The sequence below is a fragment of the Amblyomma maculatum genome, chromosome 7 (genome assembly GCF_055883805.1).
Source record: "Amblyomma maculatum isolate TAMU_Amacu chromosome 7, ASM5588380v1, whole genome shotgun sequence".
Classification (NCBI taxonomy): domain Eukaryota; kingdom Metazoa; phylum Arthropoda; class Arachnida; order Ixodida; family Ixodidae; genus Amblyomma; species Amblyomma maculatum.
This window is the reverse complement of record NC_139350.1, coordinates 41,779,936-41,852,024: the sequence shown is the minus strand read 5'-3', so window position 1 is coordinate 41,852,024 and position 72,089 is coordinate 41,779,936. Positions and strand designations below refer to the sequence as shown.

The following is a 72,089-nucleotide window of genomic DNA, read 5'->3' as shown; positions in this document are numbered from 1 at the left end:
TGTCCCTCGATTGTCATTTTGCGCTACACATATGTCATATGGATGCAGTTATATATTAGGTGCATGTTTCACCGTAAGCGCGACATTACCAATGAGCTTCATCGCGACCCACGAAACACAAAAAGAGCTAATTGACATCTAGAATATGTCTAGGCCAAGAAATGGGCACTTCTAAAAGAAGACTCATTTGAGACGTTCTGTAGACCCAAGAGCTACAAGCCTTCCTGTAGCTCCGATTTAGCTCTGCTAACGCTACGCCAGTAGAAGTCTTGAAAACTTCTCGCCTAGAAAATTTTTATACTTGTTCTAGACATTGCTTCCAGCTGTAGCTCTGCTATAGCTGTGCTAGTAGACATCTTTAAACCCCCTTGGCTAGAACGTTTCTATTCTTGTTTTAGATGTGTAACGATTTGCAGTTTGTGCTCATTGTCATCAGTTCTGCATGTGAGGTCACAGTGCTGCTTTGAGAGCATTTTTTTTCTAAATTTGATGAAATGGCACAGTTAACTGGGAAGAAGGCGAATTGATGAAGGCTTGCACTTTGTGCAACGCAATAAGACACAGCTAGAGATGGCGAAAAATCAGTTGGGCTGAAGAGAATTCAAAATTTTAGAATTTTCGATTTTACTCCTTTAACACCCCACCGATTATGTGCCATCTCTAGCTGTTTCTTATAGTGCTGTAGAAAATGCAAGCCTTCAACAATTCACCTTCTCCCCAGTTAACTGTAATTTAAAATTTAGAAAAAAAATGCTCTCAAAGCAGACTGTGTGATCTCACATGCTGAATTGAGAACAATGAGCACAAACTACAAATCGCTACACTCAATAGTGAATGCACATGCTGAATGTATGAAGAACACATCCTTCTCCAGTCCGAATTTTTATTGCACTCCATCTACAAAAGTAAAAGCACTCAGCAAATAAACTTGTTGACAATATGGATTTGAGAAACCTTTTTTGAAGGTTCTTCTGCAAAAGTAAATTCCAAACAACCTGCACTGGCAAAAAATAGTTAAGTTACAGGCATGCATGCAAATGCACTTGTGTAAACTCACGGGAACCATCCGCCCAGAAGGTTCTGCATAAAAATATTTTTTTTTTATAACTTGCATAGATATATAAAATCATAATGCACACTCAAGGCATTGGCCGATGAGCTAAATTCAATGGCTTATCGTAAGCTCCAGGTTCTGCCTTTTCCAGGGGTCTTTAAGACAGACAAGATTCCAGCAACCTGCAATGACAAAAAAAAACTCAAAATAATCAAACGAGCCAAAGGCAGTGGCAGTTGAGCTACGTGCCTGAGTTCTGTGGGGTTTTTAAAGGAAAATATGCACGGAGAAAGGAAACACCAAAATACGGCGATACCACTAGCATCTATGCAAAATGCCCGGATCTACCATGAACGCCACTGAAATCATTCACCTAGTAGACCCCCCCCATGCATGAAAAAAAAATCCCTCATAGCTCGCACCACAAAACGAGGTCGAGGCAGAGGCCTTATGCTTCGGGCATTGACCTACCGTGAACTGAACAGTTTTTTCTGGTGTGTTTTAAGAGAAGAAAGTTTTATTCACCCTGTACATACACAGAAAACCTTAAAGTGAGCTGAGGTTACTGATTTGAAAACGCTACGGTGCAAAGATGACAACAAAAACGAATAGGACACCATATGCGCACAACAACCAACTATTTATTGGAAGAAAACACGAATATTCTACATCTGATGTCAGTGAAGTGCGGAATTTTTTCAAAGACTCATATAATTCCACATCTTCAACACGACCATTAGCAACAAAATAACTCCTCAAGATATATTACTTCAGTTCTACATTTGCTACCGCACATACTTAGCACGCATCAGTGAAGTTAACAAAGCCAATACAATACAGCTAAGTTGCTTGTTGGGCGAGTTGGTTGGACAGTACGTTAAAACAGCGCTAGAAACATGGACAGATAGAAAGACAAACACGCATTGCTATCTACCCGTGTTTCTAGCGCGCTAGTCAGGCGCATCTGCGGTTCAATTTCGGCGCGCTGCATTCACCATACAAGAGAAGTGGAAAGTTACTTACTGTTGAGAAATATGAGCTCCATATCACAGCGCAGCAGTGGTTGTAAAATACAGCGCGGAAAATCTGCAAAATCAGCGTAAATGTCCAAGCGCGGGAAACAAAGACAGCACACCGAACACACACCATTGAGAGCACGTTGAGCAACCGTTGAGCATGTCGAAAGACGAGAAAAGATGAGTTGAACGATCGGTGCGCGCGGGTAGCAAGCAGTCGCTAGCGAATGCAACGCCAAAATGCTAATAAAGCATTAACTGCTTTAAAACCCAACTATTACAAAAACAATTATGAGTTTAATTTTATTTTGTTTTTCAATTTAACCTTATGCTTTGCAAAGAAACAAAAAACTTGAATTAATAAAGCATTCTTGAAGATTGCCAATTGCATCGGCATCGAGCAGAGCGCCACCACGCAGCAGGCTTCAGCGTGCGGAACGATGTTTGAGCGTACGATCGGCTCTCCTGCTGACTGTTCTCTTGCCCAAGCAACAAATTTCCGGCAGTGCGGTGGTTTTCGTTTTCTCGTGCTCCCAAGCAAGCCGGAGTAGGAGGGTAGAAGCATGTCATTCGCGTGCCTCCCGTCTTCTTTCAGGACCCCTTGCTACCCCAGTGCGGCCTTACGAGCGGCAATACGGTGGTTTTCTGGTGTTGGCCAGGCAAGCTAGAATGAAGAGGCATTCGTAGCATAAAAAAGTGTTGTCATTCGCGTGCCTCCCCCCGTCTTTCAGGACCGGTGTGCAACCCAATGCAGCCTTACGAGCGGTAGGTTAGCTGGACCGTAAATGACGGGCTTTGGTTCCCGCTAGAACGAACCGCAGTTTCAAAGTTCGAGGTTATTTTAAAGCGGCCTCTTACCTTCTGTTCCTGATTATCAAATAATCAAGTTGAGACATTAGAGTAATGCAAGGCTGTCTAACAATTTGGGCCGTAATTATTGCTTAATTCCGCGGCTGCAATAAACCATGCATAGAAAATGTTCGCTGTGATTCGTGAACATTCTTTGAATAGGGATTCAACATTCTGAACAGGGGTAACATGCAGTATTTTTTGTGGGCTTTTAGAAGTTAGTAAACCCTTTCTGCTATAGTATTTGTGAAACGTTTCTGAATAAACATCGCTGAGAGGTCTTTGGAAAAATATCTAATTGATGTCTCCAAAAAAACATATCTGAGACGTCTTTGAAAAGGCGTCTTTGTATAGACGTGCTAACAAAGTTTTCCAGGAAACTTCTTTCCGTCGACGTCTGTGAGAGGTTTTGTTCTAGAACAAGATGTTTATAGCCTTCCAGAGCTGTTTAAAGAAGTTTATTAGACGTTATGTGTTTCGTGGGGATTAACCGGCCACGTCTGGTGCATATTGTGTATCTGAGAAAAAAAAAAGAACCTTCGTCAGCTTCTTCATTCAAAAGATGGTGACTTCGGCAAAACTTTGTGCTTTCGCAGGCCGCGATGTACCTTAATTAGCCGCTGTAAGTAAAGGTTCCTCGTTTGTGTTCTGCTTTTTTTTTATTCAAATACCTCACGGGCTCCGATTGGAGTTATTATGTGAGGGGGGTTACATAACTGGGGTGCGAAACAGAAGCATGTAGAAGAAGGTTATTTTAAAACCGTTATTTTCAAAACGTTAACATTATACCCTCCACACCTGGTGCCCAAGACTGCCCCAAAAAGGAAGGAAAGAAGCATATGCGAGCAGCAACCAGCTCGTAAATGCCATAAGCGGAACGCAGGGACTGGACCCGGCGATTCTGGCTCGGAAATCAACGACGGCGCCTGTTTTCTCGAAGCTGGCTTTCAAGACTGCAACGACTCCTCCGGCTCCAGTGAAGCGGGCATTGTGGGTGAACAGAGTGGCAGCCAGGCTACACTGCAGACACCTAACCACCATGGAGGCCGTCATCCGTTTGAGGACATTCTCATTCCGGTTACATGGATGCGGATACCTTCCGTGGATGACAGTGTAGCTTATGCTTAAGACCCAATAACTTTGAAAAGATGAAGGTTGACTTTGCATTCCAACTTTTTGGAGATGAGGTTATTAAAGGACTTTTTTTTTGCACCGGCGGCATGTGGAGACTATATTCCTTCGGGTGCAACCAACAGAAGACTTCGTCAAGCTAATCAATCGCCTGATACGAGTAATGACCTCCAGGATAACCAAGCGTGCACTTAAGCCGGGTAGCCCAGACATGCGTTTCTTGGAAGACTTTTTAGGATATCTGGACAAGTGGGAAGAACATGCCGGCATTGCCTTCCACTCGCATTGTCACCTTTGATTAAACATGCTGCCTTCGTTCTATTAAACCGAATCTGTGTTTCGTGACTTGTATTCTTTGAGTTTGAATTCCTCCAAACGCGAAAGCTCTCATGTGCGTTTACCGGGTTAGCATGTAGCTCACGTACCGATTGAGCTTTCAAGTTCGAGCAATCTGCACAAAGAAATTCGATATTAACATTAGCATGTTAAATCGTTATATCAATCCTAAGCTCCTGAAAGAGCTCTAAAACAAAGATTAAACGTGAGCCAAAGCAACGCGCAACTCCCTTTCCAACTCTCAGCAGCGCGGCGCAATGTGCGCGAGAAGCCGGCTCGCGCCCTCTCGCACCACAGCGCCGCTATGCGGCCGCCGCCGGCTTTTATTGCTATTTCGAGCCATCCCAGCCGGCGCGCTCGACACACTAGTCAGTATATTCTAGGCACTATAATTCAAATCTAGAAAAGAAATATCAATGTCTGACAACATAATTAGAACAACAGTGAGACAATCAGGTGGAGTTTTTTTTTGTATCAAAATATTGTGCAGGCTCTGAAGTAAAAGAATGGTTAAATAAAAAATTATGAATATACAAAGTATGTAAATCTATCAACATTGTTATCTTAAGCTGCACGAACAGTTGGCAAACATGAAGTGGGAAATTTTAAACCACTGACCAGACACTAACTCATTCATGAGGCTTTAAACTGGAAACAGTTTTAGCATTAAAAAGGGATGTTTTAATGCAAAAATAAAAGAAACTGTCTAATATGATCATCTGGCAACTATGAAAGCAGAAATTCAAATCTAGAAAAGAAATATCAATGTCTGACAACATAACTAGAACAACAGTGACACAATCAGGTGGAGTTTTTTTTTTGTACCGAAATATGGTGCAGGCTCTGAAGTAAAAGAATCGTTAAACCAAAAATTATGAATATACAAAGTATGTAAAGCTATCAACATTGTTATCTTAGGCTGCACGAACAGTGGGCAACTATGAAGCGGCAAATTTTAAACCACCGACCAGACACTAACTCATTCATGAGACTTTAAACTGGAAACATTTTTAGCATTAAAAAGGGATGTTTTAATGCAAAAATAAAAGAAACTGTCTAATATGATCATCTGGCAACCAAGAAAGCAGAAATTCAAATCTAGAACAGAAATATCCATGTCTGACAACATAACTAGAACAGTGACACAAACAGGCTGCATTTTATTGTATCGCAATATAATGCAGGCTCTAATATAAAATATACATCAAACAAAAAAATTAAAATATAAAGAAATATCTGTCAACCTTGTTATATTAAGCTGCAAGAACAGTCGAGAACAACGGAACTGCAAACTTTCAACCATTAACCAGACAATGACTCATTCAGACCTTGAAACTGGAAACATTTTGTGCATCAAAAAGGGATGTTTTACTGGAAAAATAAAAGAAACTGTGCAATATCATCATCTGGCAACTATGAAAGGAAAAATTGAAATCTGAAAAGGAAATATTGATGTCTCACAACATAAATAGATCATGACTAATCAGCTGTGTTTTTGATTGTATCAGAATATAATGCAGGCTTCAATAAAAAATAAATATCAAACAAAAAATTTAGAATATACAAAATATGTAAATCTATCAACCTTGTTATGTTAATCTGCATGAACAGTTGGCAACAATGGAATTGCAAACTTTCAAACAAAAACCAGACAATAACTCACTCAGACCTTTAAATTGGAAAGCTTGTTTTATTAAAAATGTACGTTTCACTGCAAAAATAAAAGAAACACGCCAATATTATCATCTGTCAACTATAAAAGCTGAAATTCATATCTAGAATGGAAATATAGATGGCTGACAACATAACCAGAAAAAGAGTGACAAAATCCGGTTGGGCCTTTTTTTATCAAAATATTGTAACGGGTATTGCGCCAAGCGTCTGGGCAATGCATTGAGCCTAGAAGACTGCCGAAGTCCGAGAGCAGTCCGAGCGCGGTTTCAGGCAACCAACTTTGTCATCTATGCCAACCAGCAACCACTTCATCATCTACGTCAACTAGCCACTGATTGCCTCTCCTTTGTCGTTGACTATAGTTTGTATCATAATAGAGCAGGCTCTATTATAAAATAAACATCAAGCACAACCGTTTAGAATATACAACTTATATATATCTATCAACCTTGTTATTTTAAGCTGCATGAGCAGTCATCAACAACGGAACTGGAAACATTCAACCATTAACCAGAGAATAACTCATTGGGACCTTTACACTGGAACCATTTTTTGCTATAAAAAGGAACAATTTACTGCAAAAATAAAGAAACACCACTATCATGATCTGGCAACTATGAAAGCACAATTTCCAATCTGGAATGGAAATGTCGATGTCTGACAACATAACTAGAAAAACAGTGACAAAATCAGGTGGAGCTTTTTTTTGTATCACAATATAGTGCAGGCTATGAAGCAAAATAATCATCAAACCAAAAATTAAGACTATGGAAAATATGTAAATCTATCAACATTGTTATCTTAGGCCGCACGAACAGTTGGCAACCATGAAACTGCAAATTTTCAACCACCGATGAGACACTAACTCATCATGAGGCTTTAAACTGGAAACTATTTCACAATAAAAAGGGATGTTTTAATGCAAAAATAAAAGAAACTGTCTAATATGATCATCTGGCAACTATGAAAGCCGAAATTCAAATCTAGAACAGAAATATCCATGTCTGACAACATAACTAGAACAGTGACACAATGAGGTGGAGTTTTTTTTGTATCAAAATATAGTGCAGGCTCTGAATAAAAGAATCGTTAAACCAAAAGTTATGAATATACAAAGTATGTAAATCTATCAACCTTGTTACCTTAGGCTGCACGAACAGTTGGCAACTATGAAGCGGCAAATTTTAAACCACTGACCAGACACTAACTCATTCATGAGGCTTTAAACTGGAAACATTTTTAGCATTAAAAGGGATGTTTTAATGCAAAAATAAAAGAAACTGTCTAATATGATCATCTGGCAACTATGAAAGCAGAAATTCAAATCTAGAACAGAAATATCAATGTCTGACAACATAACTAGAACAGCAGTGACACAATCAGGTGGAGTTTTTTTTTTGTACCGAAATATAGTGCAGGCTCTGAAGTAAAAGATTCGTTAAACCAAAAATTATGAATATACAAAGTATGTAAATCTATCAACATTGTTATCTTAGGCTACACGAACTGTTGGCAACTATGAAGCGGCAAATTTTAAACCACCGACCAGACACTAACTTATTTAAACCTTAAAACTGGAAACATTTTGTGCATTAAAAAGGGATGTTTTACTGGAAAAATGAAAGAAGTCGTCCAATATCATCATCTGGCAACTATGAAAGGACAAATTCTAATCTAGAATGGAAATTATAGTGCCTAGAATATACTGGCTAGTGTGACGAGCGCCCGCGCTTCCCTATGGGCGAGGATGGCGCTATTTGCAATGAAAGCCAATCGTTAGCGTCACAGGGCACTGCTTGTCGGGAGGGTGCCACCTGAGCAGACGACGCAGTTTTCCTTCTTCAGAATACGGCAATCTGTTGGTGTTGTGCGTGCGTGTTAAACCTGCTTCTGCGCGTCTTTTGCCTTCACGAAGGTGCAGTAGTTTATTTACGGTGTAGGTGTTTGCTCATGTGAGTCGTTCCGCACTTCTACCTGCTCGGCGACGATTGCATCGGTTTTTTTTTGTTTTGTGCGCGCGTTCTGTGCTCGCCTGTATCTCTTCTTTTTTTACTGTGTCGCCAGTGGTGAAGCGCGGTTCCCGATTGTTGTTTCCCCAGTGCCTCTCACTAGACTGCAGAGAAAAATGCCAAAGATAAAGCGGTGGTGCACAGAGAAGACTTGCTTTTTTGGCAAACGGGGCTACCGTTAAAACAAGGAGCGTACGTATTACTGCGCTATCTGATGCTGCGTAAGTACGCATTCTGTACAATGGGAACGAAGCATCGATAGAAATGACGGAAGGTAAACGGCAACTGCTTTTGTTGGCGAGAAACATTCTTAGAGCATGCAGTTATATTCACAAAAATGCAAACCTGGGCGAGTCGGTAACGGTGCTCCATGGCAGTGTGTAGCACAAAGAGTGTACACAGGCGCTACAGACAGCACCTGTGTTGTGTACCTTTTCTGTGTCCCTCGATTGTCATTTTGCGCTACACATATGTCATATGGATGCAGTTATATATTAGGCGCATGTTTCACCGTAAGCGCGGCATTACCAACGAGCTTCATCGCGATTAACCGGCCGCGTCTTGTGCATATTGTGTATCTGAGAAAAAAAAATTTTCGTCAGCTTCTTCATTCAAAAGATGGTTACTTCGGCAAAACCTTGTGCAATCTCTGGCCGCGATGTACCTTAATTAGCCGCTGTAAGTAAAGGTTCCTCATTTGTGTTGTGCTGTTTTTTTATTTATTTTTTTATTAAAATACCTCACGGGCTCCAATTGGAGTATTATGTGAGGGGGGTTACATAACTGGGGTGCGAAAAAGAAGCATATAGAAGATGGTTATTTTAACATCGTTGTTTTCAAAACGTTAACATTATACCCTCCACACCTTGTGCCCAAGACGGCACCAAAAAGGAAGGAAAGAAACATATGCGAGGAGCAACCAGCTCATAAACGCCATCAGCGGGACGCAGGGACTGGATCCGGCGATTCGGGCTCGGAAATCAACGAGGGCTCCTGTTTTCTCGGAGCTGGCTTTCAAGACTGCCATGACTCCTCCGGCTCCAGTGAAGCGGGCATTGTGGGTGAACAGAGTGGCAGCCAGGCTACACTGCAGACACCTAACCACCATGGAGGCCGTCATCCGTTTGAGGACATTCTCATTCCGGTTACATGGATGCGGATACCTTCCGTGGATGACAGCCTAGCTTATGCTTAAGACCCAATAACTTTGAAAAGATAAAGGTTTACCTTGCAATCCAACTTTTTGGAGATGAGGTTATTAAAGGACTTTTTTTGTACCGGCGGCATGTGGAGACTATATTCCTTCGGGTGCAACCAACAGAAGACTTCGTCAAGCTAATCAATCGCCTGATACGAGTAATGACCTCCAGGATAACCAAGCGTGCACTTAAGCCGGGTAGCCCAGACATGCGTTTCTTGGAAGACTTTTTAGGATATCTGGACAAGTGGGAAGAACATGCCAGCATTGCCGTCCACTCGCATTGTCACCTTTGATTAAACATGCTGCCTTCGTTCTATTAAACCGAATCTGTGTTTCGTGACTTGTATACTTTGAGTTTGAATTCCTCCAAACGCGAAAGCTCTCATGTGCGTTTACCGGGTCAGCGTGTGGCTCACGTACCGATTGAGCTTTCAAGTTCGAGCAATCTGCACAAAGCAATTCGATATTAACATTAGCATGTTAAAACATTCTATCAATCCTAAGCTCCTGAAAGAGCTCTAAAACAAAGTATTAAACGTGAGCCAAAGCAACGCGCAGCTCCCTCTCCAACTCTCAGCAGCGCGGCGCAATGTGCGCGAGAAACCGGCTCGCACCCTCTCGCACCACAGCGCCGCTATGCGGCCGCCGGCGGCTTTCATTGCTATCCGAGCCATCCTAGCAGGCGCGCTCGACACACTAGGCAGTATATTCTGGCACTATAATGGAAATATCAATGTTTGACAACATAACTAGAACAACAGTGACTAAATCAGGCTGTGGTTTATTGTATCACAATATAATGCAGGCTCTAATATAAAATAAACATCAAACAAAAAATTTAAAAGATAAAGAAATATGTTGATCTATCAACGTTGTTATATTAAGCTGCAAGAACAGTCGAGAACAATGGAACTGCAAACTTTGAACCATTAACCAGACAATCCCTCATTCAGACCTTGAAACTGGAAACATTTTGTGGCGATGTTTTAGTGGAAAAAATAAGAGAAACTGTGAAATATCATCATCTGGCAACTATGAAAGAACAAATTGAAATCTAGAATGGAGATATTGATGTCTGACAACACAAATAGATCAGTGACTAATCAGCTGTGTTTTTTATTGTATCAGAATATAATGCAGGCTTTAATATAAAATAAATATCAAACAAAAAATTTAGAACATACAAAATATGTAAATCTATCAACCTTGTTATGTGAAGCTGCATGAACAGTTGGCAACAATGGAACTGCAAACTTTCTACCAAAAACCAGACAATAACTCACTGAGACCTTTATAATGAAATTATTTTTTCATTAAAAATGAACGTATTACTGCAAAAATAAAAGAAACTCTCCAATACTATGATCTGGCAACTATAAAAGCTGAAATTCAAATCTAGAATGGAAATATCGATGTCTGACAACATAACTAGAAAAAGAGTGGCAAAATCAGGTGGAGCCTTTTTTTATCAAAATATTGTAATGGGTATTGCGCCAAGCATCTGGGCAATGCATTGAGCATAGAAGACTGCCGAAGTCCGAGAGCTGTCCGAGAAGCGGTCTGAGCATGGTTCCAGGCAACCAACTTTTTCATCTATGCCAACCAGCAACCACTTCATGGTCTACATCAATTAGCCACTGAATGCCTCTGCTTTGTCGTCGACTATAGTTTGTATCATAATAGAGCAGGCTCTAATATAAAATAAACATCAAGCACAAATGTTTAGAATATACAAATTATATAAATCTATCAACCTTGTTATTTTAAGCTGCATGAGCAGTCAGCAACAATGGAACTGCAAACATTCAACCATTAAACAGAGAATAACTCATTGGGACCTTTAAACTCGAACCATTTTTCGCTATAAAAAAATGTTTTACTGCAAAAATAAACTGTCCAGTATCATCCTCTGGCAACATGAAAGCACAAATTTCAATCTAGAACGGAAATGTCGATGTCTGACAACATAACTAGAACAGTGACAAAATCAGGTGGAGCTTTTTCTTGCATCAAAATATAGTGCAGGCTCAAATAAAAGAATAGTCAAACCAAAATTTATGAATATACAAAGTATGTAAATCTATCAACCTTGTTATCTTAGGCTGCACGAACAGTTGGCAACTATGTAGCGGCAAATTTTCAACCACCGACCAGACACTAACTCATTCATTTGGCTTTAAACTGGAAACATTTTTCGCATTAAAAAGGGATGTTTTACTGCAAAAATAAAAGAAACTGTCTAATATGATCATCTGGGTACTATGAAAGCAGAAATTCAAATCTGGAACGGAAATATCGATGTCTGACAAGATAACTAGAACAAGTGACAAAATCAGGCAGAGTTTTTTTGTGTATCAAAATATGGTGCAGGCTCTGAAGTAAAGGAATTGTCAAACCAAAAATTATGAATATACAAAGTATGTAAATCTATCAACCTTGTTATTTTAGGCTGCACAAACAGTTGGCAACTATGAAGCGACAAATTTTCAACCACCGACCAGACACAAACTCATTCATGAGGCTTTAAACTGGAAACATTTTTAGCATTAAAAAGGGATGTTTTACTGGAAAAATGAAAGAAGTCTTCGAATGCCATCATCTGGCAACTCTGAAAGCAGAAATTCAAATCTAGAGTGGAGATATCAATGTTTGACAACATAACTAGAACAAGTGACCAAAACAGGCTGCGTTTTATTGTATCGCAATATAATGCAGGCTCTAATATAAAATATACATCAAACAAAAAATTTAAAATATAAAGAAATATCTGCAAACCTTGTTATATTAAGCTGCAAGAACAGTCGAGAACAACGGAACTGCAAACTTTCAACCATTAACCAGACAATGACTCATTCAGACCTTGAAACTGGAAACATTTTGTGCATCAAAAAGGGATGTTTTACTGGAAAAATAAGAGAAACTGTGCAATATCATCATCTGGCAAATATGAAAGGAAAAATTGAAATCTGAAATGCAAAAATATTGTTGTCTCACAACATAAATAGATCATGACTAATCAGCTGTGTTTTTTATTGTATCAGAATATAATGCAGGCTTCAATAAAAAATAAACATCAAACAAAAAATTTAGAATATACAAAATATGTAAATCTATCAACCTTGTTATCTTAATCTGCATGAACAGTTGGCAACAATGGAACTGCAAACTTTCAAACAAAAACCAGACAATAACTCACTCAGACCTTTAAATTGGAAAGCTTGTTTTATTAAAAATGGACGTTTCACTGCAAAATTAAGAGAAACACTCCAATATTATCATCTGTCAACTATAAAAGCTGAAATTCAAATCTAGAATGGAAATATAGATGGCTGACAACATAACCAGAAAAAGAGTGACAAAATCAGGTTGGGCCTTTCTTTATCAAAATATTGTAACGGGTTTTGCGCCAAGCGTCTGGGCAATGCATTGAGCCTTGAAGACTGCCGAAGTCCGAGAGCAGTCCGAGCGCGGTTTCAGGCAACCAACTTTGTCATCTATGCCAACCAGCAACCACTTCATCATCTATGTCAACTAGCCACTGATTGCCTCTCCTTTGTCGTTGACTATAGTTTGTATCATAATAGAGCAGGCTCTATTATAAAATAAACATCAAGCACAACCGTTTAGAATATACAAGTTATATATATCTATCAACCTTGTTATTTTAAGCTGCATGAGCAGTCATCAGCAACGGAACTGGAAACATTCAACCATTAACCAGAGAATAACTCATTGGGACCTTTATACTGGAACCATTTTTTGCTATAAAAAGGAACAATTTACTGCAAAAATAAAGAAACACCACTATCATCATCTGGCAAATATGAAAGCACAATTTCCAATCTGGAATGGAAATGTCGATGTCTGACACATAACTAGAAAAACAGTGACAAAATCAGGTGGAGCTTTTTTTTGTATCAAAATATAGTGCAGGCTCTGAAGCAAAATAATCATCAAACCAAAAATTGAGACTATGGAAAATATGTAAATCTATCAACATTGTTATCTTAGGCTGCACGAACAGTTGGCAACCATGAAACTGCAAATTTTCAACCACCGATGAGACACTAACTTATCATGAGGCTTTAAACTGGAAACATTTTTCACATTAAAAAGGGATGTTTTACTGCAAAAATAAAAGAAACTGTCTAATATGATCATCTGGGTACTATGAAAGCAGAAATTCAAATCTAGAACGGAAATATCGATGTCTGACAAGATAACTAGAAAAAGTGACAAAATCAGGCAGAGTTTTTTTTTGTATCAAAATATAGTGCAGGCTCTGAAATAAAAGAATCGTCAAACCAAAAATTATGGACATACAAAGTATGTAAATCTATCAACCTTGTTATCTTAGGCTGCATGAACAGTTGGCAACTATGAAGTGGCAAATTTTCAACCACCGACCAGACACTAACTCATTCATGAGGCTTTAAACTGGAAACATTTTTAGCATTAAAAAGGAAAGTTTTACTGCAAAAATAAAAGAAACTCTCTAATATGATCATCTGACAACTATGAAAGCAGAAATTCAAATCTAGAACAGAAATATCAATGTCTGACAACATAACCAGAACAACAGTGACACAATCAGGTGGAGTTTTTTTTCTATCAAAATATAGTGCAGGCTCTGAAGTAAAAGAATTGTTAAAACGAAAATTATGAAAATACAAAGTATGGAAATCTATCAAACTTGTTATCTTAGGCTGCACGAACAGTTGGCAACTATGAAGCGGCAAATTTTAAACCACCGACCAGACACTAACTCATTCATGAGGCTTTAAACTGGAAACATTTTTCGCATTAAAAAGGGATGTTTTAATGCAAAAATAAAAGAAATTGTCTAATATGATCATCTGGCAACTATGAAAACAGAAATTCAAATCTAGAACAGAAATATCAATGTCTGACAACATAACTAGAACAACAGTGACACAATCAGGTGGAGTTTTTTTTTGTATCAAAATATAGTGCAGGCTCTGAAGTAAAAGAATCGTTAAACCAAAAATTATGAATATACAAAGTATATAAATCCATCAAGCTTGTTCTCTTAGGCTGCACGAACAGTTGGCAACTATGAAGCGGCAAATTTTAAACCACCGACCAGACACTAACTCATTCATGAGGCTTTAAACTGGAAACATTTTTAGCATTAAAAAGGGATGTTTTAATGCAAAAATAAAAGAAACTGTCTAATATGATCATCTGGGTACTATGAAAGCAGAAATTCAAATCTGGAACGGAAATATTGATGTCTGACAAGATAACTAGAACAAGTGACAAAATCAGGCAGAGTTTTTTTGTGTATCAAAATATGGTGCAGGCTCTGAAGTAAAGGAATTGTCAAACCAAAAATTATGAATATACAAAGTATGTAAATCTATCAACCTTGTTATTTTAGGCTGCACGAACAGTTGGCAACTATGAAGCGACAAATTTTCAACCACCGACCAGACACTAACTCATTCATGAGGCTTTAAACTGGAAACATTTTTAGCATTAAAAAGGGATGTTTTACTGGAAAAATGAAAGAAGTCTTCGAATGCCATCATCTGGCACTCTGAAAGCAGAAATTCAAATCTAGAATGGAGATATGAATGTTTGACAACATAACTAGAACAAGTGACCAAAACAGGCTGCGTTTTATTGTATCGCATTATAATGCAGGCTCTAATATAAAATATACATCAAACAAAAAATTTAAAATATAAAGAAATATCTGTCAACCTTGTTATTATAAGCTGCAAGAACAGTCGAGAACAATGGAACTGCATACTTTCAACCATTAACCAGACAATGACTCATTCAGACCTTGAAACTGGAAACATTTTGTGCATCAAAAATGGATGTTTTACTGGAAAAATAAAAGAAACTGTGCAATATCATCATCTGGAAACTATGAAAGGAAAAATTGAAATCTGAAAAGGAAATATGGATGTCGCACAACATAAATAGATCATGACTAATCAGCTGCGTTTTTTATTGTATCAGAATATAATGCAGGCTTCAATAAAAAATAAACATCAAACAAAAAATTTAGAATATACAAAATATGTATATCTATCAACCTTGTTATGTTAATCTGCATGAACAGTTGGCAACAATGGAACTGCAAACTTTCAAACAAAAACCAGACAATAACTCACTCAGACCTTTAAATTGGAAAGTTTGTTTTATTAAAAATGGACGTTTCGCTGCAAAAATAAAAGAAACACTCCAATATTATCATCTGTCAACTATAAAAGCTGAAATTCATATCTAGAATGGAAATATAGATGGCTGACAACATAACCAGAAAAAGAGTGACAAAATCAGGTTGGGCCTTTTTTTATCAAAATATTGTAACGGGTATTGCGCCAAGCGTCTGGGCAATGCATTGAGCCTATAAGACTGCCGAAGTCCGAGAGCAGTCCGAGCGCGGTTTCAGGCAACCAACTTTGTCATCTATGCCAACCAGCAACCACTTCATCATCTACGTCAACTAGCCACTGATAGCCTCTCCTTTGTTGTTGACTATAGTATGTATCATAATAGAGCAGGCTCTATTATAAAATAAACATCAAGCAGAACCGTTTAGAATATACAAGTTATATATATCTATCAACCTTGTTATTTTAAGCTGCATGAGCAGTCATCAACAACGGAACTGGAAACATTCAACCATTAACCAGAGAATAACTCATTGGGACCTTTATACTGGAACCATTTTTTGCTATAAAAAGGAACAATTTACTTCAAAAATAAAGAAACACCACTATCATCATCTGGCAAGTATGAAAGCACAATTTCCAATCTGGAATGGAAATGTCGATGTCTGACAACATAACTAGAAAAACAGTGACAAAATCAGGTGGAGCTTTTTTTGTATCAAAATATAGTGCAGGCTCTGAAGCAAAATAATCATCAAACCAAAAATTAAAACTATGGAAAATATGTAAATCTATCAACATTGTTATCTTAGGCTGCACGAACAGTTGGCAACCATGAAACTGCAAATTTTCAACCACCGATGAGACACTAACTCATCATGAGGCTTTAAACTGGAAACATTTTTCACATTAAAAAGGGATGTTTTACTGCAAAAATAAAAGAAACTGTCTAATATGATCATCTGGGTACTATGAAAGCAGAAATTCAAATCTAGAACGGAAATATCGATGTCTGACAAGATAACTAGAAAAAGTGACAAAATCAGGCAGAGTTTTTTTTGTTTCAAAATATAGTGCAGGCTCTGAAGTAAAATAATTGTCAAACCAAAAATTATGGATATACAAGGTATTTAAATCTATCAACCTTGTTATCTTAGGCTGCATGAACAGTTGGCAACTATGAAGTGGCAAATTTTCAACCACCGACCAGACACTAACTCATTCATGAGGCTTTAAACTGGAAACATTTTTAGCATTAAAAAGGAAAGTTTTACTGCAAAAATAAAAGAAACTGTCTAATATGATCATCCGACAACTATGAAAGCAGAAATTCAAATCTAGAACAGAAATATCCATGTCTGACAACATAACTAGAACAACAGTGACACAATCAGGTGGAGTTTTTTTGGTATCAAAATATAGTGCAGGCTCTGAAGTAAAAGAATCGTTAAACCAAAAATTATGAATATACAAAGTATGTAAATCTATCAACCTTGTTATCTTAGGCTGCACGAACTGTTGGCAACTATGAAGCGGCAAATTTTAAACCACTGACCAGACACTAACTCATTTAAACCTTAAAACTGGAAACATTTTTTGCATTAAAAAGGGATGTTTTACTGGAAAAATGAAAGAAGTCGTCCAATATCATCATCTCGCAACTATGAAAGGACAAATTCTAATCTAGAATGGAAATTATAGTGCCTAGAATATACTGGCTAGTGTGACGAGCGCCCGCGCTTCCCTATGGGCGAGGATGGCGCTATTTGCAATGAAAGCCAATCGTTAGCGTCACAGGGCGCTGCTTGTCGGGAGGGTGCCACCTGAGCAGACGACGCAGTTTTCTCTCTTCAGAATACGGCAATCTGTTGGTGTTGTGCGTGCGTGTTAAACCTGCTTCTGCGCGTCTTTTGCCTTCACGAAGGTGCAGTAGTTTATTTACGGTGTAGGTGTTTGCTCATGCGAGTCGTTCCGCACTTCTACCTGCTCGGCGACGATTGCATCGTTTTTTTTTCGCGTTTTGTGCGCGCGTTCTGTGCTCACCTGTATCCCTTCTTTTTTTACTGTGTCGCCAGTGGTGAAGCGCGGTTCCCGATTGTTGTTTCCCCAGTGCCTCTCACTAGACTGCAGAGAAAAATGCCAAAGAGAAAGCGGTGGTGCACGGAGAAGACTTGCTTTTTTAAACTGAAACCATTTTTCGCTATAAAAAGGAACGTTTTACTGCAAAAATAAAGAAACTGTCCAGTATCACCATCTGGCAACTATGAAAGCACAAATTCCAATCTAGAATGGAAATGTCGATGTCTGACAACATAACTAGAAAAACAGTGAGAAAATCAGGTGGACCTTTTTTTTGTATCAAAATATGCGCAGGCTCTGAAGTAAAATAATCATCAAACCAAGAATTAGGAATATACAAAATGTGTAAATCTCTCAACCCTGTTATCTTAGGCTGCACAAAGAGTTGGCAACTATGAAACTGCAAATTTTCAACCAACGACCAGACAATAACTCATTCACAACTTACAACTGGAAACATTTTGTGCATTAAAAAGGGTTGTTTTACTGGAAAAATAGAAATCATCCAATATCATCATCTGGCAGCTCTGAAAGGATAAATTCTAATCTGGAATCGAAATATCGATGTTTGACAACATAACTAGAACAACAGTGACTATATCAGGCTGCGCTTTATTGTATCACAATATAATGCAGGCTCTAATATAAAATAAACATCAAACAAAAAATTTAAAAGGTAAAGAAATATGTATATCTATCAACATTGTTATATTAAGCTGCAAGAACAGTAGAGAACAATGGAACTGCAAACTTTCAACCATTAACCAGACAATGTCTCATTCAGACCTTGAAACTGGAAAAACTTTGTGCTTTAAAAAAGTATGTTTTACTGGAAAAGTAAAAGAAACTGTCCAATATCATCATGTGGCAACTATGAAAGGACAAATTGAAATCTAGAATGGAAATATTGACGTCTGACAACATAAATTTGTCAGTGACTAATCAGCTGTGTTTTTTATTGTATCAAAATATAATGCAGGCTCTAATATAACATAAACATCAAACAAAAAATTTGGAACATACAAAATATGTAAATCTATCAACCTTGTTATGTAAAGCTGCATGAACAGTTCGCAACAATGGAGCTGCAAATTTTCAACCAACAACCAGGCAATAACTCACTCAGACCTTTAAATTGGAAAAATTTTTTCATTAAAGATGGGCGTATTACTGCAAAAATAAAAGAAACTCTCCAATATTATCATCTGGCAACTATAAAAGCTAAAATTCAAATCTAGAATGGAAATATCGATGTCTGACAACATAACTAGAAAAAGAGTGACAAAATCAGGTGGAGGTTTTTGTTATCAAAATATTGTAACGGGTATTGCGCCAAGCCTCTGGGCAATGCATTGAGCCTAGAAGACTGCCGAAGTCCGAGAGCAGTCCGAGAAGCGGTCTGAGGGCGGTTCCAGGCAACCAACGTTGTCGTCTATGCCAACCAGCAACTATAGTGAACTAGAATAGGAGTAGTGGGTCGAGAGAAGGCGGCGGGCTGAAGCTGTTTGCGCCGACTCCGACAGATGGCGCTGCCGCTCCCTTCACCTGTTGATACATCAGGGAACAAATTGGCAAAGAAATAAATCATCTTGTAAAGAGCCTATCTGGGTTTCAGGAACAATTGCCGGCATAAGGGCATGGCTAGGGGTAGTTTATTTGGGAACAGGACATCAATGCAGGCAAGAAAACAGGGATCTTGTTGAATGTCTCAGTGACAATATAAGCCAGATTGGAAATGGGGCCAATATTATTCTACTGGGGGACATAAACGGCCACATCGTCGATCTGGATGGATACACGGATTGTAACGGCAAGCTAATGCTAGATTTCTGTGAGCGACACGATCTAGTTATAGTAAATAGAGAAACAAAATGTGAAGGCCAAATCACGTGGGAATTCCGCGACAGGCAGATGACCATTGACTATTGTCTAATGTCACAGGAAATTTATAGCAAGGTCACAAAAATGGAAATAGACGAAGAAGGGGAGTGTAGTCTGGGAAGTGATCATAAACGTATTAGTCTGCAGATGGGGCCCTTGATGAAAAGAGAAATGGAACTTAGACAAAACGTAAACGCAAAATTAAACAACGATCAAATAGCGCAGATAGCAGCAGACATAGAGGAAGCAATAGAGAAAAGCCCCATGGAAGACTGGGATTATGAACAGGTAGAACTACTCATAAGGAGGAAAATTCAGGAGGTTAAAGTAGCAAACCGCTGGAATGGAAACAGGAAGTCACGGAGCTGGTGGAATAAGGAAATCAGGGAAGCTATTGAACAACGACGGGCTGCTTCAAGGGAACACCAAATGGCAAAGAAAGCACAGGTATCTCAGGAGGAAATCGACCAAAAATGGGAATCATATCGACAGAAGAAACTTCAGGTGCAGGCTCTCGTCCAAAGTAAACTAAGACAGTCCACCGATTGCTGGATGGCTGATATACACGATGCCTCTAGAGGCGGAGCAAGAAAATTCTGCAACCATATAAGCTGGCTAGGGAAGAAGAATCAAAGAAAGCAGGATCGGATTCAAGATAACAAGGGAAATTGTTTAAAGGGAGATAACGCAGTGAACTACATTACATCAGTTTTAGCCGAGTCATTTAAGAGCGACGATAGGGTAATCTCCGCAAATCAGGTAGCAACACAAGGTAGCAGTATACAAAGCAGCTTAGAACTGACCAATCTAAACTGGAAAAAGGCAGAAAAAAATATTCTTAAAACGCATCTACAGGAATACATGGAATTCCAATCAAGCTGCTTAATGAACTCGGTCCAAAAAGTAAGGAAATGTTAAAAGCTCTGAAAACAGTCATAACGAATAAGCAAATTCCGGACAGCTGGCGGCAGAGTAAAATGAATTTGATTTATAAAGGGAAAGGAGACAGGATGCAGAAAAAATTCTTCAGGCCAATTACCATAACATCGGTTATGTACAGGTTAGCCATGCAGGCAGTGAAATTAAAGGTGTAAGCATGGGTTGAAAGTAACAAGATACTCGGAGAACTTCAGAACGGCTTTAGAAATAGTAGGCGCTTAGATGATAGCCTGTTCGTGCTTACCCAATGCATCAAAATATCTAGAGTGGAAAATAGACCTTTGTATTTGTCCTTCCTGGACATAAACAGGGTGTACGACAACGTAAGCAAGGAACTCCTGTGGAACATATTAAAAGAAGAAGGTATCGGTTATAAGATAATAGAGTTCCTACAGGAAATATACCGGGATAGCAAAGTAGAAATTACGTGGGAAGGGATAAGAAGTACGGAGGATGTCAAAGTATGCAAAGGATTAAGACAAGGCTGTCCTCTAACACCGGTGCTGTTCATGCTTTATATGATAAACCTGGAACGGAGGATACAAGACAGTAACATAGGTTTTAACCTGTCATATAGATTAGGTGGAAATGCGGTAGAGCAGCGCCTCCCCGGTTTGATGTATGCAGACGATATTGTGCTGCTAGCTGAGAGTCTGGAAGAATTGCAAACTCTATTTAAGTATTGCAGTGACGAAGGGGACGCTCTAGGCTTCAATTTCAGCGCAGTTAAGTCGGGTCTGATGATTTTCAATGGCTCAACTGATCAGGGTCTTAAAATACAAGGCCTTGAAATACCTAGAGTAGCAGAATATAAATATCTGGGGGTATGGGTAAACGAAGGATTGGCATACATTGGAAAGCATGAGCAATCACTTAAGGCCAAAGGGCGAAGGAATGCCGGGATAATGAAGCATAAGGCATTGTGGGGATACAATAGGTATGAGATTTTGAGGGGTATTTGGAAAGGAATTACGGTGCCCGGACTTACTTTCGGAAATGTGGTTTTGTGCCTAAAATCAGAGGTACAGTCGACATTAGAAAAAAATCAGAGATCCGTTGGACGATTGGCACTAGGTGCCCACGGCAAAACTACAAATGAGGCGGTACAGGGAGATATGGGCTGGGCACATTTCGAAGTGCGGGGAGCTCAGAGTAAAATATTATATGAGGAACGCCTGAGGAAATTGGACAGTAGCAGATGGGCAGCTAAAGTATTTAAATACCTGTACCTAAAAAGCGTTGACTCACAGTGGAAGAAAAGAACTAGCAAACTAACTAGTAAGTATGCTAGTAACAAGTACAGAGAAATAAAGAACATTAAGCGACAGGTGAAAAACACAGAAGGTAAAAATTGGATAAGTTCGATGGAAAGAAACAGAGTGTAGAATTATACCGAAAGTGGAAAATGCAGATCAGGAAGGAAGATTTCTTTGATAACTCAATAGGCAGTGCCCTACTTTTTGAAGCTAGATCAGGGTGCCTTAGAACACGCAGCTACAAAAAGAAATTTAACAATGGAGATGACGCATGTGCTATATGTGGAAACTCCAGTGAAAAATTGCCCATATTATACTCGAATGTAATGGTATCCATCCGGAAGTTGGTGCAGGCGCAATCACTGTTCCTGAAGCTCTGGGGTTTAGAGATAACAGTGGCCGGGTGAATAAACCGGCGGTGGAAACTAGCAAAAAACGACTGGAAGATTGGTGGCTGAAAAGCAGAGAAGTGACATAATGTTAGTAATGTAGGAACAAAATTTAATAAATAGAATGATGGCTTAGTTAACCATTCTAAATCAATAATTAAGATATAGGGAGAAAAATGAGCATGATAGCTACTGCTACCACCCCGTTTCAAAGGGGACACTGCTATATTCCATCCATCCCTGGCAAGCAAGCGCTCGCTCGCAGCAGCTCGGCGAGTACCTGGTGATCAGGCAGGTATGCTCCTGAAGTTATTCGTGCTCTAAGAGGTTTAATCTTACATCAGGCATTTATGGAAGAAAGGCAGATAGTCCTCTCTTGTAAAGTCATAAACGTTCCGTGTGACGTATGGCTGGCGTGTGTTCACTGCATGTAGCTCCCATAGGCATGTGAAAAGTCTGATTGCGTTGGAAATATATACAAAATGGCTTTATTTGCAATAATAAGCAAATATTTCCGAGAAAATGCAAAGCAGCACTGGTGGAACTGACTGCCGCGAATTTTACACACTCATGCTCAGCTTAGCAAGTTTGGCTCTTTTTCGCTTTGCGCTATTTTCGCTGTTCAGTCCTTTGACGAGAAAGTGCAAGCGAGTGAGGACATAGAAAGAGACCACCTTCATGCTAATCTCTTCCTTGTGTACACTGCACCCAACAGCATTAGAATGAATGAATGTTTGATTCACAAGCGATATCACGTCGGAGATGCTGTTGGCGTGCAATTCTCCAGTGCTGAAGCATTCTGTAAATAAATTTTCCAATTCAGCGACGAAGCAGTACAAATCTTTCGAGGGGTATAAAAGTCCACCCCAGTTACAATGTTTTGTATACTCGGATGGGAGATGGTGCTCTGCTGCCTCATTTGGTTCCACGAGAAGAATACCTTTGCAAGATGCACAGTTAAGTTTCAAGACACATTTTCTGGCCACGTACCCTGCCATATAATAAATAAGTCTTGAGTCACTCTTTTCTACCACTAATGGCAAGTGTTGGTCATTTGCAGGTAGCACCTTAACGAGAGAAGTCTCAGCCTGGTCTAGTTTACCTTGAGCAAGAAGCTCATCGACTGTCTTTGGGGTTTTAGTTTGCTCCTTGTCACTTATGTTCAGGAGGGCACTTATCGCTTCTGGAGTGGCGTTGGCCCCGTCAACGCTTCGAGCAAGGTTTTAAAATGATAGGCAGTTCACTGTGATGAGGAACTGCTCTGGAGAAGGATGGGAATTGCATCCACTGGACTGCCTGAATATTCCAAACAAGTGCTCCACAGGGTCTGTGCTCAAACGCGAAGTCATTAGGTACTTAAAGCGAAGTGCCACTGTCAAGTATTGCAGCAATGATAGCGTGCTAGCCAGGGTAACTCTAAGTCCAGTCGCTGTGGAATCGCTTAGAAAGGCTCGTTTTCCAGAGGTGCCAGCTTCCCACTTGTCAAGATAGTCCAGAATGTCCACAAGAATGGCAACTGTTGGAGATGCTGGCCTGAGTGCTTCGGCAGGAAACCTTGACGTCATGGCCGTTATCAGTTTCTTTATCTTCCTGAAAAGAAGACAAAAATAAACACAAATCAAACGCTGTATGCAAGGCTAATGCCGACTGGCATATCAGTAATTCATGGGTAGTATATCTCACGTGAAGAATTCTTGCGTAGCTTTGATGGAGCCGCATTTCCTTTCAATATCTTTCTTGTAAAATGCCATTTCTCTCAGGACGTTTGTCCCGAAAAGTTGGAAGGCATACGAAACCCTCATTTTCTCAAAACAGTTGGGATCTGTATGCGCTTCAGTGAGTCCAGGCATGACTTTCAGTGTCCGCAAGCTGCAGTCGCGTCGGAATGCTTCTCGAACAGGCCACATTGAAACCTAGAGAAATGCAAAAACAAGATTGCAGTTTTCCTCAATTACAAAAAGCGATACGTAGTTTCAAATGTGCCAAATTACCTTTCCTTCAGGGGCGATAAAGTCAGCCCTCTGGAGTCCATTTCGTAAGCACTTCATCAGATGAGGGAAGTCCGAAACGAAATGCAACTTCCTCTCTCTGTCAACGGGATGATCCACTTTGCACATAACACTCTTTGCTGATGCACCAACCCCTTCAAGGCTCCACATTTTTCGGTTCCAGGCCGCCCCATCGCACGTTATGTAATCTACGAAAAGTCCGGCGTTCTCAACAATAATAACAGCTTCGATCAACATCTTACATAAAATATCGCCCTTTACATTTCCTTTCGTCGCGAAGACACCGACAATTTGGCTCCATTTTCCTACAAGGGGCACAAACATAATTACCATACCATGATCGCACGGTTGGTGTTTATCCTGTGGTTTCGTAAAAGTACCAAGGTCGACGAAGCCTTGAACTTCTCCTGACGAGGTCATGCTGAAGTGCTCAGACAGTTTGATCTCGTTGGCTAGTAGACTCCCATGCCTTTGAAAATTTGACATGCTCGATGTCTTTTTCTTTATAATATACATTGTCGTCGCACTAAAGCCAAACGATGACCGGTATGACCTCATATATTTTTTATAGTAGTCTTGCTTGGTAGCACAAGGATATCATGCTTTCGTATGTGTTTGTACAAACGGGGACTTTTGAGCTTCATCAGAATGCACTCTAGGATCCATTCCTGGTTGTAGCGCGTACCCCTCCTGCTTGATCTTTTTGTTGCTTGAAAACATTGCCGCACACTAGCCTGCTGTTTTCGTGGAAGGCAACTGATGCTTTTTTCAAGCACATCTTCTTCAATCACTACATTCTTGGCCCTCATTTCCTCCAGGCGTGCTGTTAGACCAAGAAGCTTGGTTGAAATGCGGCGATTTTTCTGGCTCAGAAGTCGAAATTTTGTGGTCTTTGTGGCAGCTGTGCACTTTTGTACCCTCCGCTTCAAATGGCTTTTTCGCGTCAATAGGGCCTTCCGCAGGTACTTGCATGGAATGCATGTTGAGCCTGTAGATAGATTCAAAAGAAAAATATATTTCTACGCGTTGCTTGGCAACACCGGCCGCTATCAATTGCTTTTTTTATGTTGATCCTTTTAATGGCATGCAGCTGCAATAGTGCGATATGCTGCACGTGCAATAAGATCATATCAATGAACTGTAAAGGCTACTTCAGCGAAGGTGAACCAGAATTTTCAATAACAGGCTTTTCTAGAGACAGCGATAACTGCTTGACATTGTGACACCTGTGTTTGTTTATATCAACAAACCGATAAGCCATATTGATTTTAAACCTCATTAACTAATTTTTTAACGTTTGCATCAGTAAAACAGTATTGCTCATTAAGAATTTGGCTAGACCGGTAAAAAATGTGCATTGATGCAAGGGCTCACCTTTGTCATGTACAGTTCCGTTGCATTTGGTGCTCACAAAAAGGCCATCTGCATCCCATATCTGCTGCTTGAGTCTTTCTGTGAGCGGCACACCGACCAACTCTTCTGGTCTACCCACGCCTTTACAAATTTGCAAAGAATCTGGCTCTTGTAGCACTTGCTCCCTTTCGCTCAGTGAGCTTAAAACCTTTTCGGAAATCAGTGTCTTGCGAACAAACGTGCGGCAAAGCACTGTACTTGGGCTGTCTCCATAGTTCATGAACACAGATTTCTCTATGCTGATAGCGTGTGTTTCACAGTTGAGGGAGCCGTGGACGAAAGCAACACCATCGTAGTTCCAAAACTTGTGCAGTGCCCAGAGCTCAGATGGTTTAGGGACTTCGCTTAGCTGAAACGCATAACTCTCGCGAGGCTCACATAACTCCGCTGCTTCGTCATTCTGGGACGTAGTAATCGGTAATATATCCCCTTGTGCGCATTGCGTCTTGGCCGACAGGTCGCTAGGCACTTGCAAAGACGTTCTTTTTCTTGCTGGCCTCTCGCGCGAGGGCTTTTTGGAGAGATACGCGGGAAGGTTGGGCAGAATTGTTGGTGCTGCATCTGGTGAGAAATGGCTTGCCACGTGGTATGCGCACCTCTTTGCCATTGATGATATGCACATAGTCTCTTAATATATACTTCTCTTCAAAATGCAGCTCACACACGGCATCCGTCATTTCCAGGGGCTTGTCCGCACGGTGCAAGTTGCGCTGCCACGTGCGGCGCCTTGCTTCGTCTTCAGGAACCCCGAATAATGATAACTTCGGAGCATCCTTCACTCCACTGTAGCCAGTCCTACATCCAGGAGCAAAACAATAGTTTCTCCGCCGAGGTTTGCTCATCTCGTAATATCATGGGCTGTACAGCACAGCAGAGATGAAATCAAGACGCATATAAATTAACGTATGGAAAAAGGCTTGCCCATAATGCTCTTGTTGAAACCAGCGTGCGTACCCTACGCATATGCGTGCACGTGCTAAGATTGCCGCACAAAGTGTTCCGTTTCTCGTACGGTCAGTGGATGGCCCCTACCTGTTCCCTGGAGAAAGTCGCGGGGTACACTGAATTGTCTTCTGACAATGAGATTTGGGGAATTACGCCTACGTTAAACAGCATAACAGAGGACGACACACTGAAAAAGCACGCCAAGCCAGAGCGCGCTCCCCATGTAAAAAGCCGGCGCCTATCGCAGCGAGCTCCGGAGTATAGTGCCTAGAATATACTGGCTAGTGTGCCGTCCGGCAGCGCTTCCCTATGGGCGAGGGTGGCGCAATTTGCAATGAAAGCCAGTTCATAGCGGCAGAGGGCGCTGCTTGTCGGGAGGGTACCACAGGAGCAGACGACGCGGTTTTTTCGTTTCAGAAGCCAGTCTGTTGGTGTTGTGCGTGCATATGGGTTTTCAACTCGGTTCAAGCTGAATCTGGTGCTCTTTTTTTCACGAAAGTGCAGCGTTTGTTTTTGTGAGTGGGGAACTGCATATGGAAGTCGTTCCGTGTGCTCTTGTAGCAATTTCGGTGTGACTGAATCCGTTGTGTGCGTGCGCTGTGTGGGCGCTGTGTGCGCCTTTGGGCGCTGTTTTTTTTTTTCATCATATCTACGAAGAACAAAATGAGTTCTTGATTGTAGTTTTGTCTGCACGGAAATATGTCGAAACCAAAGCGGCAGTTCAAAGAGAAGGCTTGCTTTGTGCCTTTCTGCAAAAGCGGTCTCCGGTCAAACAAGGAGAGAGTTTCAATGTTTACTGCACCATCTGATGCTACGCGGCTCGCAGAATGGGAACGCCGCATCAAAAGAAAAGACAGAAAGTTATCGTCAATGGCTGTGGTGTGCGAGAAACATTTTGAGAGCGACTATATTGAGCGCGTGTTCCGTGTCACCGTGAACGGCGTTACAAATGAGCTTCCCCGCGATAAACCACGTCTGAAGCCCGACGCCATACCTACTATATTCCCGGATTACCCTAAACATCTTGCGCGCAAATCGCCAGCAAAAAGGAAAAGTAGAAATCTGTGCGAGAAAGAGCCTCCAGCAAAGCGTTGCAGGCGTGGTGAGCCAGAAACCTCCGAGTTGAGTTCAGCCATTGGGAGTGCCGAACCAGTGATCCTTGAAGAGTCTCGGCCCGCCAATGGAGGTGAAAGGAATGAAAATTGCTCGAAACGTTGTAGTCCTGAAGTAGCAAGCGCTGCTGCTGCTGAACAACCCCCTCCAATTACCAGCGAGAGCATGCACCCATTCCTCAACATATCTATTCCAATAACTTGGATGAGAGTACCAACGTTTCCCGCGGAATCATTGGCTTACGCCTACTGTGAAGCCGAAGAAAATAATTTCGCCATCATTTTCACAGAAAAAAATGGTAGTGTTTGGAAGACCTTCACCTGATGGACAATCAGTGTTTACCTGAGGGGAAGAAAGAAGTCAGAACAAATTGTCATGACATGCGAAGAGGCCGAATCCTTGATCGAGGAAGTTTCATTGACAGCTCTTTGTGGTGGATGCGGCATAAAGCCTGCTTCTGGAAAGTACACTTCCTACAGGGGCATGATTTTTTCTGAGAAGTGTTTGCTATCAGTAAAATCCGATGGAGAGTCCTGTGCTTTCTGCAAGTACCTGAGAATTCTGGCTCAAAACCAAGCATGCAGACAAAAGAGAAGGGAAAGTGAAATTGCGAGGAAGTCTGATGAAAAGAAAGAATCAAAGAACATATCTCGAATTCTATCAAGGACTAAGAAAAAGTTGGCAGGCGCAATGATGCAAGTGGCTCACATGAAAGAACAAAATGAGGCTCTTTGTGAAAAAACATTTGACAGCAAAATTAAGTCCCTTCCCACAAAGCAACAGCTGGCTGTAAAAAATTGTTTCCTGGCTGCACGACGAAAATCGCATAAAGGCATGCGATACGACGACGAATGGATTCTAGAATGTATGTTGATGAGGATGCGAAGTCCGAAGTTATATGAGCACCTCCGAAGAGAAGCCATTATGGTCCTACCAGGGCGAACTTGCCTTCAAAAGTACCTGAAGCGTTTCAAAGGTGGTTTTGGCCTCAGCACTAAAGTCTTCAATGCCTTAAACGAAAAGACGAAGACCATGGATGTTTACAGTCGTCATTGTGGCCTCATCATTGACGAATTAAAGCTATCGGAGAACCTAAGCGTGAAGTCAGTTGGTGAGTTAAGTTTTTATTAGATTCTTGGAATGCTCTGTGCCATATACGGAAAATGAGGAGTTTTGCTAAGCATGTCTACACAGATTACAGGTATGCGCCCACAAACAGCCGGAAAGGAGGCTTTTATGTCTGCATTTCAGGGGCGGTCAGCGTGCGTGAGCGATACAAACGTCAGTTCACTGAACAAAAACTAGGCTGAATTTCTGCTAACAAAAGTAGGAACGATTTGCCACTTCCCAACATAGATCTAGAGAAGTGATAAAAGAATACACTGGAATATTCCTGGAGCTCGTTCTGGCGCGAAAAAGGTGATAAAAGAAAGTATATATATATATATATATATATATATATATATATATATATATATATATATATATATATATATATATATTCTGATCTGTGTTGAAATATGTTTGGACATTAAGCAGTGTTCCTTCTGGGTTTCTTTTTCAATTAAGGCGACATCGAAGGCTTTGTTGACCTCGGCGATCATACACCTGCTGACCAGAAGAATGTGCTGGCAGACCATGGCATGGTTTTGCTGTTTCAGCCATTTACTGGTAAGGTGTGTTTAATGCTTTGAAATATTGTCACCAACCAAAATTAAGAGCCCATGTTTTCGCGTCCGAGTTGTTTTGTTTCTTCAGATGCGGCGCCAACAGGAAATGTTCTTCTTTTCCCCACTGATGTCATCTGCAGCGTTTCCAGGTTATCGTATAGGCCTTTTTATCGGGCGAGGGAGATTCGAAAAGCCTCCTCTCTGGACTTTTGAAAAACCGGTTTCCAACGACCCAGTAAAGAGGCGTCATCCTTCCTGCCCGCCGATGCAAAGGTCTATAGTGTACTACAATTTATAGTTTCAAGAAGGCTCCCCTCTGAATATATGTGAATGGCCTGTGTCACTTTGCAACAACGGCGAACCAAGACCGCTGGCTCCTCCAAGCAACTTCTTGACACACAAAAAAAAAAAAAAAACGTGTCTCAAAGTTTGTTTGTCCGCGCCATTCGGTTATATGACTTCGGGTGATTTGCAGCGAGTATATTTAACCGCCGGGCCACTGAACGCAAAGCGTGCGTGTGTGAAGTGAAAATCGCGAGTGGTTCCACAGGGCGATTATCATTCCCCGTGTCTCGAATGTGTCATATGACACAATTGAAGCTCCTGCGAGGATTCGATAGTCTACACCGCAACAACTACCTCCATTAAAGTCAATTTTGTGCTTCTATTGCTTAGCACCGTGCTTCGGTTGCGGTACGTTAGCCTAACAGGGTTGGGCTTTTTCATTATTTTCTTAAAATTCTTCATTTAATTCAGCAATTGGTACGACGCCGAGCCTTGGGTGTGTTTTCTTTAGGTTGGCGATTTTTCAGCCTAAGGTATACTTGATTCGCATTTTTACTTGATTTAAACTCTTGCTTTCTCAACCAAACTTCTATCGAATATGTTCACTTCCTAGAGACGAAGGTGGCCTCGAAACGCGTCAGCTCCTAATAAATTTTGGTTGTAGCCAGTACTTCAACCCTAACCAGACGGTCTTCCATCGAAGATGTGCTCTTTTCAATAACTTTTTCTTTGTTATATCGCAACCTTAAATATATAAACATACGCACATATCTGTGAGCGATAACTTCTGCCTTTCTGCAGGAAACTGGACTCAGATCCTAGGGGTTTTTGCCTCAAAGGGAAATGATAAAGCCCCGACCTTGGCGAAAATTATTTTGGAAGCCACTGTCCTTGCGGAAAAAGCTGGCCTCTTCGTGGATTCCATAACGTGACGGCGCTAGCTGGAATAGAGGAATGTGGCGGCTTTTTGGAATACAGGGTAAGAGCAAGAATGCAATTTCACGCAAGATACAAAATTGCTCTTTTACAGTGTTTTGCTATTTTGAAGCTTTAGGTTTGCATTGTTTAAAATGTGGCGATGGAATAATACCAGATTTTATCATTTTGGATTTATTTGATTTTTTCCCAGGTTCTACAAGCCACGTCCGAAATAGCACCAAGAACCCAGTAGATCAAAAGAGAAAGCTATATTTTTTCTCAGACTTTCCACATTTGACTAAGAATGTCAGAAACGGGTTTGTTGCAAAAGGATACCTCACACCAGCTGGACATGTTCACTGCGGCATCATACAAGCAGCTTTCGAAGTGGATCGGGAAAATGTGACCCTCAAGGTGATGCCAAGCATAACAAATGCACACATCAAGCCGAACAGCTTTGAAAAAATGAAAGTTGACATCGCTTTTCAGCTGTTTGGTGACCAAGTCATCAAAGGACTTTTCATTTACAAAGAACAAATTCAGTCTTCATATGGGATAGTGCAGCCGACAGTAGATTTCGTGCAAGATATGAACCGTCTGATTCGTATAATGACTTCGCGAACAAGCGAGAATTGGCACTCAAGCCTAATAGTCCGAACGAACAATATATCAAAGGCTTCTTAGAGTATCTGCAGGAATGGGAGCAGCATGCGAAACCAGCTGGCGGTGGCTTCCTTACGGAAAACACATCGGCAGGATTAAGAGTGACGATCAAGAGCAAACTTGACTTGTTGTCGTTCCTGACGTTGGCTGTGGGGTTCAAATATCTGCTTACGTCCCGAGTAAGCCAGGATAAAATTGAAAACCTTTTTGGGATAATTAGGCAGTCGTCGGGATGCAACTACCACCCCACCGTTTCACAGTTTCTCGTTACTGTAAATCTACTAGCGTTCTACAACCTGGCGAAACCGCCTAGAGGAGGAAATTGCACCCCAGAGGTGACCAAAGCACTGCTAAACCCAAATGAGCTGTGTGAAACAACGAGCAGTTTTCTCTCAGAGAAAATAGATGACCTACTTCACCACGGAAATCCCAGCGAAGCTCATGACGTTGTTGAAGTAATCGTGTCTAGCAGTGACCATGAATCATACACAGAAAAAAAGAGCAATAGTGCTCTAATTTATTATACTACAGGCTATGTGGCAAGAAAGATGATTGCCAGGAGCTGCTGTCCACGGTGTGCAGACTATCTTTGCGTCAGCAAAGCAGAAGCTGGTGCCGATGCTTCTTCATACTGTACTGCTCATTTTGATAATGGGTGCCTGGTGTACCCTAGCCAGAGCTTGTTAACTGCTGTAAATGCCATGGAGGATGCCTTTACAACGTTTTTTTAGTAAAAACGAACTCCATGAAGGAAGTTTAGTTGAATTCTTGACCCAGCTACAGCAGGTGTCTTTTCCTGAACTTGGCTGTCCAGAGCATGAAAAGGCAATTCTAACTGCAGTTGTAAAATTTTATGTTCTCGTTTTTTTGTCAAGGGGCTAAACAAAGAGAGGGAAGCTCGAAGGCAACGACAAAGGTTTCTTAAACAGCGCCGCTGCCAGTAAATGCTCCCCTTCATGCTCTGCATGCAACTGTCTGCGTCTTGTTATTGTAGCAATAAAAACAAGTGTTGCATTGTTCTTTCCTGCATTATTCACACACACACACACACACACGCGCGCACGCACCCACACGCTATGACTGAACTGCACGTATTTGCTTGTCAGCAAATGTAGAGTACACATTGAGAACCACCAATCTATTTCAATTGAATTAGTGTAGGTAGAACACATGTACGCATATGATCCTTACATTTTGTTAGGAAAAAGCTACCAAAATGACATTACACCAATAAAAGCCTATGGTGCTACCGTCGCCCGGGTACATATTCCGTTTTTACTTTGTGAGCACCGGGGATGTTCAAAACTCGAAGTTGCACCGAAGCGGCGATGATTGAATATGCCGCAAAATTCTAGTCTAAGTTCAAAACAAACCTTTAAACTGGTAGTCAGCTGCCTCCAGTAGAACTGTGGTCTGTTACCAACTTGACGAAAGCAAAGAAATGCAGCGCGCGCCTAGACCTCTTGCCGGTGTTGCGAGAGCGCGGTAGGCTGCGGGCGTCGTGACAGATACCCACCCAGTTTGCAGCGCCCCTGGCGGCGGCCGCCGGCATTCATCGCTGGCGGCGCCACCCAGGAGGCCGCGGTCGGCACACTAGCCAGTATATTCTAGGCACTATATCCGGAGTATGAGGAGGCTGCGAAGTGAAAGGCGCAGCAGCGCCGCCGCGCGGTAGCCCGAGATGTCGGCGCCACCTACTTCATGCGCTCCGCTGGCGCGGCGCTTCCCTCGCCCCACTACACCTATTCTAGTTCACTATACCAGCAACCACTACATCGTCTATGTCAACTAGCCACTGATTGCCTCTGCTTCGTCGTCGACTATAGTTTGTGTCAATATAGAGCAGGCTCTAATATAAAACAGACATCAAGTACAAACTTTTAGAATATAGAAATTATATAAACCCATCAACCTTGTTATGTTAAGCTGCATGAGCAGTCAGCAACAACGGAACTGCAAACATTCAAACAGTAAGCAGATAACTCAGTGGGACCTTTAAACTGGAAACATTTTTCGCTATAAAAAGGGACGATTTACTGCAAAAATAAAAGAAAATGTCCAGTACCATCTGGCAATGATGAAAGCATAAATTCAAATCTAGAATGGAAAATTCGATGTCGGACAACACAACTAGAAAAACAGTGACAAAATCAGGCAGAGCTTTTTTTGTATCAAAATATAGTGCAGGCTCTGAAATAAAATAATCATCAAACCAAACATTAAGAATATACAAAATATGTAAATCTATCAATCTTGTTATGTCAGGCTGCACGAAAAGATGGCAACAATGAAACTGCAAATTTTCAACCACCAACCAGACATTAACTCATTCAGGGCTTTAAACTGGAAACATTTTTTGCATTAAAAAGTGATGTTTTACTGCAAAAATAAAAGAAACACTCTAATATGATTATCTGGCAACTATGAAAGCAGAAATTCAAATCAAGAACAGAAATATCGATGTCTAACAACATAACTAGAACAACAGTGACTGAATCAGGCTGAGCTTTTTATTGTATCAGAATATAATGCAGGCTCTAATGTAAAATATACATCAAACAAAAAATTGAGAACGTGCAAAATATGTAAATCTATCAGCCTTGTTATGTTAACCTGCATGAACAGTTGGGATCGAAGCAACTGTGAATTTTCAACCACCAACCAGAGAATAAATCATTCAGAGCTTAAAACTGGAAACATTTTTTTGCATTAAAAAGCGCTGTTTTACTGCGAAAATGTAAGAAACTGTAGCATATTATCATCTGGGAACTACTAAAGCATAAATTCATATCTAGAATAGAAACATCGATGTTTGACAACATAACTTGAAAAGCGACTAAATCAGGCTGCACTTTTTATTGTATCAGAATATAATGCAGGCTCTAATATAAAATAAACATCAAACAAAAAATTTAGAATATACAAAATATGTTAATCTATCAACCTTGTAATGTGAAGCTGCATGAACAGTTGGCAACAATGGAACTGCCAACTTTCAACCAACAACCAGACAATAACTCACTCAGAACTTTAAATTGGGAAGATTTTTTAATTAAAAATGGACATTTTACTCCAAAAATAAAAGAAACTCCAATATTATCATCTGGCAACTATAAAAGCTGAAATTCAAATCTAGAATGGAAATATCGATGTCTGACAACATCACTAGAAAAAAGCGACAAAATCAGGTGGAGCTTTTTTTATCAAAATATTGTTACGGGTATTGCACCAAACGTCTGGGCAATGCCCTGAGCCTAGAAGACTGCCGAAGTCCGAGAGCAGTCCGAGCAGCCGTCTGAGCATGGTTGCAGGCAACCAACTCCGTCGTCTATGCCAACCAGCAACCACTTCTTTGTCTACGTCAACTAGCCACTGATTGTCTCCGCTTCGTCGTCGACTAAAGTTAGTATCACTGCCCCCCTCCGCCATAGCATCGACTCGATGCGACACAGTTCTACTAAGAAGTTAATGAAAGGGTGCTCAAAAGTATCAAAGGGACCAGCAGCGTTCACCAAAAGTTCAGTCATCCATGATCATAAGAGGGCTTCAGCCGAACCACGTGCACGGCTTCAGGATACTGTGGCCTGTGGGACGAAGCTGAAGCTACGGGAACAACGGCGTAGGTGACGTCACTGACACGGCAAACAATCTCGTAAGGGCCGAAGTGTCGGTGTTGTAACTTTTCAGATAGGCCGCGATGACGGACAGGTGTCCATTCCCCGACGAAGTCGCCCGGCTCGTAAATGACGATTCTTTGGCTAAGGTTATACCGAGCAGCATAATTCGCCTGTTGTCAGTGGATTCTGAGGCGTGCTAGTTGTCCCTCTTCCTCAGCATGCTGAACAAAGATGTGAGCACCAAGTTCGGCCTCAGAGCCGCAAGAAGGACCAACTGGCATCATGGCATCCAATGGAGTCCTGACTTGGCGACAGAAGACCAGTTTGAACGGGGTCAGTCACGTCGTCTCTTGAGTGGCGGTATTATAAGCGAAAGTTATATAGGGCAAAATCGCATCCCAGGTGCGGTATTCTTTGTCCACATACATAGAAATTATTTCGGTGATGGTGCGATTGAGCCGCTCCTCCAGCCCGTTGGTCTGAGGGTGACACGCTGTCGCACATCGATGGCTAGTGTGAGTCAGATTCATGACAACCGGATTAGGCGAGCCGTAAAAGCTGTTCCACGGTCAGTGATTACAACAGCAGGGGCGCCATGACGTAGGACAACGTTATGAACAAAAAAATTAGCAACATCGGCTAAAGTACTTTTAACAAGGAAAACGGTCTCTGCGTACTGTGTTAGGTAGTCTGTCGCGGCGACTACACAACGGTTGCCAGACGAGGACTTCGGAAAAGGACCGAGAAGATCGAGGCCCACTTGATGGAAAGGGGTCTTCGGTCTTCAGGGGAGCAATAGACTGAAGTAATCCAGCGGATTTCAATGGCGGAGACTTCCGACGTTGCCAGTCACGACATAAGCGTACATAGGCCCGCACCGATGGGTGTCCCATGGGCCAATAATACTTTTGACGAATTCGTGCAAGTGTACAGCTCACCCCCAGGTGGCCAGCGGTGGGTTCATCATCACAGGCAGTCAATATATCTCGGCGCAACTCGGACGGCACAAGGAGAAACGTCTGTTCACTGTTAGCAATATTTCGCTTGTAGAGCACGTTACAACACAGAGAGAACGTTTGAAGATCACGATGAAAAACACTGGGAATACGGGCGTCGACGCCCTGCAGATAGTCGACGAGTGACGCTAACTCTGAGTCTGTTCTCTTCAGCTACGCCATTTGGGTTGTACTAATAGCCCCCAGAAAGGGAAAATCATCGGCCGTTTCATCTGGACATATGGCAATGGGTGAGCGCGACACAGTCAGCATCCTGATACTTCCGTCCTGATTTGTATACGACGGTTACGTCAAACTCTTGTAATCTAAGTCTCCATCTAGCCAATCGACCTGAGGGGTGTCTGAGGTTCGCGAGCCAGCATAATGAATGGTGGACGCTTATAACGCAGAAAGGTCGGCCGTAGAGGTATGGTCGAAACTTGGTGAGGGCCCATAATACCGCCACACATTCTTTCTCAGTTGTTGAATAGTTGGTTTCGGAGCGGGTAATGGTTCGGCTCGCGTAAGCGATGACCCCTTCTGCACCGTCTTGCCACTGAATTAGTACTGCACCAACCCCAACGTTGCTGGCATCAGTGTGAACGTCAGTTGCCGCGTTTTCGTCAAAATGGCCTAGTATCGGGGAATTCTGTAGGCGGCTGCGAAGCTCAAGGAAAGCAGCCTCTTGTTCACTTCATCACAGGAATGGCGTGTCATCTTGAGTCAGTGTGGTTAGCAGTTCTGAGATGTGTGAAAAGTCTCATACAAAGAGTCAGTAATAGGAACACAAACCTAAGAACCGTCGAACAGCTTTCTTGTCAGTAAGGTGCGGAAAACCAGAAACGGCAGCTGTCTTTTCAGGGTCCGGGCGAACAAGTTTTGCGCTGACCACGTGACCAAGGAAGCGATGTTCCTCAAAGCCAAAGTGACATTTCTGCAGTTTGATTGTCAGGTTGGCGTCTCGGAGAGCTTTTAACACTAGGCGTAAAGTTGGTCGAAGGTGGTCGAAAACATGACGGCATCATCCAGGTAAACCAAACACCACCGCCACTTCAAATCGGACAGAACGGTGTCCATCATGCATTGGAACATAGCCAGTGACGAACATAGGCCGAACGGTAGCACCTTAAACTCATACAAGCCATAGGTTGTCACGAAAGCAGTCTTCTCCCGGTCTCTCTCATGCAGTTCTGTTTGCCAGTACCCACTTTTTAGGTCTAGCGACGAGAAGTATCGGACATCTCGCAGTTGATCGAGTGTGTCGTCTATGCGGGGAAGTTGATAAACATCCTTCTTAGGGACGAGATTGAGTTTTCTGTAATCAACACAGAACCGCAGTGTTGACCTTCTTTCTGACGAGAACTACCGGTGAAGCCCACGGGCTTGTAGATGGCTGAATGACATCTTCGGAAACCATTTCGGTGACCTGTCTATGATTCGCTGCTCGTTCCGTTGGAGAAACGCGGTACAGGCGTTGGCACACGGGGCGCGTGGTCTCGTCTTTTATTATACGGTGCTTGGCGACCGGAGTTCGGCCCGCTTTCGAAGACATTGCGAAGCAGTCTACAAAATCTGCCAAGACAGCCGAAAGCAGATTCTTCTGAGCCGGCGATAACTAGGTGTTTATTTCAACAGCTGGCAGAACGTGATGAGGTCCCTCTCTTGAAGGGCTTCTTCCACAGTGCTTAAATGTGGACACTCAGCGACGTGTTGGAGGAAGGAGATCACCATGCCTTAGATGAGGTGCTGAAATTCGTTCGAAAAGTTGGTGAGCAGAACGGTAGTGCAGCCATCCCATAGGTGGACGAGACCTCAGGCGACAATGAGACCCCTTTCAATCAGAAGCTGGATATGACCCTCCGCCATGTGCCCTCAAACTCATGAAATAGGTCATTCTGCACACGTATTACGACACTGCACCATGGTGGCAGCGTTACATCATCCTCCACAATATGCAGAGCATGGCTACAGCGATGTCGGGTGTCGAAGCGTGCCACTGCCCGTTTAGTCGAGAATGTGACTCGTGCCTCGTGTAGGTTGATCACAGCACCGTGTGCCTGCAGAATGTCGAGCCCCAGAATCAAATCTCTCGAACAGTCGCGCAAGACAACGAATTCTCCAACGTAGACGAAAACGCGGATGCCAATTCGGGCTGTGCACCTTCCGGTGGTGCTAATGAGGTGACCTCCAGCCATGCGAATGCTAGGGCCCAACCTTGTCACAACTGTGCTCAATTCCAGGGCGAGGGTGTGGCTCATCACTGAATAGTCTGCACCGGTGTCAAGTAAAGTGATCGTGTCAGTTCCGTCAAGTGTCACGCACAAACAGAAGAAGCGCGTCGGATGCTGTCGCTAAACTGCCCCTCTGAGAAACAAGCGTATCGGTGTATAGGCGGTGGAGGATCTTCAATTTTTCCGACAGCACCGGCCTTGCCTCCGAGGAATGCTGCAATTAGGTTTCCCGGTGTGGACTGGGAGAACGCCGCTCAGTATTGCTGGCGTCTCTGTGAGGGCTTCGGTAACGGTACTGCAGCGGAGATGACGATCCTGAGTCATAGCGCCTGTATCTCCCAGGCCTCTGACAAGCCAACAGATGAGCTTCAATTTCGAGCGGCCATTCGCCGTTCTGTAGACAGGGCGCATCGGGTCCGAAGCCGCGAAGTCCCACTCGTCGATATGGGCATGCACGGTAAAGGTGACCGGCCTCCCCGCAGTGGTAGCAGATTGGCCTGCCGTCCAGCGTATGAAACACGTCCGACTTGCGAGGGCATAGAATAGGCACCACAGCTTGAGCCTATGCGTGATACGGACTGATGTGGCTAACCACCAATGTCGGGTCAATAGGACCAAAGGCAGCTGCTTGACGTGCAATGAACGCGTAAGTTCGTTTGTCTTTGACCCATGGAGGTATGGTAGTGACAGGATCGTAGGCAGCTGCCTGACGAGCAACGGATGTGTGCGTGGGCATTTCATCGACGCGCTGCAGTATATTGGTGACAGGGAATTCATGAGCAGCCTAGCGTTCTTTATCTCTGACGACTTCGGTCAGCGATGTCACTGGCGCACTCTGAGGCAGACGGAAACTTCGAAGTTCCTTTAGAACAACCGACCGAATGAGGTGACGTAAGGGGTCCGCACAGCCTCGATGGCAAGACGAAAAAACATCTAGGGCCAGGCTGCTGACATCTCGGTTGTACTGCCGGGCCCGTTGTTGGAGCGTCGTTTCCATGGTCGTTGTCTCCGCGAGGAATTCAGCAACGGTACGCGGTGCATTGCGAACATGGCCCGCAAGCAGCTCCGGCCTAATTCCACGAGGTGGCGAAGTTCTTCTCTTTCATATTGGGATCTGCGTGCTGAAAAAGACGGGTCACGTCTTCTCAGTACATGGCACACTTTCATTTGGGCGCTGGTTTCTGGACAGAAGTGCAGTTTCAGCTTTTCTCGCGGCGGTCGGCGTTGGGGAAGGTGGTCAGCAGTTCACGGCAAAATGTTTGCTAGGTGGTAAGGGTGCCCTCGTGGGTTTCGAACCACATACGCACAGACTCTACTAAGGCGAAGTAAACATTATTGAGCTTTCGCTCGTCACACCACCCGTTGTACCGAGCCACTCTCTCGAATGTCGGCAGCCAATCCTCAGCGTCTTCGAAGACATCGCCGTGAAAAGATGGTGGTTTTCTCGACGGGTGGCAAAGGATCGGAGCTGAGAGCCTGGGATCAGTGGACATGTCGAGGTGGCTAGACAGTTGCGGCTACATGATCCTCGTAGGGGAGGAAAGGGGCCCAACCTCAGGCGACAGTCCACGGAGGCGGCGACTGAGTTTCTGGTGGACAGGAGTCAGATCCATTGTGAAGTGTGTAAACGTGAGAAAGCGTACCCCGCTCCTCCACCACACTGTAACGGGTATTGCGCCAAACATCCAGGCAATGCACTGAGCCTAGAAGACTGCCGAAGTCCGAGAGCGGTCAGAGAAGCGGTCTGAGCGCGGTTCCAGGCAACCAACTTTGTCGTCTATGCCAACCAGCAACCACTTCATCGTCTAAGTCAACTAGCTACTGATTGCCTCTGCTTCGTCGTCGACTATAGTTTGTATCAATAAAGAGCAGGCTCTAATATAAAATAGACATCAAGCAGGAACTTTTAGAACATACAAATTATATAAATCTATCAATTATGTTAAGCAGCATGAGCAGTCAGCAACAACGGAACTGCAAACGCTCAACCAATCACCAGATAATAACTAATTGGGACCTTCAAACTGGAAACATTTTTCGCTATAAAAAGGGACGGTTTACTGCAAAAATAAACAAAAATGTCCAGTATCATCAATTGGCAACTATGAATGCATAAATTCAAATCTAAAATTGAAATGATGATGTCTGACAGCTCAACTAGAAATACAGCGACAAAATCAGGCGGAGGTTTTTTTTGTACCAAAATATACTGCAGGCTCTGAAACAAAATTATCATCAAACCAAAAATTAAGAATATACAAAATATGTAAATCTATCAACCTTGTTATCTCAGGCTGCACGAACAGTTGGCAACAATGAAACAACAAATTTTCAATTACCTATTAGACATTAACTCATTCAGGGCTTTAAACTGGAAATATTTTTCGCATTAAAAAGGGATGTTTTACTGCAAAAATAAAAGAAACTGTCTAATATGATCATCTGGCAACTATGAAAGCAAAAATACAAATCTAGAACAGAAATATCGATGTCTGACAACATAACTAGAACTAAAGTGACTAAATCAGGCTGTGCTTTTTATTGTATCAGAATGTAATGCAGGCTTTAATATAAAATAAACATCAAACAAAAAATTTAGAATATTCAGAATAAATAAATATTTCAACCTTGTTATGCTATTCTGCATGAAAACTCTGTAACAACGGAACTGCAAATTTTCAATCCCCAATCAGACAATACCTCAATCAGAGCTTTAAAAAGGAAGCGTTTTTAAAATTAAAAAGGGATGTTTAACTGCAAAAATAAAAGAAACTGTCCAATATCATCATCTGGCATCTATGAAAGCAGAAATTCAAATCTAGATTGGAAATATCGATGTCTGAAAAGATAACTAGACTAACAGTGACAAATTCAGGCGGAGCTTTTATTTATCAAAATATAGAAGAGGCTCTAATATAAAATAAACATCAAGCACAAACTTTTAGAACATACAAATTATATAAATCTATCACCCTTCTTATGTTAAGCTGTATGAACAATCGGGAACAATGGAACTGCAAACTCTGAACCGAGAAGCAGACAATAACTCATTCAAAGATTTAAAATGGAAATATTTTGCGGATTAAAGGGAATGTTTTGCTGCAAAAATAAAAGAACCTGGCCTATATGATCATCTGGCAACACTGAAAGCAGATGTTCAAGTCTAGAACGGAAATATCGATATCTGCCAACATAACTAGAACAGTGACTAACCCAGGCTGCGCATTATTATACCAGAATATAATGCGGCTCTAATATAAAATAAACACAAAAAAAAATATTTTAAATATAAAGGAATATGTATATCTATCAACCTTGTTATGTTAAGCTGCAAGAACAGTTGAGAACAATGGAACTGCAAACTTCCAACCATTAATCACACAATAACTCATTCAGACCTTAAAACTGGAAACATTTTCTGCATTAAAAAGGGGTGTTTTACTGTAAAAATAAAAGACACTGTCCAATATCATCATCTGGCAACTATGAAAGTACAAATTAAAATCTAGAATGGAAATATCGATGCCTCACAACATAATTGTGACTAATCAGCTGTGTTTTCTATTGTATCAGAATGTAATGCAGGCTCTGCTCTAAAATATACATCAAACAAAAAATTGAGAATATACAAAATATGTAAATCTATCATCCTTGTTATGTTAAACGCTAGAACAGTCGGGAACAAAGCAACTGTAAATTTTCAACCACCAACCAGAGAATAAATCATTCGGAGCTTAAAACTGGAAACGTTTCTTGCATTAAAAGGTGGTGTTTTACTGCAAAAATGAAAGAAACTGTCCCATATTATCATCTGGGAACTACTAAAGCATAAAATCACATCTAGAATAGAAATATCGATGTCTGACAACATAAGTAGAAAAGTAACTAAATCAGGCTGCCATTTTTATTGTATCAGAATATAATGCAGGCTCTAAAACAAAATAAGCATAAAAATATTTAGAACATACCAAATCAGTAAATCTGTCAACCTTTGTTATGTTAACTGCATGAACAGTTGGCAAGAATGGAACTCTAAACTTTCAACTAACAACCAGACAATAACTCATTCAGAGATTTAAACTAGAAGCATTTTTCGCATTAAAAAGGGTTGTTTTACTGCTAAAATAAAAGAAACTGTCCAATATCATCATCTGGGAACTATGAAAGTAGAAATTCAAATCTAGATCGGAAATATTGATGTCTGACAACATAACTAGAACAACAGTGACTAATTCATCATCATCATCATCAGCCTGATTATACCCACTGCAGGATGAAGGCCTCTCCCACATTTCTCCACTTAACCTGGTTCTGTGCTAGCTGCATCCACTTGACCCCTGCAAACTTCTTAATCTCATCCGCCCACCTAACTTTCTGCCGCCCCCTGCTACGCTTTCCTTCCCTTGGAATCCAGTTTGTTACCCTCAGTATAGTGCTCTAGAAGATTGGGCAGTGTGTTGGCCGCACCGCGAAATGCATGGGAGTGGGGGGCCGCTTTTGCGATGACGGAGGCGCCACAACGCAAAGGGCGCCACCAGCAACTGGTGTGTCTGCCGTCCGGGCGCCCGCGTATGCGCGCTGTGCGGCGGGCGGATACCGTGTGCACTGTACGTTCTTGTTTGCTTGTGCGTCGCCTCGAGATATTCGCGACAAGATTTTACAAATATGCGGGTTAACAGGGCTCAGTGCTGTTAGCAATCACCTAATTTATTTTCCATTTTGGCCGTCGGCAACACCTCGGGAAGCAACATGACAGGCTTAGAAAGCAGCTTGGAGAGGGCGTACAAATTCACTCACACAGCACACTTCACTCGTCGTATCGCTCGGTTTAGCATTCCTAATGCACCTAACTGATGTCCAGAAATGTACTCGTTTTGAAAAGAGGGCAGTGTGGAGACAGGACGTATGAAAAAGTCAAATATGTAACACGTGCGTTCGAGCGCTGGCTACTGTGACCCCATTACCAAAACAGTCCAAAATGGTGTATTCCATTATTTCACGCACAAACTATGCGGTCTACTACACTACGTCACCTGAAGCCACAAGAGAAGTCGGTATTCAGTTCGAATGAATTAAATGTGGACTACCCCGCAAGGAGGTATACATAGGACATGAAAAACGAACGACACCACTCCAGGTAAAGGGCTACTGAATAACGGAACACAGTGGGTCAGGAAAGGTGGAAGAAGTGGGAAGTAAAGGTTTCACAGGAAAAAAAAGAGACGTGTCGCCTACCAGGGAGGGAGAAATGGGTTGGTGGAAAGCACGCAACGCCGTGAAAAGAGCGACCGCGAATGTCAACATAGGTTTGCAATTTCTGTGTGGCACGGCAAACGCACGACGAAGAAGGCAGGCAGCTGAAGACGAAGTAAGAAAATAAAAAAAAGGAAACAACCAAATGAAGGCCTGGGAAGAGGAAAGTAGTACGCAAACAGGCTACAATCAAACGCGCATAAAGATATAAGCATCGACATTTAAGAGTCAACTGTAAGACTGTACACTAATCTAAGAACACACCATTTTCTTTTCTTTCCATAAGCTGGAACATTGTGTGTAACGGGCAGCTTTAAATACCCAGAGATCCGCGCTATGCTTAAGACATTTAATCTCAATGCACATAGTTTGACAATGACTTAATTGTTCCAAAAAATGTCTAGGTAGTTTTTATTCTGCGTGCTTAAGCAAGCAGTAATATGCAAGTCATTGCCCTCCGAAGATCTCTCTAGTCCTGTTTTGGTGCACATACGAAATGAAGAAAAAGAAAAACGTTTTGAAAAAGAAAGAACGACGGAAATAGAGGATGGAGAAGCTATAGTAAACGCCTAATTCGCTTCCGGTAGATCATCCTTCTGCGAAAGAAAGGTTGTCAGGCCGGCATGATTTCTCGCCACGAACAAAATCTGCGCCATAGGCTCGAAGCTAGGTAGAAATTTACACAAAACTTTGGCTCGGGTGTACGGTCCTTTTGGACGCCTTTGCACTTCAGATTTTTTAACCTTCCTGTAAAGTGTGGAAGTTCAAAAATTTTACCTACCTGGAGCACCACAAAGCTCTAACAGGAGCTGTTGGCGGGCTAGTTGGTGAATGTCTACTCTAGTCATGGTGAAATTGCGCAACAAACACGACACAAAAGTAAGAGGGACACGTAGCACGGGACGAGCTCAACCAGCTCGTCCCGTCCCGTGCTACGTGTCCCTCTTACTTTTGTGTCGTGTTTGTTGCGCAATTTCACCATGACCACAAAGCTCACACTTGAAGTAATTAAATTTCATGTGATTTTGCGGCTTCGCTCTTTGCGAAGTAAGCAAACCACAACAAAAGTTCCCAAAGGGAAAACAATTAAATTCCCTTGGAAGTATTCCACGTGTAATATCAACCTTGTTTACAATTATAGCCTGATTAGTTCTGCAAAAAGTAGCCGCGGCAAGTAGCCCGACTGTAGTCTGGCAAGCAGTAGTTGGCGAGTATATCCAGTCGATTACTCACATTTCATACCACACAATCAACGAATAAACAGGCATTAATGTCCGCATTTGGATTCGGCCTTATATTAATTGCATGCGCATAAGGTGCCCGTCATCATTTTCGCATTTTTCATCTCTCGGTGCGCGCCAAGAACTGCATCATACCTGCCAATACGAGGCGCAATTATAAGTGCTTTTTTTGCTCAGTACACTTTGATGCCAGTAAAGCGTCCGCACTGAAGTGCCCAAAATATGAACGTATTCCCTCGTAAACGTATGTGACAGGTTTACTTTTTCATATTTTATCTGAAGTATGGCCCTAGCTGTACTTGACCTTTTTTTTCATCTAAACAGCTGGTTCATCCTTTGGGGAGCGGCACGTAAACAAATGTCCGCGATATATGTATTTGTTAATCATGAACAAAAATAAATGCTTCAGTCGTGTATACGCTCTCTTTTTTTGCCCGTAACCACAGTCCTTTACACTTTCGCACACTGTATTTGTCATTTCTGTAAGTGGTGATTGGGGCACATAACGGACAATGATTAAATAGATATATTACAGATCACTGACGATTCAAGATAAACGTTGTTGCGTATTAATAGGCACAAGATGAAAAATGTGTTCGTAAATAAGGCTCGTAAAAAAATAAGGTGTTCCTAAAGAGGCCTTACGTAGCACAAGCTTTGCTTCGCATGCATACTGTTTTTCTCTGCGTGTTAGTAGCGCTCCTCGGCAGTAGCCTTTATTCCCTTACTGGAAGAACGAATGCAGAACACCACGCTTCGTTGGAAGCATTAAGTACAAATTGCTCATCTGGACGATTTATGGCTGTCCGCAGGAAGAAGAAATGTTGAAAGAGTTTTCAAATAGCGATTCAAACATCGCGCGCTGCTCCGCAGGACTACCCAAGCGTGCACGGCGTCTACAGATTTACGTTAAGAAATGGCAGGGATCAGTTTAAGAGCTTGGAATAAGTAGCCTCTATATTAAATATCGCACCAATTGCGTAGCGCGTGAAAATAGCTCCAAAGAGAACCACGACCCTCATCTGTACCGCCACTATCCCTGCGGCCGCTACGCGCCGAGCGGCGAACGTGGCACCCCTGTTGCACGTCGCGCCCTCTCACGGAAGTCGGTTCCTGTCATCACAAAAGCGGCCCGCTCTCCGGCGCCCGTCGTCACACTGCCCATTATTCTAGAGCACTATACCCTCAGCGACCATCGGTTATCCTCTCTTCGCACTACATGTCTTGCCCATGTCCATTTATTCTTCTTAATTTCCACTGGAATGTCGGTAACTTGAGTTATTTCTCTGAACCACTCTGCACGCTTTCTATCTCTTAATGTTGCCCCTACCATTTTTCGTTCCATAGCCCTCTGAGTTTTCCTCAACTTAAGTAAAACTCTCTTGGTTAGCCTCCACGTTTAAGCCCGATAGGTGAGTACAGGCAAGATGCAACTGTTGTATAATTTCCTCTTGAGCGATACTGGTAAGCCGCTAGTCATAATCTGCGAGTGCTTGCCAAAGGCGCTCCATCCCAATCTTATTCTTCTTGTTATTTCCTTTTCATGGTCCGGATCTGCGGTTACTACCTGTCCTAAGTAGACATATTCGCCTACTACTTCCAGTATTTCGCTACCTAATATAAACTGCTGTTCCTTCCCGAGGCTCTTGAACATTACCTTAGTCTTCTGCATATTTATTTTCAAGCCTACCTTTCTACTTTTCCTGTCTAGGTCATCAATCATTATTTGCCGTTCATCCCCCGAGCTGCTTAGCAAGGCAATGTCATCAGCAAATCGCAGATTACTGAGGTATTCTCCATCTACCCTTATCCCTAACTGCTCCCATTCCAACTCTGAATATTTCCTCTAAACAAGCTGTGAATAGTACTGGGGAGATTGTGTCTCCTTGCCTAACACCTTTCTTTATGGGAATTTTGTTACTTTCTTTATGCAGAAATATGATTGCTGTGCAGCCACTATATATATATTCCAGCACTTTCAGGTACGGCTCGTCCACCCCTGATTTCGCAATGCCTGCATCACCGCCGAGGTTTCAACGGAGTCAAATGCTTTTTCGTAATCAATGAATGCTATGTATAAGGGCTGCTTATATTCCGAGCATTTTTCTATCCCCTGATTGATGGTATGGATATGATCGATAGTAGAGTACCGTTTCCAAAAACCTGTTTGATTCTTTGCTTGGTTGCAGTCAAATGTTGTCCTGATTCTGTTAGCGATTACCTTAGTAACTACCTTGTACGTAACAGACAGTAAGCTGATTGGTCTAATTTTTAAGGTCCTTAGAGCCCTTTCTTGTGAATGAGGATAATGTTTGCATTCTTCCATGGTTCCGGTACTGTCGATGACACCAGGCACTGCATATACAGGGTGGCCAGGTTTTCTAGCATGATATCCCCCCCGTCCTTCAGCAAATCCGTAGTTATCTGATCCGCTCCAGCTGCTTTCCCACTTTTCATAGTTTCTAGTGCTTTCTTGACCTCGGCCTTCGTCACTGGTGGAACGTCTGACTGTTTTTCCCTACCGCCAATCTCATTACGGTCCCGACTACTTTGGCTACTGTAGAGATTTGTATAGAACTCCTTGGCTACTTTGACTATCTTGTCCATATTAGTGATGACGTTGCCCGCCTTGCTCCCGTATCGCATAAATCTGGCTTTTGCCTGTGCCAAATTTCTTCTTTACTGCTTTAAGGCTTCCCCCATTCTTTACAGCATGCTCAAATTTATCCATGGTATACTTCCTTATATCGGCCACCTTGCGATTATTGATTAGCTTTGATATCTCGGCCAATTCGATCTGGTCTGTTGGATTGGAAGCTTTCATACTCTGGCGTTTCTTAATCAAATCTTTCATTTCCTTAGACAGCTTACCGGTATCCTCTCTAACTATCCTACCACCTACTTCTGCCGCGCACTCAGTAATGATATCTCTGAAATTATTGTTCCTTGCTTCTAGGGTTCCTTGCCGAACACTTACCCGCTCCGAAACCAACTATTCAACTGAGAAAGAATGTCTGGTGGTAATATGGACCCTCACCAAGTTCCGACTCTACCTCTACAGCCGACCTTTCCGCATTATGAGCGACCACCATTTATTATGCTGGTACTCGCGAGCCTCAGACACCCCTCAGGACGATTCGCTAGATGGAGCCTTAGATTACAAGAATATGACGTAACAGTCATGTACAAATCAGGACGGAAGTATCAGGATGCTATCTGTCACGCTCACCCATCGCCATATGTTCAGAGGAGGAACCAGGAAGCCAACTTTGTCGTCTACACCAACCAGCAACCACTTCATCGTCTACGTCAACTAGCCACTGATTGCGTCTGCTTCGTCGTCGACTATAGTTTGTATCAATATAGAGCAGGTTCTAAAATAAAATAAACATCAAGCACAAATTTTTAGAATATACAAATTATTTAAAATGCGGTAAAAACACATTTCTCTATGCAACCTGTTATGAGAGCCCGGAAATGTTTGAAAGAAGTCTCCAGTCTGTTAGCGTTCGTGTTTTTATTACTGCGCAATTCCTTCCCCTGGGCGGCGGCCTTCCGCCCCTTGGACCCTGAGTGGTGCGTCGACCCGTCCACCGCTTTGGCGCACCTGCGTGGATTTCGACGCGCGCATGCAACCTCGGACCTTGGTCATATCGCATGCGGTGAGAGAGTCCAGTCCGGGAAACGCCAGGAGTGCGAACTGCGCTAGGACGGGATTGAGCAGGCGCTGGAAAACTCTGCGAACAAGCGTGTGCGAAACAAAGATGTCATTATAATCCAGTTGTTAATCGTTAATATACCCATTGTACTTTTTCGTGTTTTATTTGTGTTTCCAGTCTTATCTTCCACATTTTTTTTTCGTTCTAATGCTAACAAGTCAGTTTACATGCAGGTATCTTCTCTGCATGCACAATATTTGTAATAAAAAAAAACTACCTTCCCTGCGCACGCCTGTAACTGTTCCACAACAGAGGTAGTTAGAGAATAAATTTGCTTTGATACCGAATTAAGCTTAATTGTAAAACAACGACTGCTTTATTTAGTTTTTGAACTCTACAGTTAATCCTTCTTGCCATATGTAGCGCAAGCATTGTATTGCAGTGAACGACGATGGAATCGCGAAATTGGGGATGTGAATAAAAGCGGAGAAACGTTACAGATTTCTTTTTTTTCTCACTTCTGCGAAAAAAGAATAAATAAACCAGAAATTGTAAAATTATGCTATCTATGCACTTGGCATGCCGTCGAATCAAATGTTGTTCTGCTGAGCTGCCGTTCTTGTATACTGGCTGCTACACGAAGCTATTTTTTATTCCTATGAAATTCAGTGTGACAAAGCCCCACGCGAATATATTTCGCGTTTCAAGTTCTTGTGAAATATCAATGCCGGCCCGCCGTCGTGCCGCGGGCGACTCTAGCTGGCTCTGCGATCCCTTTTGCCACTGCAGTGATTTGAATATTCGCGGCCTGTTTTGGCAAATAGCTGGCGTACTCGTTTGCCGAATGAGTGTTTTATAGAATCATACAGCATTTACCAGTACTGTATGTGTGCGATATTCCATCAGTGATTAATGCGCCAAGGTCATTGCAGTCGTATTTTTGATTATACACGTATGCGATGGTCTACTAGTTTGCAAAGCCTACAACGTAAGTTACGCGAGCGTTACTTACGTCAAATATGTATATAAAAGAAATAGCGCCTTAAAGCATAGCGGCTGATGCACCGCGTCGGAACTTCCCGCCGGGGCGGCGGCCGTGTGCACCTTGAACCACACGTGGAGCGTCAGGGCCTGCGTCTTGGATTGCATCACACAGCATGTAAACCGACAACCCCACCTGCAGAGTGCATCCACTCGGGCAAGTCGGCGCAGCTGTTGCTGGCGCCGTGCCTTCATGTTTGTGTTCCTTTGTTTGTACTGTTTTCAATTGACCTAGTAAGCAGCGAACAGAGCATCCCTATTTAGGCGCGAGTGAGTGCGATAACTGGACTGGAACAGAAGTGCATGGTGTTTTGTCAACTAGAGCGGACGCTTGAGAAAAAAAAATGTGCGAACGAGTGCGATGAAGAAACGTGAAACTGTAACCCAGTTAAGTGTTTTCAGCATAACTTTAATATTCATACTGAGATTGTATGTGCAGTGTTTTCTCTTCATTTTTTTTTTCTAATACTGCTTAGAGCGACAAAGGAGCAGGAAGCGTCGATACGATTTGCCATATGTGGGAACATCCATGCATGTGCGGACCGACGTTTAATTTACCGCTCAATAACCCAGCTTTAATTTAGATTCACCAATGTTAAATTGTTTAAGCGAAAGTATGTACTGAGATACTTCGTATTCGCATAGCTTAAATGGCATAGTGTATTTTTAAAGTATATTTTGGTACAAGGTAGCGTACTCGGGCCGCTTTTGTTTCTCATTTATATTAATGATACTATCAATGCAATAGCTGACCCGATTCAAATTCGGCTCTTTGCAGACGATTGCGTTCTTTTTCATGGGATTAACGATCTTAGTGACCAATTACTCCTTACTCTAGCCTTAATAAAATTCATGAATGGTGCAGTGAGTGGGATATGAAACTTAACACAGATAAACCGGTCTTCATGAAAATAACAAATAAGCGAATCACACATTCATTCCAGTACAATCTTCCGTCTCATCCTTTAACTGAAGTCAGCGAATACAAATACCTTGGAGTCACTATAACTAATAAACTTAATTGGAACCGACATGTTTCTAACATATGCGCATCTTCATTTAAAAAGCTATCCCTTTCACGACACAAACTAAAGCAAGCTCCGCCTAATGTAAAGCTGTTAGCATACTCGTCAATCATAACACCCAAGCTTGAATATGCCTCCACTGTTTGGGACCCGTACACAAAACGCAATATTCACGCACTCGAAATGATCCAACGCAAAGCTATTCGTTTTATTTTCCAAGTATCGTGCAATGGATTCACCAACAGAACTAATGAAGCAACATAACATCCCAACACTCGAATTACGAAGAAAGATTCAGACTCAAACTTCTGTTCTTGCTGAAACACAATAAATTGTTAATGAACTCCTGGCCTTACCTGAAAGAGTTAAACACCCGTCTGACAAGAAATCGTCACGAACATCAATTAACTCCATACAATTCTAGAGTAAACGCTTTTAAATATTCCTTTTTTCCTCGTACTATAGAAGACTGGAACCGACTGCCACCTCACCTAACAAATAGCATCGACTCGATTGACCTAATTGAGTCTTGACTACCTTAACTAACCTGTTGTTGTGTTACCTAAACAGATTACATTACTAATTTCTGTGATTATCTAAGTAAACATTAAAAAAAGACATAAAGTACCATCCCCAACGCTTTCCTTGGCCTCGCCGACTGTTGGCTTCTTTCCTTCATGTGTTATAACGAGCACCCTCATTTCCCTTTGATTGATCTGCTTGTAGCTTACGGAGGTCTCGGTTCTGGCAGTCTTGAAGCCATAGGTAGCGTAAGAGGGTTCTAGCACAGCTTTCGCCCTCGCTCTTGATCACGTTGTACGTGACGCTGGCGGTAACAAAGGACGTCCCACGTCCGCCGCTATGGCTGGGGGTGACGCTGGTGAACACTCTCAAGGTTCGTATACAGACAACATAAATACCCAAGAAAGTAGCAGGGGGGACAGCGGCCGATGTAGCTCAGTTGGAAGAGCACCGGACGCGTTATTCAGAGGTCGTGGGTTCGGACCCCATCATCGGCACGTTGTTTTTTCTTCTACTTTGTGTCTAATTATCTTTTTCCTAAACAGATTACATTACTAATTTCTGTGATTATCGAAGTAAACATTAAAAAAAGACATAAAGTACCATCCCCAACGCTTTCCTTGGCCTCGCCGACTGTTGGCTTCTTTCCTTCATGTATTATAACGAGCACCCTCATTTCCACTTGATTGATCTGCTTGTAGCTTACGGAGGTCTCGGTTCTGGCAGTCTTGAAGCCATAGGTAGCGTAAGAGGGTTCTAGCACAGCTTTCGCCCTCGCTCTTGATCTCGTTCTACGTGACGCTGGCGGTAACAAAGGACGTCCCACGTCCGCCGCTATGGCTGAGGGTGACGCTGGTGAACACTCTCAAGGTTCGTATACAGACAACAAAAATACCCAAGAAAGTAGCAGGGGGGACAGCGGCCGATGTAGCTCAGTTGGAAGAGCACCGGACTCGTTATTCGGAGGTCGTGGGTTCGGATCCCATCATCGGCACGTTGTTTTTTCTTCTACTTTGTTTCTAATTATCTTTCCCCTAAACAGTTTACAATACTAATTTCTGTGATTATCCAAGTAAACATTAAAAAAAAGACATAAAGTACCATCCCCAACGCTTTCCTTGGCCTCGCCGACTGTTGGCTTCTTTCCTTCCTGTTGTTGTGTTGCTGCTTTAAATATTTGTGTGTGTTTTAAATAACAAAAAAAATGTTTTCCCTTGTACTGCCGATTTCACTGACGTTTTTCGTTTGATTATTGTACCAAATGTTCGATTTTTCTAACCCTGGCTGCCATGATTATTGTGTTCTAGCTGTGTAAATCTTTTTCTTTATATATGATGTAATAATATTATTGTTGCCACTCCTGCTTGGGCCCACCAAAGGGCCTGCAGTATATTGTAAATAAATAAATAAATGGAAGCGCGCTCGCCATAGTCGATCTCAGTCACGTACGAGCATTAATAGGCCGACGCTTATCTCTCATTAATTGCATCGCACTGCATGCGTGTCCTGGGGTAACGTCTGTTTGAAGCCACTGTTGTGAAAACTAATACACTCGGGGCAAAGACATTTGCTAAAACTTTTGGAATTCTCTTCACCCAGAGCAGCAGGAATCGCTACGGGAGCAGCCATGGAAGAACCTAGACCATTGCTGAATAGAATACAAAAAATAGCAACCATTGCCTATGCGTGCTATATGACATGTCGTTTTGATTATTTATAATCTCCCGATTGGCAGGGAACTATTTATCACCGCCGCGGCCCTGATAGACCGGCAAACGGTGGTGAACTCATTGATATTTGACGCTGTTGATCGATCGTCGGTCTCATCAAAATTAGTCACAGCACACATACAGATTGATTACAGTGCCAGCTTAAGTCAATTAAGATCTAATGTAAAAGAACATGGTGTAATCCCAAGCAACATCAAAACAGCTTGGTAGGATTAAAGCAAACACGACGGAAACCAGCACCGCGGAATTATAATTATTTAGACGCAAGATTTCCGAAGCATTTAAAATTGCAAAGGTAACTTGAAAACATCGATTATAACAGCACAGTTAACGAATCCAAATATTAAATGAGCCTGCGAAGCGCAAAAGCACACAATGCGGTTTCCCATAGAATATTTCTAGCCACATGCTAATTTGCATCTAATATTGACCAGTAGGTGAAATAAACAAGACAATGTGGACTAAAGTGTATGTCATTGCATCTGGTGGGACATGGTAACAGAACTGACAGTATTGTCTTGTCCAGCATATGCCAATAATGGCTAACGTCAGTGGAGTAATGGCTAACGCTGTTCGATATAGCCATCCTTATGAAATGGCAATGCCAATATCGTTGATATGTAAGGTATGCCAGTGTTTATCTAACCTTGGCGGGCCATTGTAACGCGGCTCACATTATTGTCCAGCATATGTCGAATATTGGCCAGCATCAGTGGACTGATGGCTAATGCTGTCCATTATAGCCATTCGTATCAAATTTCAATGCCAACACCGGTGATAAGCCGGATATCCACGCCCATCATTGCCATCTTCGTATAATGGTACCACCGATATTGTGAGAGCGTCGGACATGACGGGCCGATGTTGTTATCATTATAATTAGGTACGAGCAATATTGGTTACCCATGGAATCGTCAGGGTCAGTGTTGAACGTGTTATAGAATGGCATAACCAGTACCAGCCATAAGATGGCAGTGCTGGGCCTACATAGGGCTGATCGCTGCCAACTCACTCACAATATTGGCCCGAGCATTTGTGCTGCCTGGGCACTATCCTGGAGCAGAAAAGTTGAAAAGTTAAAGAGTATAATAGACTCCCATTTGGCTCTATTTTCTACACAAAACCATGAAGCACACACTTGTGCCGGTTACTGGGCGACATTTTCTTCTCGTAAATCGCTTCAAAAGCTTGTCAACTGACCATGGCCGCGCTGCATTAAAATATATTGAAAGTTAATGCGACCTTACGTTCGTTGAACGACCACACCCGTTTCTTGGCGCTAGTTGGACAGCCTAATGAATTTTACGTTCCTTCCATGCACAACAAAATACCTCACTCAACTGGATCGCATGCAAAACAGTAGGAAGAAAAAAAATAGTACAAACCATTTGCGTGGAATATGAGGACAGATCATTCAAGCTGAACCCTAACACTATTTATATTCATAAAGTACAACGCCATCTAAAAATCGCTCGCCTTCAGAAGAGTTCGCATTTTAGACAAAGAAAGGCGTCATGAGCATTTTGGCAACCTTTTAGAGATCAATCGCTTTGAAAGCACAATATGCTGATGGGCTCAAAAATGATGTTTTGATGGTCCGTGAAAGATATGATATACGTTCAAACCCACACCATACAAGATATACCCACTCAGGTGGTCGGAACAATGTTTTAGTGTGCGCAGAAAACACTGCTAAGGTGCTTACTACAATGCATTTTTATAGAGTTTTTTACTTACTGCCTCCCTCACTCGTGCTCTTATGGCGCTTTTAAAAGTCCAAAGGGAATGCCTTGAAACAATTCGATAATGACCTTAAAAGCCATTAAATATAAATAGATGTCCTATCATAACTCCAAGCTGTAGTGCACACAAGACGAGGGACTGAGCTTGGAAGTGTCTCCAGCTTGAAAGTATGAACCAACAAGTCCAAATTTCGATATCATAATAACTCCTTTCTTTTTCCTTTCAATGTCACTAATACGACACTCAAGCTTGTGCAGTCTTATAAATATCTAGATGTGACCCTGTCAAATGATCATTCTTGGCACTCGCATGTAACTAATATCATCGCAGCATATAATAAAACATTAGGCTCTCTGAAACGTCATCTGTGCAGCGCTGCACCCCATGTAAAGATTGCGTACAAAACAATTGTCAGGTCCCGGTCGAATATGCGGCGCCTATTTGGATCCCCTATCAATCACATCACCGGCTCATCAAAAATCGCGCAGTCACATTCATTCACTCCTTCTACAGATATGAAGTCCGCGTTACACCTTTAAAATTTAAATCTGGCCTCTCAGCGTCTCCAGTAGGCGTCTTTGTACAATATTTTTATCTTCCCTTCGTCATGCACTCTACATCACACCTATAGCCCGCATATCCCATCGCGCCAGCCATCTGTTACAAGTTGCGAGCCCACACGCTCGAACCACAACCTTCCCTGCCTACTTTTCCTTCCGGACCACTACGGACTGGAACGGCCTTTCCATAACATTGTGGAGATGAAACACAGAGACAAGTCCTTATCTTGTCTTCACAAATATAGTTGGGAGAACCGGCTGAGTCATGATGCGGGAGTAGAATAGCGCGCTGCTGGCATTGAGTTCAGCAGCCATGAAATCCTACCTGCGCGTTCTTGGCAGGCGCGCTGAGGCTGTCGCCTTCGTCTGCCGCCGGACCACGAGGGTATGCTACACCACTGCTACGACGTGTCCACGGACAATTATGGCACATTTAACTGACCATTTTTTCAATGATTGTTTAATCATGAGGGATCTGCATTTGTACATAACCCTATCCCATATGTAGTGCCCTCTTACGGGAAATCTTCAAGGTAATATACTGAATCAAAGTGAGCGTCACATGCTGTGCCTCTCCTTTCTTCACAGTCTATTTCTTTAATCCGACAACATTTCACTGCCTTTCTAGGCAAGTGTTGATGTCCCCTTCCCAATCATTTCGTGAACAGGCCTGTCTGGAAGGAACGTTTCTTATGAAATCGGTTAGTTTATTTTGTATCTAATTTTTCACTGTGGAAAGTTTACAGATTCAGTGACGAAGAAAACTGAAAGCATCCCCACTGTTCACTCAACAATTTCTTCATACAAAGAAGCCTAGAAAGTGGACTTGGAGTGCTCACATTCACAAAGTCCTCGTTGGTGCGTCGCAGGTACGACAAGCGTTTCACTCGACACTTGGTAGCAACAACCCTGCGTGGCCAACAGGTTGCGCCCCGCATGGCGCTCTGAAGGTCTGGAATTCAAGCCCACTGACGAAAACCTCATTTTATTAAATTAGTTCGAGTTTCTCATTTGTAACACCTCGGATTATTTTAAAACCGCTGCTAGACGACAACGCTGGATTTCCAGGAGACGGGGCTGCTCTAAGCTGTCCTGTAATATGACTCCAAGTTGTGGGTCTCCGCAGCCCCTTGAAGTGTTTAAACCACGTGCGCGTTTTCCTATTTGTATTGTGTATGCGTGGGCGGCGCGAGTTCGCATGAGCGAGCAGCTAATCTTGGGGGCGTGATGTTAGCAGCGAAGATACGATGGTAGATAAGCGCTTCGGAAGCAAGGCGCGGGGCTTTTCCCCGCTAGGGAGGCCAGCGCGGGGCTGGCTGCCCGCGAGCGTCGCGGGTACAACGGGGTGTGCACGGACGACGGAAAGACGACTGGCGACATGGAGATGGAAGGAGTGCCTGTAGAAACGGCCTAGGCCTATTCGCGTGAGTGGCTGCCACGCGAGGAGCAATATCTGTTGCGCCGTCAGTGCATTGGCCCTGTCGCTAGCCGTGTTCGCGCCGCAGTGTGTTGTGTTTGCCGCGGTGATGCCTTGACCCTCGTTTGGTTTTTTTATCCTTGTCAGTGCATTGTCGTGCGTGTTGACAGCATGTCTCTAGCGCAGTTTTGTTTGATGTCCCTTTTACTGAATATTTTTGCGTTTATCCGAAAATAAACTGGTATTTTTAAAACAGACTGGATATAATTGTCTCGGGCAAGACCATGGCTCAAGAACCCCTTTCTGAAGGCGAGGCCTTCAAGCTTGTGTATTAATTTATAGCTCCAATTTTATGCTTGCAGCTTCAAGTGCCATTTTCATTAACATTAAATAAGAATTAGGCAAGGTATTTCCTTAGTAAGCGTTAATGATTCCGAATAGGGACTAACTTCAATGCCGCGTTATAATCGCGGCGTTATGCACTTAATGGTAATTTGCAACGTATAGACAATGCTAAAATTATGTTCCTGAAAGGTCTTGAAGGTTGAGAAATTTATGAACTGAAATTATGTAGGTAAATCTTTTTCAGTTTTATATATAGAGAGATAATATTAACTTGCCGATTCAAGAACTTCGTCAATACCAATACCGAGTCTCTTCTATAGTGTTGAATCGGCAGCGTAGCTCTGAATTCCGAACGTCAGCAGAGGCTCCATAGAGTATCATACTTTCAAAACAAGACGGGATTTCGGCGCCCCAGTCCACGGGATTGATGGGAGGGGTGTGGCAGTCTGTTTCATGGCATTAAAAGCGACCACGCATACGTGTGATACTTCCTGCAATTATAAAGTGGCGTTTTTTTGGATGCTGCCTTGCGATTGTGACAGGTTTTCGCCGCCCAACATGAAAGGCTGGTTTGTGGGGTTCAATGTCCCAGAGCGACTTAGGCTACGAGAGACTCCGTAGTGGAGGACTCCGGAAATTTCGACCACCTGGGGTTCTTTAACGTGCACTGACATCGTACAGCACACGGGCGCCTTGCTTTTCGCCTGCAACGAAAAGCTGCCGCCGAGGCCGGAATTCGATTCCGCGTATTTAGGAACAGTAGTTGAGCACCGTAACTACTGCGCCTTCCGGTCGGGGTAAACCCAACATGAAAGACTATCAGGCACTTAAGAGGGCAGTTTCATACTTATGAAATCAGAATTCAATAAAAAAATAGATAATAAGATTTACTAATTCAATAGAAAGCATAATTCAATAGAAATTCGTACACCTATCTTGAATGTTCCAAGAAATGTGCACGAGAACTTATTACTTCCTTCTCTTTTAAAACACAATTGTACTGGCTACATAAAGGGCATAAAAAAGGCTATAGCAAAAATACTTCTTGAAATAATTTTTGTTCAGGAAGGCAAGGCGCACGGGGACACGGCAGATTAAACTGATAGAAAAGCATTCGCTTAGTATTCGTTGAAAACCAAGGCTGCTTCTGAGCATCGGCAGCGACCGATAAAACGAAAACTCCGGAGGAGACCGAAGAGGCAGCCATAACTTACGCCATTACATCCAGCATTTCCAATAATATAATCAGCGCCCCAACTATGGTGGTTCGAAATATTGCAAGAGTAAGACGCACTCCGTGGCGATCAAAATCCTGATAAATGTCTCCTATGCCTACAATATATCAAAATGTGCTGGGTACCCGCTCTATCGAACTCCAGGGCTGGAAACGGGGCGACACTCCAATTTGCTCGCGGATTCCTGGTCTACCGAGTAGATCGCTGCGCTGAGCTCCGGTCGGCCAAACAGCGTGTGACATTCCATAAAATTGGCAGTGGCTTAGCTTGGTTAAGCCTGGTGATTGCGAAAGCGATAGCTAGGCTACGCCTAGGTTCAGCTGGTCGTGTAGCTGGTTGTGGTGCTTGTGGTTAGGGTTATGGTTATGCAGTGATTCACTCTGGTCACGACATATGGTTCAACTATTGTTTATTGCGGGGTGCTACCTGGTTATTCTATGTATAACTAGTAGCGAGGTAAGGAGTGCCGTGGCTGCAACGATATACTTGGTTGTGGGTGAGGTTAAGGCAGAAGGTACAACTGCCGCTCCGGCACCGGCTGCAACGGCATTCTTTACGCCAGCAGAAATGGAAGCATCCCTGGAGACTGCGTTGGTTCCACCTGCCGCTAGTCCAGCTCCTATAGTATCCAACGTTGCACCACCGGCGGTAGTTGCGGATGCAGCCCTATAATTCTTCTTAGCTTTAGGAGCATGTGGCACAACTGCAGCTCCGCCCGCCCGCCTGTAGATCAACATTGGGCTTAACTCTCTGTGTGTAAAGGCGTACCCGAACCGGCGCCCCAAACGTCATTCTAAACGGTTTCACAAGTCTCAGGGATGACGTCACTCCGGCTGTAGCGCTCCCTCACGGAGGGATCGGGAGTTAGGCCGCGGCTGGTAGCTACCGCCTCGCGAGCCGACGGCGCAAGTTGGGGCCCGTGTTTCTGCGGCAGATGGGATGACGTCACTCCGGCTGTAGCCCCTCTCGTGGAAGGAGCGGGAGTTATGCCGCGGTTAGTAGCTACCGCCTCGCAAGTTGGGGCCTCTGTTTTTGCGCAGCTCAGCTTGGCGGCGCGCCAAAGGTCACGCTAAATGTCAATGGTAGCCACCGCCTCGCTACGCGAAGGGCTGAAAAGTGAAAGTATTATTGCTTTCGCAATAAAAAATTTTTCAATAGAATTCACGATATACAAATCCTCGCAGAGCCTCAACGATGTGAGTAAAAAGTCAGTTAGTGGCTGCTCGTAACTGCCTGATACGCTGTTTACTCCGTACATTTCCTCGAAATGGTTACCAGAAGATTACAGCCCCGTCTATTTTCTTGCAGGCCCCAGAAGTGAGCATACATCTTATGCTCACCTAACTAATTAGCCACCGTATATCTCTCTACAAAATCATAGTGCCATTCCACGCTGCTCAATTTCGACCAGTCATTTCGCAGCTGCATGGCGGTTATTTTTAAATGCGACGGCGCGGAACAAGGTCCATGAAACGTCAAAGTAAGCCTGACTGTTTGATTTCGGCGCCGTTGTGCTTTCCGTCATCACCGCATGTCTCTAGTGAACCGAGCTTCCTACGCTACTGATACTTAGTTTCGGTTTCGTGCAGGAAAAAGTGTCAGAATTCCTCACGCTGCACGAGATTAGAAAATGTGTTTCACTTCATTTAAAAACTGATACCGAATCGTTTGGTTCTCCAATTTAAATTCGCCTTTCGTACTAACCACACGAATAGGTAATTAAAATTTATATATTGGGCTTATTTGTATTTGCTGGAAAATTAGATTAATATTGCGGAATATTACGTGTGCACCGTCAAAACGTTTGCTCGCACCAATATATAATTGATTTTACAGACATTATTTTTAACGTATCTGCTGAAACGCTCTATATATATCTTAATGAGAAAAATGGTTAGATTTATTGATTCCCAATGAGGACGCCAAGGAATCCAATAAAGTCAAGGAGGTTTCAGCAATCAGTGGACCTGTTGAGTTGTATTCCTACAAGAAACGAAACATGTAAAATGCATATATTCTACACATCTTTATTTTCACTACAACCGATCACGTGAAAAAGCAGCTTCAGTGCACCCAACTGAGCTAGCTGAAGATACTGCATAAGCAACTTTGTGCTGTTTCGCCTTAAATCCAACACGTTGGGGACGATTTTACGAGGGCGTTTTACTCGAGGTCGCTCTTAGTAGAATGTTGTTTTGATATTTATATATTGTCACGGAAAACAGGGCTTGACGTGACTAAAATGACGTGACGAAGCTGTACCAGCTCGCAAAGTTCCGCGCACAGCACGCGAGCCAACTTCAGTGCCCTTCTTCCAGGCGCAGCAAGAACATGGGGACACCAGGTGGCTTTACTTCCCCTCAAAAAAAGAAATCAGAGACGGAGCGCGAGCGATGGCCAATGTATGCGAAAACAAAGAATAACACATGGACAGAATAGATAACGGATGCAGGGTAAGGTGTCCTATGCGACAACGAAACAAGCACATAGCGCACTACCGCGTGAAATAGGGCTTCATGCGGACAATGTATACGACCTCGGAGCGTGTTTGCCGACGCGAGGGCTACACAGTACCCACTGGAAGGCGTCGTACGTTACTTCCGTGATACGCCGCAGAACGTCGTAGGGTCCCAAGTAACGGGTAATCAGTTTATCACACAAGCTGGGCCGACGCACCGGGGTCCACAACCAAACTTTCTCTCCAGGATGGTATGCGACGTGTCGATGACGGAGGTTGTAGCGTCGTACATCCGTGCCCTGCTGTTGCTGAATGTGAATGCGGGCAAGTTGACGTGCTTCCTAAGAGCGCTGAGCAAACTGCTCGTTGTCTGGCGTGAGTGGATGATCATCTGTGCAGCTCGAAAGCATAGCATCTAACATCGTCTGAACGTCACGTCCGTAGACTAGGCGAAATGGTGTAAAACGCGTCGTCTCTTGGGTGGCCGTGTTGTAGGCATATGTGATGTAGGGGAGAATTTCATCCCAGTTTTTGTGCTGCGAGTCTATGTACATTGCGATCATGTCGGCGATGGTTTTGTTGAGTCTCTCCGTTAGGCCATTCGTCTTCGGGTGATACGCAGTACTTTTTCGGTGGCTGGTATGACCAAGCTCGAGCAGGTCGTGCATGAGCTGTGCCGTAAACGCGGTTCCTCGATCGGTTACGACTAGGGACGGTGCGCCATGACGCAACACGATTTTCTGCATAAAGAATTAAGCGATCGCAATTGATGTGTCCGCTGCACTACCTTGGTTTCCGTATAACGTGTGAGATAGTCGGTCGCGACTACAATCCATTTTTTACCCATCGAAGACAGCAGAAATGGGCCCAGTAGGTAGATGCCGACTTGGTCAAACGGCGTCCGAGGTGGAATAATAGGTTGGAGCAAACCCGCTGGCTTGAGAGGAGGCACCTTTCGACGTTGACACTCGTGGCAGCATCTGATGTAGCGATGGACGGCGTCAGAAAGTTTAGGCCAATAATAGGCTTGAAGAGCTCGAGCGAGTGTACGTGCAAAGCCCAAGTGGCTGGTGGTAGGCTCATCGTGGCAAGCAAAAAGGATATCGTCGCGAAGGTCGGCCGGCACGACAAGGAGGTGCGCTCGATCAACAGTGCTGGAGGTTTTCTTGAATATAACGCCATTCAGAAGATAGAATGCAGACAGGTTCCTTCCAAACTGGCGGGGGACGTCAGCAGCGCGACCCTCCAGGTGGTCAACCGTGATGTTATTGACAAATCTGACGGGTACCCGCGAGAGCGCGTCAGCATCTCCGTGCTTCTGATGTTACGTTTCTCCACCGAGAAGTGGGACAGCTGACGCGGCCACCGCATAGCAACAGGCAGAACCGCGAGCGGATCGGCCATTTCGACGCCGTTCATCGGCCGCGCGACGCTTCCTCCCGCCGACAAGTCTCAGCGTGTTCCTGCCACGCGCCAAATGTGTGTGCGTGCGTGTGTGCGCAAAAGCTGGCCAAGCCTGGAGATCAAGGGAAAGTGCGTCGCCCTCTCCTGTCTGCAGGAGGTGGAGGAGATGAGGTCGGAACACCTGCGATTGAGTCATTCGTCGTGAACCAACATGTTTGGCTCTCCCTTTCTTGTGAGGGTTTACCCTTTCCCTGTGAACTGGAAAAACTATAAAAAGCAGCGGCCGACTCCGCTGAGTTAGAGACTACTTTGACGGGCCGTTGTTACGACGCTAGACACCAGCTGTGTGAGTGTGTCTGTATTCTCTCCGGGTCAGCTTCTCTGCCCGCTACTTCATGATGTTGCATTCGTTAGAAGACGCCTCGTCTTTGCTGACACCTTTGATGCCGTCCGCCGTCCACGGAGCCGCCAGGCCAACGCTACCAAGGGGCCGCGCGCCGAACCTAACAACTGGTGGCAGCGGTACGCTCCCCGGCGCTCGCGACATCAAACCTAACAATTGGTGGCAGCGGTGGGATGACCAAGCCGTAACTGTGGTACGTGGGATGACGACGACCAAGCCGTAACCGTGGTTGGAGGGACGAGCCAGGCGATACCGTCGTCCAACAACTGGTGAACAGCGGAGAGACGAGGACGACCAAGCAGTGACCGTAGTCGGTGAAACGAGCCAGGCCTGACCGAGGTGCAACATCTGGTGGGAAGAGCGGAGATGTCACAGGCGTGACCCGTGAATCAAAGCAGCTCAGCGGAAAGGCGGGAGCAGCGCAACGAGCCCTGTGTGATGACTGGTTGCCGGCAGCGGAACGACTGCGTTGGATTCTTGGTTGTGAGGTTTGGTGAGTGCGGGACTTTCTTCTACTGAGTTTTGCCAGGCTTTTGTTAAGTAGAGAACAGAGCTGGTAATTGTGTTGTCGTTGTTGCTGGGTTAATTGCAACAAGGCAATAGTGGGCAGTAGAGAAGGCAGCACTCGGAACAGCCATGAATTTGGATTTGAAGTCGTTGCGCAAACCGAAATTGCTGGAGCTTGCGGAGGAGTTGGGTCTGAATTTGTCAGACAAACTCAGAAAACCAGAAGTGTTAAAGGCTATTCTTGAGTCGAAAGCTGAAGATGACGAGCTTTTGGAATGCCTTGAGATCATTGACGAACGTCAAGAAAAAGAGGAACGTGAACGTGAACGTAAGGAAAGGCTAGAAAAAGAGGAACGTGACCGTAAGGAAAGGCAAGAGAAAGAGCAGCTGGACCGTCAACTCGCTATAGAAATAAAACGTATCGAGGTAGACGCGGGACGCGGTGGTAGTGCAAGTCGGGCTCACGGGGCAGGAGAACGGGAATCGTTCAAAATGAGGGACCTAATGCGGCCTTTTGAGCTTGGAGGGGACATTGGTTTGTTCCTGGTTAACTTCGAGCGTACGTGCGAGAGGCAAGGGTTTTCTCGGGAAACGTGGCCACAGCGCTTGCTCACTTTGTTACCCGGTGAGGCGGCAGACGTAATTGCTCGCTTGACAAAAGAGGAAGCAGAGGATTACGACAAAGTGAAATCGAGTCTGCTAAGAAAGTACAGGCTGTCAGCAGAAGCATTCCGTCGGAATTTTCGGGAGTATGAGAAAAACAAAAGTGAGTCGTATACAGAGTTTGCCTACAAGCTTATGTCAAACATGTATGAGTGGCTCAAAGACGAAAAAGCGTATGGTAACCACGATAAGGTTCTGCAGTGTTTCGGGCTAGAACAGTTTTACAGTCGGTTACCCAAGAACGTGCGGTATTGGGTCATGGATAGGCCAGATGTTAGTACGGTGGATAGAGCCGCCGAGCTAGCTGAAGAGTTTGTGACGCGTCGGGCTCGTGGAGCTAAGGACGGTCAACAGGGGGAATTCGGTTCTAAGTTTGAGAGGCCGAAGTTCAAGCCCTTTAAAGCTAAGGAAAAGAAACGTGGTGCGGATGCGAGTCAAAGCAGTCCGGCCGACGATAAAGCGACCGTGGTAACCGAAGCCGAGCGGAAAAAGAGGTTCGAGGCAAGGCAATCGCGCGTCTGTTATACGTGCCAGAAGCCTGGTCATTTTTCGGCACAGTGTCCAGAGACAAAACCAAAGATCGTGTTTTTGTCATTATGCCGAAGTGACGAGAACATGAAGCTTCTCGAACCGTACACTCAAGACCTCCTCGTGAACGGGAAACAGTGTCGAGTGCTTCGCGATTCTGCGGCTACCATGGATGTGGTTCACTCCTCTTACGTAGAAGCAGAGATGTTCACGGGTGAGTGCGCGTGGATCAAACAGGCCGTGGAAGCTCGCAGCGTGCGTTTGCCAATAGCCAAAGTGCTTATTGAGGAACCTTTCGGGGCACTTGAGACAGAAGCGGCGGTGTCATCTGTGCTTCCTCCTCAGTACCCGTACCTATTTTCAAACAAGTCCGATCACCTCTTGCGCGAAAATGGGCTTGTGTTTGGAGAGGGTAGCGTACAGGCCTTGACCAGATCTAGAGCTCGGGAGCTAGCTGCAAAGACGGTAGTACCGGAGAGGTGGTCAAGCAATGAGAAACGGTCGAAGGTACAGCACGCTGAGATTAAGACCACGTACGCCGTAGACACAAGTGAGCCTGAAAAGTCAAAGGTACGAGAGTGTGAGAAACAGCTTGGGGAAGCGGCCGAGCAACGTGACCGCAGTAGTGAGCCGACCGATTCTCGAACAGAAGAGCATCGTGTTACCTTGGTCGAGCCACTAGCTGAGATGGTTAGCTCAGGCTTAATCGGCGAGAAGTCCGAAGTGACGCCGTTAAGCGCGGTGAACTGCATGGCAACCCAAGTAGCTGTAGGAGATACAGTTCCATCAAATGAGAGTGGGGAACTGGCAATAACTGAACCGCCTCTCGAGTTAAATGCAGAAGCTGGTCTACAGCGTGGCGGAGATGGAAATCAGCTAGGAAATGAGAAAATTTCGGTTTCCGAAATCAGCTGTGTCGTAGAGCAGGGCACGCAGAAAAACGAAGTGCCGATCAGGGAAACTGCGCAGCCCGCGAGTTGTGATCAGCCAGGGTATACCGACGAGGAGTGCGCGTCCGCTGTAGAGAGCGAGACTTGCGAAGGCGACAGCGAGCGACCAGAGCAGAGTCAGAATCGTTCGTGCCCTGATACCACGCTAGGTTGTATTCGCGAAAGCAACCCCAGTGCGAACGCGGAAGTAGCACACATGACCCTCACGCTATCCGAAGCGCCCCAGCTGTCGAATGAGCTTGATCGTGCGCCGGTTAGCGCTGAGCAATGCGGCTCATCGGAGGACCCGTGTAACGTGAGTGGCGAGCCGCCAGAGGAAATGCCTAGCTTGAGGACTGGCATGAGCGGTTGTTCGGACTTGAATGAAAGTGAGTCAAGCGATGCAGCCGCGGCGCTGCCAGAGGAAATGCCTAGCTTGAGGGCTGGCGTGATCAGTTGTCGTTCGGACTTGAGTGAAAGTGAGTCATGCGCTGCTGGCCGCGATGCAGACGCGGCGCCGCACTTTGACCACTCAGACGACACCGGTGCCCTACTAGCACCGGTTACAGCTAGAACGTTGACCGCTAGTTTGCCAGGGCTCGCGCCGAAAGAAAGTAGGACTAGAGTATTCCAGTGCGGCCGACGAAAAAAGCGGAAGGGCAGGCGCGAGAAAGAATGCCGCAATCGTAAGGAGAGCAAACTCCAAAGATTGCGAAAAGAAAGCACAAAGCATGTGTTTCAGTGCTGCCGTAGAAAAAAACGGAAAGGCAGGCGCGAGAAAGAAGCGAGAAAACGCAAGCTATCGCGAAAAAGAAAGCGACTATCCCAAAAGCACAAATGCGCCCGTGCAAAGAAAATGCGTGACTGGTGCGCAGCCCGTAAGGAAATTTGAGATAGGTTGTTTAGAAAGGTGAGTGATTCATCCTCATCTGTTTCTTTGCACAGAAACAGGAAGGTACGGTTGTTCCGTGAAACGGACAGCCGAAGCTTTAGTGAAAAGGGTGATCTCAATGGTAACACCGATGGCTTAAGTCGGAGCCAATAACGTGAGAAGAAGCCCCAGTTTTCACTTTTTGGTGTTTTTCTTCCTGACATAGGATTTTGAACATATTGTATTGCATTATTTTTCTTTGAAGTGCTGTTTTAAAAGCGCAATTTTCAAATTTGTGGACGCGTTCCGATTGCTGTTAAGCTGCCCTTTAATATAGAAGGGGGCATAAGAGGGAAATAGTCTGGCAAAACTTAGTGAAGTTTGTGCCGTGCTTGCTGGCTGACCAGTTGGGTTTTTAACGTGGTTGTGATGTTGTAGGTTGTCAGAAATCTCTCCTGAAGACAAGTTGCAGAGTGCCTTGGAAACCCGAACTTACCAAGGAATTCTTCAGGCTGATTGGCTCAAGAGAAACAGAGTCGGATGAACCCGGCTAGCAGCAACATCCCGATCCCTCCGGACAGCGGATGCAGTCCCCTGCCCTTCGGGATCTCCCTTCCCCGGCGGGGCAGTCTGTTACGTTTCTCCACCGAGAAGTGGGACAGCTGACGCGGCCACCGCATAGCAACAGGCAGAACCGCGAGCGGATCGGCCATTTCGACGCCCTTCATCGGCCGCGCGACGCTTCCTCCCGCCGACAAGTCTCAGCGTGTTCCTGCCACGCGCCAAATGTGTGTGCGTGCGTGTGTGCGCAAAAGCTGGCCAAGCCTGGAGATCAAGGGAAAGTGCGTCGCCCTCTCCTGTCTGCAGGAGGTGGAGGAGATGAGGTCGGAACACCTGCGATTGAGTCATTCGTCGTGAACCAACATGTTTGGCTCTCCCTTTCTTGTGAGGGTTTACCCTTTCCCTGTGAACTGGAAAAACTATAAAAAGCAGCGGCCGACTCCGCTGAGTTAGAGACTACTTTGACGGGCCGTTGTTACGACGCTAGACACCAGCTGTGTGAGTGTGTCTGTATTCTCTCCGGGTCAGCTTCTCTGCCCGCTACTTCATGATGTTGCATTCGTTAGAAGACGCCTCGTCTTTGCTGACACCTTTGATGCCGTCCGCCGTCCACGGAGCCGCCAGGCCAACGCTACCAAGGGGCCGCGCGCCGAACCTAACAACTGGTGGCAGCGGTACGCTCCCCGGCGCTCGCGACCTCAAACCTAACACTGACCAGATTTGTACACAATGGAGTAATCAAATTCTTGAAGGCGAAGACTCCATGGTGCTAGGCGCCCCGATGGGTCGCAGAAATTGGCCAGCCAGCCCAAGGAATGGTGGTCAGTAATGACTTTAAACGTGCGGCCATAGAGGTAAGGCCTAAATTTCATATTTGCCCACACAACCGCGAGGCATTCCTTTTCCGTAGTGGAATAATGTTTCAGCGCGGGAGAGCGTACGGCTGGCATGCGCAATGACCCTTTCCACGCCAGCTTGGTGTTGAACGAGTGCAGCGCCAAGGCAGATGTTGTTGGAGTCGGTGTGGACTTCGGTGGCAGCGTCTTCATCAAAGTGCGCAAGAACAGGGGTAGTTTGCAGACGTCTGCGCAGCTCCGCAAAAGCCTCCTGTTGCTCGGCGGCCCACACGAACTGTGTATCATACTGCGTGAGGCGGGTCAGGGGTGCGGCTATCATGGAAAAGTCGGTAATGAAGCGGCGGTAGTTTACACACAAACCCAAGAAACGTTTTAAACTCCTCTTCGTGGCCGGGACAGGAAATCTGGCGACAGCGTCAGTTTTGTCGGGCTCTGGCCTAACGTCTGCGGCACTCACAAGATGACCGAAAAACTTCAATTCTTTGTAGCCAAAGTGGCATTTCTCCTGCTTGAGTGTCAAGTCAGCTGACCGGAGGGCGCCCAATACTGCGCGCAGGCGTTCGAGGTGTTCTCCAAAGGTTTCCGAGAACACGACAACGTCGTCTAGATAAACTAAACAGAACTACCATTTGAGGCCGGCGAGAACGGTGGGCATCACGCGGTGAAAAGTAGCCGGCGCTGAACACATATAGGCCGAATGGCAGCACTTCAATATTATAACAATCCATCTGGGATGAAAAAAAGCTGTTTTTTCGCGGTCCGCTCATCGACCTCAATCTGCCAGTACCTGCTCTTCAAGTCAATGGAGGAGAAGTACTGGGCGCGACGAAGCTTGTCGAGCGAATCCTCGATACGGGGCAGCGGATAGACGTCTTTTTTTAGTGCTGTCGTTCAACTTTCGATAATCAGCACAGAAGTGAAGGGTGACATCCTTTTTCATCACCAGCACGACAGGGGACGACCACGGACTGTTGGAGGGTTGGATGACACTATCCCGAAGCATCTCATGAACCTGTGTCTGAATCGCTTCACGTTCCGTCATTGAGATGCGGTACGGCTGCTGGCGTATAGGGCGGGCATCGTCGGGAGTAATTATACCGTGCTTCACAAACAGGCGTTTGCCGAATTTTCGATAACGTCGCGAAACAAGCACTGTATTCTAGGAGAGAACACAGGTCGCGCTGCTGTGTTTCGGAGAGATCTGTAGTATTATCAAGACGATCAAGGGATGGGCGCACATTTTCAACTTCTCCGAACGTAAAACATTCAGAAACGTATGCTAAGGCGTCGGCGAATGCGATTGCGGTAGCGCGGAAAAGGTGGCGGGGTTCGTTCGTGAAGTTAGTCACCAGGATCTGACATCAGCCGTTACCAAGATGAATGAGGCTCCGCGCCGAGGTGATGCCGTGGGTGAGCAAAAGGGACTGGTTGCCCTCAGCGACCGCCGTTCCGTCACGTAGTTCGTCGCAGTTAACAGTCACAAAAACACTGGAACGTGGCGGAATAGAAACGCTCTCAGCAGAAATCCGAAGAGGGGCGCGGCTATGGCGGTCCGCGTTGTCAGTATCATCAGCTTTCTCGATCGAAAAGGTCATGGTATGCTTCTGGAGATCGATAATGGCCCCTTACTCCCGGAGAATATCGACACCAAGGATACAGTCATGGGAGCAGTCAGGTATCACAAGGCAGATGACAACAAATGTGGAGCTGCGAATTTGTACTCTCGCCTTGCACTGACCGCTCGGAGTTACGACATGCCCGCCAGCGGTTCGAATCTTCGTGCCAGACTATGGTGTCATTACGTTTTTAGAAACGCCGCTAGCTTCCCGCTTAAAATCGAAAAATCAGCACCAGTGTCTACCAATGCGCTAACCTTATAGCCATCGAGGACCACGGGTATATCCAGCGAGAGTCTATCTTCACGTGTACGAACTGTCGCCGGGGCCGTCAGGTCTTGGTCGCTCACAGGTCGCGTTGTCGGGGGGTCTTCGTCGCATCGATTTGAAGTGGCCTCGCCCCTGGAGGTCGCTTTCTTTAGTTTTCCTTACGCGGACTAGGCGACCGTCGCTGCACCATCCAGGAGGAGCTGGGCTGCGAGGATGGTCGGCGTGGAGACGGAGATCGTGACTGTTGTCGAAAAGTTGGCACCATGCGCTGCTGGGCTACGTAGTCCTCAATATCCCGAGGTCGTTGGCCTAAAGGAGGGCAACGCATGTCGATGGGGAAACCCTTCAGTCCCAGTTGTCGATATGGGCACTGTCGATACAGGTGACTAGGTTCTCCGCAGTGGAAGTAATTGTGTGGAATCAGTTGGGGGACGTCGCAAGATGTTCGCATACGTTGGCCGACAGGACTCGGTAGAAAAGGATGGCGGGCTAGCAGATGGTACCGAAGGCCGAGATGCTTGCCGGAGCACTTCTCGGACAATGCTAGCGACAGAGCCGACCGTCGGCTGGGTAGCACCGGAAAGCGTCGGGAGCTCCTCACGCAAAATGGAGCGGATGATGTCACGAAGAAAATCCGAACCAGCCTCGAAGGCCGAATGTGGCTTCGTGAGTGAAGCGGCAGGTACCGGCCTGTCGTAGGCCGTAGACTGCTGCTGGAGCATCCTTTCCATCGTGATTGCCTCCGAAAGAAACTTAGCACCTGTACTCGGCGGATTGCACACGAGCCCAGCGAAGAGTTGTTCCTTAACGCCGTGCATGAGATGGCGCACCTTTTTCTCTTCGGGCATGGCCGGGTCGCGTATTTGGGTTTGCTCGTTACGGTGGCTCCGCAAGAGACAAAACGACAGAAGAGACGAAGAAAGCGGGCTGTTCCGACTAGCATCTACCGCCCCAGGAGCCGAGCAGCCTAGCGATTAGCGGCGCATGCGTTTTCATTGGGCGTCATGTTGGACGCGGCACTAGCTTGAGAGAGCTTATAATACTGCTGCTACTACTACTACTACTACTACTACTACTACTAATACTACTACTACTAAATAATAATAATACACAGTAATATGTCCCTGCTAAATATTAATAATAATATTATTATTATTAGTAGTAGTAGTAGTATAGAGGATACTACTACTTCTACTAATACTATTACTAGTACTAAATAATAATAATACACAGTAATATTTCTCTGCTAAATATTATTATTAATATTATTATTATTAGTAGTAGTAGTAGTATAGAGGAAGACTCGTTTCGCGAAGTTGGCACTGAATTGTCTGTAGGTAACGGCCGCATTAACTGGCTAAATATTATCTTCACTGTTTTAATTAATAATAATAATAATAATATTAATTGGTTCACAGGAAGGGAAAGGCACAGTATCTGTCACACTTGTGTCTGTGGACACCTGAACTACTCCGTAGCCCTCCGCTACGGCTCTCATCTCTCTTTTCCTCCCTTTTGTGTGTGGACAGCTTCATCCCTTGGTGTCCACAGACACAAGTGTGACAGGTACGGCGCCTTTCCCTTCCTGTGAACCAATTATTATTATTATTAATAATTAAAACTGTGAACATAATATTTAGCCAGTTAATTCGGCCGTTACCTACAGACAATTCAGTGCCAACTTAGTGAAACGAGTCTTCCTCTATACTACTACTACTACTGCTACTACTAATACTACTACTACTACTACTACTAATAATAATAATAGTAGTAGTAGTATTATAAGCTTTCTCAAGCTAGTGCCGCGTCCAACATGAAGCCCATTGAAAAAGCATGCGCCGCTAATCGCTAGGCTGCTCCGCTCCTGGGGGCGGTAGATGCCACTCGGAACAGCCCGCTTCCTTCGTCTCTTCTGTCGTTCTGTCCCTCGCTAAGCCACCGTACCGAGCAAACCCAAATACGCGGCCGGGTCAGATCGTCGACACAGCCTGTCCATGTCCTCCCCGAAACATATTTATAATCTCGTTCGACATCTGTATGCGAAAGCGTAAAGCCCTTTCCGCTCGTTCTCGGCGATCCGGGTTGGTGTAGGTGTCTAGGATGCAGTGGCAGAACTCGCGCCACGATGTTAAGGCGCCTTCGCGATTCTCTTACCAAGTGCGAGCGTCATCTTCAAGGCTAAAGAACATGTTCCTGAGCTTCGCGGCGTCGTTTCACTGATTAAATGCGGCGACGAGTTCAAACTGGGCGAGCCAGTCTTCGACGTCTTCTGTCTGACAGCCATGTAAAGCCTTAGGCAGTCATGTGTTCTGTAGAGTGTAATACGCTGGAGCTTGCATGACAGGTAGAGGGGCGGCTGCGGTGGTGAATTCCAACGGCCCGTGCTCAGGTGGTAGGCCTAGGGTCCCCCAGCTAGCGCGGTGAACAGTAGTGTCGAATGGCATGGGACCTGAATCCTGGGCGTGCGAAGGAGTGCGGAACATATACTGGGATTGATACCCTGCGTCAACACCCAAATAGTTCACGGCCAACAGGGCTAGACGTGACTAAGACGACGGGATGAAGCTGTACCAGCAGACAAAGTTCCGCGCACTGCATGCGTGCCAACTTCAGTGTCCTCTTCCAGGCGCAGCAAGAACATAGGGACACCAGGTGGCAATATTTATATATATATATATATATATATATATATATATATATATATATATATATATATATATAGACATACATATACATAGTTGCATAATTTGCTAAAATTTCATTACTCTTCACGCAGAAATAACGAGTATAGCTTCAAGCACGTCGTTCCCCATTGAATGATGAAGCCAAGTCTATATGAGCTGTTATGCACCTCGCCTTAGTGCGTGAGATATGATTGCTGTGCGTGTACTATAAAATGAACGCGGATGATCACTGTGCCTATAGCCAGTTGGTGCACTCACTGGAGGTGTCTTCGGCGGTCAGTGTCCACTACAGGCCTTAGCGCCGCAGGGCGTTGAGCCTCATGTCCGAGGAGCGCAGCATGCTGTGGTTGGGCTCCTTCTCCTCTTCGAGGTAGCGCAGGTTAAGATGCATGTGCCTGGATTCGGGCCTTTAGCCGCTGCAATTCTTCGTCGAGAGCACCCTCCATGAGGATTGAGCGCATGTCCCTGGTATGATTAACCGCATAGTATCATTCCACAACGTGCTATTCAAAGTGGCAGGTGTAAACTGTCGGTTTGTACAAACTATAGCAGACAACTTTGCAAAGCGACACAAGAACTGCAAGGAACAGCGCAGTGGAACGCTCAAGGTTAATACAGAGCACGCGCACGATATCGAACAGAAAGTCTGTGTACTGCGTTCCACATCTGTCCAAACGTGGCTGCTGCAGGCAAGGTTTGGGATTTATTGCATTCAACTAATCCTTAGCGTTTAACTGATGAAATG

At 44.0% G+C, this 72,089-nt stretch overlaps 1 protein-coding gene, 1 non-coding gene and 1 pseudogene across 2 annotated transcripts; 2 read left to right on the top strand and 1 right to left on the bottom strand.

Moving 5' to 3' along the window:
• Positions 1 to 23,642: 23,642 nt before the first annotated feature.
• Positions 23,643 to 26,227, bottom strand: LOC146183087 (uncharacterized; annotated as a pseudogene).
• A 1,906-nt stretch (positions 26,228 to 28,133) lies between these two features.
• Positions 28,134 to 29,269, top strand: LOC146183086 (uncharacterized). Its single transcript, XM_084608322.1, has 2 exons — positions 28,134 to 28,554; positions 29,013 to 29,269. Exons 1-2 carry the CDS (start codon positions 28,134 to 28,136, stop codon positions 29,135 to 29,137), a joined length of 546 nt encoding a protein of 181 aa, XP_084464448.1. The 3' UTR covers positions 29,138 to 29,269.
• Positions 29,270 to 51,484: 22,215 nt separating this feature from the next.
• TRNAT-CGU (transfer RNA threonine (anticodon CGU)) lies at positions 51,485 to 51,557 on the top strand. Its single transcript has one exon. It is a non-coding gene; the product is annotated as a tRNA-Thr (tRNA).
• Positions 51,558 to 72,089: the final 20,532 nt, after the last annotated feature.

Coding starts and splice junctions, on each gene's coding strand:
- LOC146183086 (XM_084608322.1), top strand. CDS start 28,134: ATGATGCAAGTGGCTCACATGAAAGAACAAAATGAGGCTCTTTGTGAA. Junction 28,555..29,012: donor CCTAAGCGTGAAGTCAGTTG/GTGAGTTAAGTT, acceptor TTTTCAATTAAG/GCGACATCGAAGGCTTTGTT.